Source organism: Telopea speciosissima, chromosome 8, assembly GCF_018873765.1.
Source record: "Telopea speciosissima isolate NSW1024214 ecotype Mountain lineage chromosome 8, Tspe_v1, whole genome shotgun sequence".
In the NCBI taxonomy this organism is placed as follows: domain Eukaryota; kingdom Viridiplantae; phylum Streptophyta; class Magnoliopsida; order Proteales; family Proteaceae; genus Telopea; species Telopea speciosissima.
In genome coordinates this window covers 29,691,799-29,763,887 of record NC_057923.1, presented here as the reverse complement: position 1 = coordinate 29,763,887, position 72,089 = coordinate 29,691,799, and the positions used below count along the sequence as shown (strand labels likewise).

General features: G+C 39.6%; 1 protein-coding gene and 1 long non-coding RNA gene across 7 annotated transcripts; one reads left to right on the top strand and one right to left on the bottom strand.

Moving 5' to 3' along the window:
- Positions 1–17,523: 17,523 nt before the first annotated feature.
- Positions 17,524–66,248, top strand: LOC122671730 (tryptophan--tRNA ligase, chloroplastic/mitochondrial). Of its 6 annotated transcripts, XM_043869121.1 has the most exons (15): positions 17,525–17,710; positions 17,814–17,966; positions 18,682–18,769; positions 24,144–24,185; positions 35,308–35,397; positions 35,475–35,597; positions 36,166–36,237; positions 36,532–36,641; positions 36,764–36,785; positions 36,888–36,953; positions 39,449–39,505; positions 55,747–55,793; positions 55,984–56,065; positions 64,134–64,223; positions 65,999–66,245. In XM_043869121.1, the coding sequence occupies exons 1-15, from the start codon at positions 17,643–17,645 to the stop codon at positions 66,131–66,133; spliced, it is 1,245 nt and encodes a 414-aa protein (XP_043725056.1). In that variant the 5' UTR covers positions 17,525–17,642; the 3' UTR covers positions 66,134–66,245. The 6 variants fall into 6 exon arrangements, with proteins under 6 accessions (XP_043725058.1, XP_043725059.1, XP_043725056.1 ...); XM_043869123.1 differs by lacking the exon at positions 64,134–64,223 and having other exon boundaries at positions 17,524–17,710; positions 65,999–66,248; XM_043869122.1 differs by lacking the exon at positions 24,144–24,185 and having other exon boundaries at positions 65,999–66,246.
- LOC122671732 lies at positions 56,092–59,841 on the bottom strand. The gene is made up of 2 exons (XR_006334377.1): positions 59,727–59,841; positions 56,092–56,576 (listed from the first exon to the last, which is right to left on the bottom strand). It is a non-coding gene; the product is annotated as an uncharacterized LOC122671732 (long non-coding RNA).
- Positions 66,249–72,089: the final 5,841 nt, after the last annotated feature.

Below are 72,089 nucleotides of genomic sequence, written 5' to 3'. Positions count from 1 at the left end.
CAGCACTTGAATTTGAGTAGAGTTGGCAGAGCATGCTACAAAATTCTAATTTACAAGATCATGTACGGTTAAAGAAGCAGTTCAGGATACGTCAACACTGAGTGCCGTGTAACTATCGTGAAACCTTTTTTGCTTGTATGACTACGACATAGAGGGGAGAGTCAATGAATAAGTACTTTAAGGGCTTCTTCACATCTGCAACACCTCTAAATGAATTTGTTACTCAATATGAAGAGGCTGTCAAGAAAAGAAGAGGAAAAGAAGCCAAGGAAGATGCTATCAGCATCACCTCAGCCCCTACTTGTGCTACAGCTCACATAATCGAGCAACAAGCTGTTATTGTTTATACGGCAAAGGTGTTCAAGGTGTTTTCGAAAGAGTGGTACGCATGTTTTGGCTTGGAAGCAAATCAATGTGATGAAGAAATTATAGAGAAGAGGTACAAGGTCTTTAAGAGAGATGGGAATAGAGAGAATGATGTGCAATATGTGTTGGATAATCGTGAAACTGATATCACAATTTGTGGATGCAACTTGTTCAATAACAAAGGTATATTGTGCAGACATATACTTAAGATATACATGATAATAGACAGATCCCATGTCACACCCCAAACCACCCCCTGGGAGGATTAGGTAGGTGACCCGAATTGCATGACAGTAATTCGCCAAATCCTATGAATCTAGAAGCAGTTAATCCATTCACAGACACACATCCACCGTAATCTAACATATAAAACTCGGAGTGTTGCAGAAAACTATATTTACATTAAAACGTAAGAGAAGTGTAGCAGTACAGGAAATGATAATATGTACAATAATGTGTCTGAACATTCCCTCACTCATTCCCACAGATAGAACAATAGTAACTACCATATACAAAAGAAATATACACAGGGCGAGGTGACTCAAGCCCCAAAAAGAAGAAAAGCTAAAAGCAGAAACGGGAAGAAACTCCTGTCAAAAGCAAAAAGGAGTCCCCAAGACAAAAAGCATCAACAGCACCCTTCACGGGTCAATCTTCAGTAATCACTGAGAATACTCGCATCAACGGTATGACCTCCGTCGGGGTCCACACCAATATAGTTATAACCACCATGGCTCTCCTCCGGGTAATAAGCCTCCCCACCACAGTGACATCAACTTGCAGAATCATCTAACAGATGTATAACAGAATGTGAGCTCCACCGAGCCCGTGAATGAAACATATCTTCATGCATGCACATGCAATCACAACCATATGAATCTTACATGAGGTGTGGTTTAATTATTTATTAGCCACCTAACATCACAACTAAGGCAGGTTAGTGCTACTACAATCCCCAATACATGTATCCCTGGTGCGGGCTTTTAACCCCATCCCACGATACACCCAATGAGTTGTCGAAGAGGACCAGTCAGCTCCCGCAGCTTTCACCAAGGTCAGCCCGACCAACCCTCTGTGATTAACCTATGAGGCATCCATCCTTTTCTTTTCTTTTCTTTTCTTTTTTGGCTTATAGCCCGGCTTATAGCCTATAATCACCTTTTCGGTGCAATCACATTTCTTTCTTTTCTTTTCTTTTCTCATTCATATGATCACTCTTACAGGCATCCAACACCTTAACCCCTGTTGGCAAGGGTGCATAGCACGGGTGATGAAACTCTAACCCCATGTCTATATGGCATCGTATGAGTCGGGTGGTGTCAACCGTATCCCATTCTACGGGCTACCACAGGCCTCATTTCCAAGCCGGCTACGGCATCTAGTCTAGCATTCGCTTACAACATTCAATGTCCATTTATAGAATCTAATAGTCAAACATATAATTGTTTCCAGATTTCAAGATTTAATGAATTAAATAAACAACACAATTCCATTATGTTTTAATTCATTTCAGCATATTAATTATGTTACATTTACATACACGATGACATTCCACTCACCTTGGTCTGGTCCTACAGATTCAGTTGTTGGTTCAGTTTTGGTCAGTGTCTGGCAGTGCACCTCGAGCGCGGGATCAAATCCTAAGTAATAAATCAGAAATATATTATTTAATTAATCAAAATTGTTTTGGATAACCTAGTGTTAGTCTAGGCTCACTGGTCTGACTCGGTGCTCAGTCTGGTGTCACTTAGAATTCTCCAGGTCTTGCACTGGGCCTTCGGGTCCATGTCCCGGTGCATCATCTGGAGATGTGGATCAAGGTCAAATCTGGTATTTACCAGTGTAACTAGTTGTACATGATCCCGATAGTCTTACAAATCAGTCCGCAGGTCAGCAGTGCAGTTGGACCATCACTGGCAAGGTTGCTAGGCCCTGTGGGACCCAATTGGGTACCCAAGGTATGAATACAAGTGAACAGATGTGAAGAGGGGTATTTTGGTCATTTACCACCCCCTCACACTGTATATGGCCCACTAGTGAAGGCCCACAGAGACAGGACATCAATACAGTCCATTTCCATTCTCTGGGCGATAGGGCAATTGCCCAGTGCATCGCCAAGAGCCTGTTTGAAGCGACAGGCTCCAAATCTTGGATTTTTCTGCGTGGGTAGTGCCTAGGTCGATCCTCAATGCATATGGGGTTGTTGTGGACCCTCTGAAGAGTGGATTCCAATGGTCCACATAGATCATGGCCTGGGCCCACCATTTGGCAGTCAGGAGCTGCCCAGCCAGCTCAGAGAACAGTAGCCCAGCTGTGTTTCAGCTTAAGGCCATGGTTTGGGCTACATGCAAGGACAGATTTACGTGTAATATCATGGTAGTAGGCTGTCCTTACAAAGATCCAGGCAAGGGCTAGCTTGCATGCACAGATCCAAGCCCAAACTGCCTGTTTTGGGTGCAACAAGGTAGTGCAGTCTAGCACAGAGACTGATCTCAGTCTTAGATACAAAACAGCAGGTATAACATGAGTAAAATGCAAAGATCTTATATGCAATAGGTTTGCATGTCAGATCTGAGGCAGCACAAGGCAGCCCCCAGGTGTTCTAGGCTGTCCTTGGCCAGATTTACCTCTATAAAGCAAAGATCCTAAGGAGAAAATAGAGAACAGTGGCAGCAGCATGTAGAGGTATAGATATATACCTGAAATGGACTGGGTGAGCTGCTAGAATCAGAGGCTGGATGGGCCACGTAGTGTTCTCCTTCCTCTCCTCTTCTTCTTCTTCCTTACCTTCTTCCTTTCTCTCTCTTTTCCTTCTCTTTTTCCTCTCCTTTCTCTCCTCCACGATTTGAATAGTGTAGGGTCTAATTTCAGGGCTGGGACTGCCTATTTATAGACCAGCCCAACTTAAGGTCTGTTTGGTAGCCAGCCCCCTCCTCAAGAATGCATTCTTCAAACTGATTCTGGACCATTCTGGCTACTCTGGTGGGGTCCATAGGGGTCCAAGGGTAGGTAATGGTTCCTAAAATTCCCATCTACCCCTAGAGGGTGTCCATGGTCTGTTTGGGTGGTCCCCACTTGTCTGGAGTCCAAAATAGTCAATTCAGCCACTCTAGGCGATTCACTGGGTGATAGGTCCAATCGCCCAGTGCATCGCCCAGAGAATACAAGGTTGTAAATCCTTTGTGCTTGCACAGGGGCTTGGCCTAGGGCTTAGGCCTTGTACCTACATCTCACCCAGGGTTCAATACACATCTTTCCAGGTGTGGGCCCCACATTTATGGATAGGAGAGAGAATACCTGGGGTTTATGTTGTACATCAAGCAGTGTGCAGTGCAACTGCATGGAGCTGCAATCCACCTTCTGGCAGGTATGTAGGAGGTCATTCTCAATGGTTCAGCTACTAGTGTGATACTCCACTGGGTGTTTGGATGATTGGCCAGAGGTTCCTGTCCTTCATTCAAAATTTCCAGCCAATTAGGGGCAGGTTTGACATCCCAGATTCCCTTGAGGTATGTCATGCATAAGTGGACCAAAGCTACCCGATTTAGTAACATCCCATCTGTATCTGTGTTTGGATCATCTGAAGGACAGCCACAACAACTAGTATGGCTTTTACAAGACCTTGCCAATAAATTTGCCATGGAAGGATCTCTTTCCCAAGAGAGGTTAGAGGTTGCTTTAAAAATATTATATGAAGGGTTATTATAGGTCCAGATATTGCAACCAACTGTGCCTCCTACAAGTTGTACTGTGGGACCTTCAGCAATAGTTCGACCAAGAATAAATGATCCATTACGTACCTCGTTAACAAGGGGGAGACCGAGATTACGCTATATGCGGGGTGGCATTAAAACAGCTGTTCAAAGAAGAGGTTACCATTGTTCTGCCTGTCGTGGTATAGGTCACAATATTCAGAATTGTCTTTTGGTAATAATTTCCTTGTTTCATGCAGACATATATTGCTTTGAACATTATATTTAAATAGTCAATAGTGTTATCTAAACTTTATATGTTTTTATATAATGTATTTTTAGGTTACTATGGGAACCTTAGGGGATAAGACACAAGACAGCAACCTGCCTTCACAAATAGATATATTGGGGGATAATACACAAGGAAGCAACCGAACTTTGCAAATACAGACCAGAGGGAAAAATACACAAGGCATGAACCGATCGGTGCAAATAGATACCTTGGGGGATAATACACAAGGAAACAACCAATCTTTGCAAATAGATTTGAATGGTAAGACATTTATGTTAGATATAATCTTGTTTTTTGTATTTTTAATTTTTTAATTATTATTTGTTAAAACAACCTGGCTCCTTATTGACTAAACCCTTGATTGTCATGCAAAACCTGCTATTTTTTACTGACAGTTTTTTTGTCATTCTACAAATTTTGTTCAAGATTATGGTGAGTCATTGGACAAATTTTGTTAATTATGCATAATATCTGATTTCATTGGACTTGGGGTTATCTATTATTAGAAATCATGTTAATCTGTCATGCCTTACATCAATGCCATGAGTTTGTTTGTGTAGTATATGTTTGGTGCTGCAACCTTGGCTTCCTCTTTATCTCAAGTAATTGAATGAGAAGTATTGGTGCTACTGTTAGTCCCTCGGTATTGTTAAATTAATTTTACTTCACTACTCAAGATCTTGGACATAGTAATTATGCAGCTGATTTATCTGGGATAAACAATAATTTTATCACCAGCTGACTATCTGTCTACCATAGTCTTGTAATTAGTTAATATTAACTAATTTTGTACGAAATTTGTTCTAAGTTCTAACTGATATTATCATTTATTGACCAAAAGTGATTACTGTTGTTTGGGCAGAGCTCTTAAACTTATCAGCCAATTCTCCAGATGCTGCATTTTTTACAAATTCTTCATCAGCAGGTTTGAGCTTTAATTCTTGTTTTTACTGAAAGTACTTAATGATCTATGCAATTTAAAATCCTGAATGATAATCGTTGGTTGTTGGATTGCAGCAACTTCCAATTCAACTGCTACGGCAAGTGAGAACTCCAATTCCAATTCTAATGGATTTAAGCATGGAACCCAAGTTGCAGGTCCTACAGCAATCACCATTGTTGTGGCTGTCTTCATTTCAGAAGCTCTAACGAGGAATGGAGAGAAAAAAACCTCAAATATATCAAAAAATTAAACCAAACACTGCTTTACCCTATCTCTATTTTGGGGTTTCGTATGCTCTTCTTTTTTTGGTGCCATTTGTAACTGGATGAGGATTAATTGGTCTTTGTGGTTTTGGTAGCTCACATGTACTGTGCATTGTCGTTGGTGGTAGTAGTTAACTAGTTATTGATGTTGTTTAAAAAACACCACCAATTGGTGGTGGTGGTTATTGTTGATAGGAACATATGTAATGATATTCAAATAGTATGTGGTTATGGTGGTGAAACGAGGATAAGAACTAGTTCTTTGTGTGGGTTTAGTTATGGTGAAACGAGGACAAGACTACCAGTTTATTGTGTGGGTTTAGTTACTTTTTATTTAATTTTTCACAACATCTGTTGATCCCAAATTTTATGGTTTGATGATTAAGTGATGGAATTTCAAAAGGATGCATGTGAACTGACATTGCCTTGACAAGTTCCAGTATGAATGAGAAAATTGAGTAATGGTGTTTCCTTTTTGTTTTTAAGACTTGATTTTAAAAATTATTGTCAGTTTATAGTCATTTAGATCTAAAACAGGCAATAGGATTCTATCATTTGGAATCACAGTCAAACTCTAATAATTATTTGTTTTAACCACCACTGTCCCCCATAACTTAATTCTTAATATTTACTAATAAGTAATGAAGATGAATAAAACTAAGGTTTAGTTGGCTGCCCCTCACGCTTCTGCATCAGATACCTCTAGGTTGGTAGAAACTTAGCTCTAGCAGTGGTCTTTAAAATTCAGTTTTTTAATGCAGCTATCATAACCCTAATTCCCAATTAAGAATTTAGGGGCTTAAGAACTTCTGGACAGGTCCAAATTATATATCAAAAGAGAAGATTACTGATTGCAATTATGAAGTAATAAAGAAGAATATATAAAGGATGAAAGACAGAAGATAAATAGAGATTTAGATAGTGGCTACCAGCACAAAATAGAAGGGGATCAAGAATGTGCTATGGAGAAGAAACATGGAATAAAAGAAAGATACTGATTTGATTACCAGAAGTCGCAGATTGGTGAAACTTGTCCGAACAGTGGCTTGTGATGCTAGAAAGAGAGATAATAGGAGAGGGAGAGAGGGAGCTGATGGAAAGAAAAAGTATTAATCAGGTTTAATATGGAACATATGTGTAGGCCATTTCGATTTGGTCCAATTCAACTAATATCCAACAATTATGCTGCAAATGCATATTCCATTGTAAAGTAAGGTTTTAACAAGTTATCCAGAATTCTTGGCCTTAAACCAAACATTGTTTTCTTTAATGGATCATGGTGAGCACTATTGAAATGGAGAGTGGATTGCTGCCAATAAGACTGTCAGATGAGGAAGAGGGGAAAGAGAGAGGGAGACTTATGGAGACAAGTGTACTACAAAATCCCAATAGGAGTTGATTAAGAAGAACCAGGCCCATTATTAGGCCACGGTTCTTCAATTGGACTTTTGGTTCCAGTGCAGACTTTGCCCATGGTTTGAGATGCCCTGCTGGTTAGTGAGATACCGACCAAGGCTATAAGTGAGATGTCTTGGTCATATCCCCTTTTCCATACACTAGTGACTGAATGTTCCAAACATAAATACTGATGCAATATAAACAAAGTATTTCCATTCTAACCATTGACAGCTTTTAAACACTACTATATACAACCAGTCATTACAACCATACCCCATTCAACATAATGATTTTAACTCATGTGCCCACTTGGCTTGTTCCACTGAAGACAAAAACTATGTACAATAAACAAAAATGGAACATTATAACAGATACGGATACATGAGTCCAGATCATTACCCAATAAGCTAACCCATAATCACCAAAAAAACCTGTTCAAAAATCAAAAGTGGAAAACCAACAAGTATATAATTCCACATTGATTCTGTCAAAAAAGAACAAAAGAGCCAAATCCAAACAAGACATATCAATCTATGTCTTCTTCTAGATCTTCTTCTGGCTCATAATCTTCATCTGGCCATCTTCTTCTTCATCATCTTCTTCTTCCAAAACAATCTCTTCATCAACTTCTTCTTCCAATACTATCTCTTCATCATCTTCTTCTTCCAGAACTAACTCTTCATCATCTTCTTCATCATCAGAAGATAACACATTGCAAGCCCCACCTGGGGCATCTGGTATGTCGTCTATCACAATCGGATTTTCATATGAATCACCACCATATGCAGGTGGAACTGCTAGAGCTGGTGGAGTAGGTGGAGCTGGTACAGCTCCTTGAGCTGCCAAAGCAAGTTCCCGCAGCTGCCTCTGCTTCTGAATACGCCATCGCCTGATTATTGTAATAAGCACAAGATTAGGAGCACTCCTCCTATTAACCTTAAGTCGAGGTGGCCTATTTTCTTTTCTCATTATACGACATCTTATCCTTGCCATTGAAACAGACACTGAAGACCACAACAATGATTGTTAAACAAAACCCAATATACTCTGTCACAAAAAGGCAAAAATCATAGTTGTTAGTATGGTATGAAAATAAAACATACACCCTGTGAATCAGCCAAGAGTCCTAGAGTCATGTAATTGACAAGCAACCAATACAGACATAAACCAATAAACTTGTTTAGAAATAAATCTACAATTACTATGCATATGCTTCAAGTGCCTAAACTCACAAACAAATTCCACATCTTTGCCTAAAGAGGAAAGGGTAAGAAATCCAAACATAAAATTAACAATTCCCCAATTACTATCCACCTGCTTCAACTGCATAAACTCACAAATAAATTCCATATCTTCAAATGAACCGGAAAGGGTAAGAAATCCAAAGAAAAAATTAACAGATCTCCAATTACTCTCCAACTGCTTCAACTGCTTGCACTAACAAATAGCTTACACATATATATAGAAGAGGGATAAACATAATAACATATTCTGCTAAAAAAATGGTATATCAGATTCAAAACTAGGGTTTTTTATAAAGGAAACACTAGTTTAATCGGACAAATCTAGCTTCTGTAACACAATAACAACTAACATCAATAGAAGAAATAAACAGATAAAGAAAATGAGCAGATGAAGAAATGAACAGATCAATGAATGAATAATTGAAGAAATGAACAGATGAAGAACACTCAATGTGCCTAACAAATATTCAGACAAGATTCATACATGTATGGAGAAATCAATATAATTAAGTGCCTACTGATGCAAAGGACCAGAACTACAATATTAGGGTTCTTAAGAAGGGATTACCTGTGAACTGTTCAATGAAATAAACCAACCAAAATGAAGCAAATGGGATTATATAATAGAAGAGAAAGAAGATTGGCGGGAAAGAAAAAGAAAGATTCCCATTTTCCCGCCTTCGTCATATCATATTTCAGCCAAAGATCGTACCTCAATGCGGATTGAAACATGTACCATACCCTTTTGCTTGAGTTGGAATCCTAAAACCCTGATTAGTGATAGATGTCATATCTATCAGTCTTTAATTAGGGTTTTTTTAGCGTAGTACCAGTCGGTTTAGATCGAACACAAGATACAATACATCGACTTTGCCTTCGCCTTTGGCATCGCTCTGTCCCTCACCGTCTCTCTGATGTATCAGTCTATCTAGATAAATGCCAAGCTGTTTGACAGTGGTGAAGTGTATAATATGTGTCACAATCTTCCTCAATCGACCAAAACCCTGATTCGCTTTGAACTTCATGATTTGCCGTTTACACAATCTTCTTCCATTTCTTGCACCGCCTCCTATGAACTCTCCTGTTATTAACCCTAGTCCCCCTTCTACCTCTCATGACTTCTCTACCTTTTCAGGGTTTTGATAACGAAAAACTAAACAATTCCACTCATTGTAACGTCGGTGCTATTGGTTACAGTGTTTCTAACCATAATAGGGTTGTGGGTTAGTGTATAAACTATGGTTATTATATGTAAGTATTTGTGATACAAATGATTGTCTTCACATTTTCGGTTTACCCATTCTAACTTGGTCCTGACCATATGATGTAATTGGGGTTAATATAAAATTAACCATAAAATAATAAACCATACCTTGGGGGATAATATAAATACTCTTAATTTAAGGTATGTATAAGTTTTTTTGCATCATTTATGTTTAGTATATATTAACCAATAACTAAAGTTCAATAATATATTATGTCTCGTAATTATATATGAGTATATATATATATATATATATATATATATATATATATATATATATATATATATATATATATTTTTATTTTTTTTTTTTTTTGATATTTGATATATATATACGTATATATATATATTTTTACCCAAAAAACCCTAAAACCCAATTAAGAGTGTAACCCCAAAAAACCATAACACACCATAAACCCAAAAAACCAATAAACCCAATAAACCAAAAAATTGAAAACCACAATAAATCCAAAAACCCAAAACCACTAAAACCAAATAACCCTTAACCCAATAAACCAATAACCCATAATCCAATATACCCTAAAATCCCAATAATCCCAAAACCCCTAAAACCAAATAACCAATAAACCCAATAAACCCTAAAACCCCAATAAACCTAAAACCCAAAACACCATAAAACCGTAAACCCTACAACCCAACAACCCAAAAAGCCAATAAAACTTAAAACCCAATAAACCCAAACCACTAAAACCAAATAACCCTTAACCCAATAAACCTTAAAACCCATAAATCCAATAAACCCTAAAACCGTAAACCCTTAAACCCTTAAACCCAAAACCCCAATAACCCATAAAATCCAATAACCCAATAAACCCTCAAACCCTAAACCCTAGATCCCAGTAAACCCTAAAACCTTAAAACACAATAAATCGTAAATCATAAAACCCAAAATAAACTGTAGACCCCAAATAATCTCTAAACCCTTAAAATCCCATAACCCCAATCACACATAAACCTAATAAACCCAACAACCCTACAACACAATAAACTATAAACCCTAAAACCCAAGGTAACCCAAAACCCCTAAAATCCCTAAACCCCAAAACCAGAAAATCCTAATACCCAATATAGTGGTATAAGTTTCTCATTGATTTGAATGGACAAATTTAGCATCTCATTACCAAGATTGATTTCAGAATTAGGACTTATTTGACCAAATTTAGGCTCTCCAAATCAAAATAATCCAATCGATTTTACACGAGTCAATCAGGTTATTATATGCAAATACATCCAGGTGTCCACGTTCTATTATCCTAAATGCTATGATTCATAAACTTTAGATACTGATTAACACATTAAACGAATTTCTTTGTTTGCATATTAACATTTTATGATCGGGACTCAGCATAGGGATTCTACACTCAGTATGCCAATGAATTCACTTTTAAAATTTCTTGAATCGGTCATAGCAATTCATATTAAATAGCTCTAAATTGCATATAAAAACAAATGTATTATTGACCCTACTTTACTGATCACTTTTGCAGATCTGTTCAAGACCAATCAAACTCTCAAAATTAGGACCTAACTCCAACATCATTCCACTTCCAAACGGATAGCATTTCGGTACATAAAAGACAATATTGAAAATCTATACATAAGACAATTGTAATCTTAAAAGATTCTAAACATAAATACATGAAATCTAACATCATTTATCTTAAATTAAATTATACATCATTAAATATCAATATATCCCATGATCAACCACCCAACCTAAACATCATAGTGTTCCAATTCAAAACCTTCAATTACAGTACGTGTCAGTGTTCTAGACACCTGAAATTCACTTAATTATAATACAAGATTGTGTATTACCAACCCATTGAAATGTCAATACATGTCTCAACAAATATATCAAAAACAACTCTCTGAACTACTATACTACATTACTACCCTGCAACATGACTCAACTCTTTTTATTTAGGTTAATCCCTTTGAAGGCATCAAAGACTTCTTTGATCAGTCTTGTTTGATTTTTCGACCCTTTGATGGCTGCTTGAAAATATCATTTCATAAACTCATCTGAAGTCAAAGGACCTTCAGACGTGGAGGTCACCCCACAATCTGCTTCTGAACTACATTTTTGTTGGGTAGAAGGAGCTTCATCAGTGGAGGTTCGATCTTTTATCCAAGCAAACATTCCACACCCATTATCAGTAACCTGTAGTTCAATATAAAAAAATTGTTAGAAATAAACAAAAGAACTAAAATCCATTAATTGTTATAAAGGACATAAAAATGTATAAGAGGTATAGTATTTATACCCAAGTTGAATTGGAGCAACACCAGAACGCTTGACCTTTGCTTTTTTCAATTTTTTAAGCTCTAACCTTGCATTGCCCATTTCCACAGTCACACAATCTAAATTGATGTACCCACAAGAAGAATTGGCAACCTTGTGTACATTTGAAATATTCTCTACCTCTATTTTTTTTTGACTAACAAACATCTTTCTTACACATATGACGGCATAATTCACAAGTAGCAACGCTAATCACACTCTTAGTAGAAGCCATCTGGTGAATTAATTATAACCATAAGGTAGAATTATTTCAACAAATGTCAAACAGATTCAATATTTAATTTTAATCAAAATCACAAGTTGTTGCATATATAAAAGTCTCTTTACCTGTTTTGTGTTTTATTCCCAAATTTTCCAAAAGACAAACAAAATGCATAGAAGATCTAATTCCTTGTTGAGCATAAATTGAGACATTACATAGGCAGAGACATGAGTGTAGATAAAATTCATCACTCTATGTCAAGGAGACACAAAACAACCATTCTACTGAACAAATAACATTTATTACATCAAAACAATTAATAGTGTACAAGAAATAAATGCAGAAACCTAATCTGGGTTTGATGAGGCCTTAATGGGTGAAATTATCCATCAGAACTGATGAGGTTGAAACTGATAATGTTTGCAGCTTTGTGTTGTTTGGGAGATTGGCTCATGGATGATAATAAATGTGTAAGGGAGGAAGATGCAACAGGAATTTAAAACAATCTCATTAAATAAACCCAATAAAACATTATATACACTATTCAACCTAATTCAAAGAAATCCATACAATAACAGAATTAAAATATCCTATATGAACCAAATATATTTACAATTGTATCTTTTGTGTGACTGTATTTCCTTAATTACTCAGCTGATACATTCCAATATGTCCTTACCTACCCAAAAAACAATTGCTAAACTAGTTGGCCAGCATTCTTGGTTTCATCCTTTCTTTCTTCTATAGAAATTTTGAGTTACATTGGTCGGACTTTTAAGGAAGAAGCTAAATGGATCTATCTCTTAAAGGTTGATGATCTACTTGCTCTGTGATTTCCTCTTCTGCACTGCACATCTTACGGCTTTACTAATTAACTTACTTGACAAGAATAAGGTTAGAGAACTCCATCACCTAAACAAAGTTCATAAGATGCTTAAGACACAAAAAACATAGAATTAAGGAGCCAAAGCTCCATCAACTGCTCAATCACCAACACCAAGCCACACAAGGTGGTCCTAACTTCACAGATATGGATAACCGATGTGGGTTTCAAGCCATGGGACTAGCTCAAAAAATATCCATTTACCTTTTAGAAACTGACAACATTGTGTGAGAGATGATCCAAGTTCACAAGAACCTAGTGGTATCTATTCTGGCAATGCTCAAAGAATTCCTAGGGGCTTTCATATTGAAAGACCTGCTTAAGAAAACCTCTCAACTGCTGTTGCCAGTGCTATCAAAGACCAGGCAACACTTAGCTTCATAAGGCCTTCTAAAGATAAGATGAGCATTAACAACTCACAATATCCAAGATAATGTTGGATAATGTAAGTCTTATTCTTGATTGCTTCATATTACTCTACTCTACGTGATGTGGGTATTTATTGACAACTTGGTTTTGTTTTTCTTCTTTAATGGATAAACCAATAAAGTAATGAGTAATGAGAGCTCAATTGATTACTTCTTTTAAAATTTTATAACCAAATCTGGAGATGGTTATGGCAAGACAGTCATGAAAATCAAATTGATTGTTTTTTTTCTAATATACTACAGCTCATCTGGACAATAATACATGCATATTAAGAATCACCTCTTTGGTCCCCAATTACAATACAATACTATAGTACTAACAAATACACCCACACACCAACAGTCACAATCATACAATTAAGCTATCTCCACCTTTTCTTGCCCCTTCATAGCCTGTTAAGCTTCAATTATAATTTTCTGTTGTTCCAGTGAGAAAAGTAAGAATTTTTCTTTTTATGGCAATTGATTGGTGTATTTATTTCTAAATTCTCCAAATCTGTCACCATCCTCTGTTTTAGGTGAGGCTTTAATGGGTGGAATGTTCCATGTGAACTGATGAGGGGTAAACTTATAGTGCTTGCAGCTCTAGGTTGTTTGGGGGTTTGGCTCAAGGATGATAGGAACTGTGAAAGGAAGGAAGATGTTACATGAGCAAGGATAAACTGTAGAGTTCCAGTTTCTTTTCACATAATTCAATCATATCCTTCAGTTCTCATTGGGCATTATTATTCTTCTAGTTCCCTTCAAAAAATTTTCACAGTTTTGAAATCATCTACTACAAAATCTAGTGCATACATATGGTAATACTCAAATGGATCCCATACCTAAAACTACCGATTCCATCGTTGAACTAACTAACAAACAAACAAATGACATCTTTAGAAGAACATAGTGTGATTCATAAACCAAAACTAGGGATTTTAACAATTTTTTCAAATAGATGCATAAAAAATAAGAATAAGCAGGAAAAGAATTCACTAAATAGCAACATTACAAAGGAAGCACCAGAAATAACATGTCAATCATATATGCTCAGATAAAAATGGCATCAAATCAAACTCGTCACTCAGGACATACTAGATATAAAGCATGCAAAGAATTCAATTACTAAGTACCAACATGAAACACCTCATTTAGCTATATGTATTGGGGCTTCGGCATAATTGAATTAGATACTTGCAAAACAGATGCGATCGGGATTTGGGGGAAACCAAAACAAGGGCTAAGTATAAAGCAAGGAGAAACACTTCCAAATCAGAAGCAGGATCACCGGTAAAGGGATATAGATCTAACCTTCGAAAAAGGATCGCCGAAAATATGTCTTTCCCGACCAAAACCAGAGACTCCGTTCCTCGATGCCAAAACAGCCTAACAAATTATTTTTTTTCATTATGTTACTATTTGGTAAAGGGTACAGAATTTACCGGTAAAGGATAAAGGATTAGCCGGTTTACCCTTCATTTATTGAACGGTTCAGATTGACTGTTAAATCTCAACGGCTGAGATTAAAAGCGTTGAGTTTATCGTTGAACTTATCCTACTTTATCGATCGCGCTGTGATTTTTTTCCCACCATAGAGATGATAAATCTTTCTCTTGTAAATTTAATGGGATGAATTGGATCCCGATGATATTGAATCGGATTAATATCATGAATAACAATATCTGAGCTATCAAATCGATTCATCATCGATAATTGAATATTGAATGGTACAACATAGGAAGATCTTTTATCCTTGACATGCCGCGAATCCTCTTGAAAGAGAGGGGTGCCTTCGGGAACGCAGACATAGGTAGTGCATGGCTGACTCATGCCATAAGGTGTTTGGTTAAGTCCCGCAACAAGCGCAACCCTCATATTTAGTTGCCATCGTTGAGTTTGGAACCCTGAACAGACTGCCGATGATAAGCCGGAGGAAGGTGAGGATGACGTCAAGTCATCATGCCCCTCATGCCCTGGGGCGACACACGTGCTACAATGGACACCAAAGAGATATTAAATGAATGGAATTGGGATATGGATGGAATATAATGAAATAGAGTCACTTTGAGGTTCCCTATGAAATGAGGCATGGAACAGAGCGACTACGAAGAAGTTTCGTGAGTTACGAAGGAAGCTTCGAGTTCATATTGGTCGTGGGTTGAGAACGGGAATTAAACTCTATGCGGGAGAAATACGATCAGGAGGAGCTAATTCGAATTCCTTAGGTAAAATAAGAACAACCCCTACATTCAAAGCCCCCCCTTTTACCATTAGCAAGAACTTGTTTCAATTGCATATCATAAGGGATTCGAACAACTGCTTCAAATACAGTATCAAGAAGTACAGCTTGTGGAACTTCAATATCCACGGGCTTATTAGAGCACCATATAAATACATTCCTCCTAGAGTAGCTGTTAATACGAATAACAGAAACTCTGTCATAGCCATTTCTGTACATTCAGTACTCTACGGATAGAGGAATACATAGAGTTGAACATAGTAAAATAAGAAATTGTTAGTTTGGAAATTTCCCGAAAAGCTAATCATAGGTTTTTCTCTCCATCTCGGGCATTTCTCGAAAGGATACAATTACTTGGAATTTGACCAATTGAGATATTCGGAAACAATATTTTATTATTTCTTCATTCGAGAAAGAGATCTTTATTCTATTGCTATATTATTTCTAGATCCAAGGACTAACCAATTAATCTAAAGACATGGAAAGGGATGTTTTTTTATGTCAGCAACAAAAGCCCAAGCTCATGGAATTGTTGATCTTGTCGCGGTCGAAAATAGTGGTGATTTCACGTAAACCTGCAATTCCATTTTGAACTATAACATAGTTCAAATGAACCGAACCTTGCTTTGATATTTTATCTTCTTACTGGGGTCGATTCAAAGTATCCTCCTATCCATTGATTAAAGAAATGATTATCAGGAACAAAGTAATCTTTTTATTTTTTTTTTAGAGTCCCCTTTTCTGCGGAAGAAGAGTAGGAACGAAAGAAATGGAATGCAAGTGCATGCAATAGAGAAAAAGGAGAAATAAGGGATTTTTTAAAAATTTTTTCCCCCATATTCTATCCATAGTAAAATACACTAAAATCTATCGTAAACCAATCTAATTCTAACCGTTAGATTTTAGTGGATTAGTATTACCAAACGAGTGCTTCTTGCATTCTCGAGGAAACCGAAGACCAAACCCCAGCGGCTCTGGTTCTCCTTCTTCCTTCTTCTCCGCCTCTTCGTCTTCCGGCGACTGTGCTTCTTGCGTTCTTCAGGCCGGTGATTGCAGCGGTAAATTCCTTAAGGTGTTTTCCTGAAACCCTTTCCTCTCCAAATCCGTCTCTTTGCTCTCTGTTTCCTGTTTATTCCTTAAGGACCTGTTATGCGGCAGAACTTCTGCCATCTTGTATGTCATTAGTTTCTTCCCAATCTTGTATGTCTTTACTTTTCCGTATCTTGATGGTAAAATAACTCTCTTTGATTTTAAGGCCAGTTATCGTGCATGGTGGATTCCTTGACATCTCTTCAAGCAATGATAAAAATTTAAACTTTAGGGTTTGAAGCGGTGGGATGTTTTGAAAAGTGAGGCTTTCTATGGGGATATGATTTGGCTTTAGTCTTCCTTTTTCATCTGTGAAAACTTTTCGATTTGTAGGTTTGTAGTGGTTTCTGTTGCCTTTTTATTTTATGGTCCCTCTCCCTTCGGATTTTTCACTTCATTGTATTAACAAGAAACAGAGAAATTGTGGTAAAGCTTATTGAAGAGAATTTACCGATGAATGCAGAAGTTAAAATCGTGGCCAACGAGCAGAAATAAATTAAGAAATAAATGAATACTAAATCAAATTCTTACAAGAAGTATTGGCACTTGGTTTTGATAATTGGTCAGAAATTGAGCTGTCACCAAGGAATTAGCAAGCAGAAAGTGCTCCAGTAATAGCTGTTGACCTTGCAACATCCTATATATGAATTTTACAAGTGAAATCACATGTTATTATTATGTTTATTAGGTGTACATGCCTGTTGCATAGTGAATATATGTCCGTATTTTTGCTCCCGGATTTTACATAGCAACCGTATTAAACACGTACCATATCATTGCTGTGCATGTTTTATTGCGCCAGATTTTTTAAAAGTATTATTACCGTATGGTCCGTTTAATTGCCGTACGTATCTGTACCCGTATTATTGCCATTCCCGAACTTACTATGGTTTAGAGTCGCACCTCATGGTCGGATAAAGTGGAATCTTTAATTCTCCTTTGCCTATCCAGAGTTCAAATTCCGAATTGGCCGTGGACGGCGGAGAAGGTGATAGAGGAAAAAGAGGGCAATTCTCAATAAGGCATTAAGAATGGGTACCTCTGTCCTCTCCCATGTCATTAGCGTCTCCATCGCTTCACCTTTTTTTCTCAGGTCAATGTACGCCTTCCTTTTCTTTCACTCTCTGTTTCTTATTTTCTTCTTCTGCTCTATTATTCCATCATCTTCTTCTCATTGCGTGTCTTTTTTGTGTTTCTCGCAGGTCAAGTGGTCGACTGCAGAGGAGCTACTTGAAAAGATGGGGACGAATGCATCACTATTGTCTTCCAAGTGGATACATTGATACTTCTCGACGCTACTGTAGTGTTTCGGTCTCCCAATCCGATGCTTCGGAGACAGCTTCGACCTCTGTGAAGTCAGCTATCTCACTTTCTGAAATTTTAATTACTCTCTTAGGAATGCTTCGCCTGATCATCGGGATGTACTTTGTTTTATTGTCAATCCAAAATTTTATTGATTTGCTCCTCATCTATTAGATGTGGCACTCCATATCTCATTATATTTTCAATTTCTTTTATCCTCTAATCTGCTCAAACAGTAAATTTTTTTCTTGGATCCTCACTGAAGCAGTCTATTTCAGTTTTCAATCCCTCCTTTTTTTTTCATAAGAAAAAGAAAAAGAAAAAGAAAAAGAAAAAGAAAAAGAAAAAGAATCTCTTGAGACTATTCTTCGTAGATTCTCTGCAATGTGTACAATCAAGAATTTGGCTGCGTTTTTAGTGCAGACATTTAGTTTGATGTTCATCTGAATCTTACTTGTGTTAGTTTCTTTTCTCTTCGTTTTTTCTTAAGAGTCAGATGAGCTGTTGATCCAACATTTACTTAAGTACGACAATGAAACTCCTGCTTTGCAAGTATAGTGCTTTTTAAAGATCTCCTAGCTATTTCTGTTATTTGAATTTGTTATTAAACTCAAGTGCATTAGATTATTGAAAACTGATGTGTTGTATTGTAACATTGTTATGTAAAAGCTTAACAGAGATGGTATCACAAACATGACTCAAATCATTCGTAAAATGCTATATCTTTTTCTTAGATGTTTTTCTTTACATTCATTCTTAAATTTACAGGAAAAGAGTTGTATCTGGAGTTCAACCTACAGGATCTATACACCTTGGCAATTATCTTGGTGCCATTAAAAATTGGATTTCACTTCAGGTTGTTTGATTTCCCATCTTTTTTTCATTGCTACTAGTGGTCCTTCCTCGAATATTTTGGATGTAATATTTCTTATAAGATCGTTCTAATGATAAATATGTTGTTCATTCCCCTCACATCACTTATTTGATGTTTAACTTCTGATATTTTTTACATTCTTTTCCAACTCTTACTAACAAGGACCTTCAAACTTCTCCAGTTATAATGCATTGCGAGCTAATTTTATTTTTCGCTTCCTGTGTGGCTGAAACTATCAATATTGTTGTTCATTCTTTCTTTATGTAACGTAGGAGACATGATGAAACTTATCCAACGATATATATAAAACAGGAAGTTATGGAAATTTTGCGAAAATTTTGATTCTGAATTAGGGATATATTGATGAAAAATGTATGGAAAAAACATGAATATTTTCAGTAGTAAATATTAAAAGCGGGTATAACCATACAATTAGAACTAGCAAATACTGAAACATATATGCATGACCAGTAAAGGAAATGGAAACAAGTTTGCTTGAAGCCATCATCTTGCTTGAGAAAGGCAGCCAGACTATTTCTGTCCCACATAGTTAAAATATTGAGTATAGTTAACATAACATGATCCTCGACCTCATATTCCAAAAAAAGAAAAAAAAAGTGATGGCATTCATCCAAATTGGCGCATGTTATGCAGGTACCATCACCTTTTCGATTGAAGAGATTCTGCAAAAACAAGTGGTTTAAGAAAAAAATTGAATTATTGTTCGCTTGGGTGATGGAATATGCAAAAAGATCTTTCTTAGGAGACTTGCGGAGAATAGTGGGGCGTGTTGAACAAAGTAAGGGGGCGATTGTTGAGCAAGGCTGGTATCAAGTTCAAAATGGTGTTGTCATTGTTGTTGGGAGATTGTTGAGTAAGGTTTGTATCGATTTCAAGATGGTGTTGTCAGTATTGTTAACCCATTCCATTGGTCATACTTTGTTGGTCAACACACTCACTAGAGGATGGGTGTATTGTTGTTATGGATGAATGCTTGTGAATGAATACAGAGAGATGATGAAATCAGGACCTTTTTGGCTCGCGGAAGAACCTTGGGGTCAACTGCAAACTGGATGAGGTTGACCACGGAGGTTGACCGTGTAATACAGCAAAACTATGGCAGAGAGTTGGTCTCGGGCTTCATGAGAGCCAAGGTCGACCGCAAAAGCATGTGGTAGACCGCATATGACTCACGAGGTCAACCACACAAGTGCGTGTTTTTCCTATTTTGGTAACATCTCGTTTGACGAGATTGAAGATGGGAATTTAGTTACATTTAAGGAAGTTCTGTGAGAATTCTCAAGAGAGAAAACCTCGCTTTAGCTTCCATTGTAGTTGTAGACGCGTTAGATTCCTCATCCCTGTTGTCCTCAGGAATCTTTGTTGATGGAACCAAACACAAGACATGAGTGTCACAGGTCACCGTACCGTCGTCATCATCAGCAGGCTGTTCCTCAACCTCCTCCACTAGAGGAAGTCCATTATAGAGATCCGTCTCCGGATTGGCGTCAACGGCTGCCACTATAGCATTCTTTGGGCAATGGGGGGGGGCTAAACTTTGCAAACTTTCCATATTTGGCTTCAAACCTGTACTCAATAGTAGTCATGTAGTTTGATAATTGCTTGACCATGTTAATGATCTTGTTAAGAATGTTGGTTTAGAATTTCATGAACTGGGTTTAGCCATAGCTTTGATACCAAATAATGGAGACTGGCCTAACCTTATTGTTAAAAGGAAGAGTAGGACTGTAAAGCTGGGATGGTTAAGTATCCAGCCAAGCTCTATTTATAACAAGGTAAGAAAGGAAAATTACAATTATGCCCTCCTCATAGCCGACTATAATTTATAGACATATTAAGGTCGGCTATGAGGGGGAAAAGCCAAGTATGCCCCTGTGGCATACAATTACACAATTAAACACTCCCCCTCAAGTTGGCGCATACATTTTGTTGAGAATCTAGGGGTACTTTGGTCTTTCTATGTCTTATAGTCTTTCTAGTCTTTGCTCCTTAATTTGGAAGTCTGTGGTAAGTACATGGGCATTATTGTCCCCCTGTATTTTTTCACTTAAATACGTATAATAGGGTGTGCCTGTGGTAATTGAGTATTCTCTCTTTCCTGCAGGCAGCCTTCCACGATATCGGCTGTCTTCTTCTTTCTCTTCTCTCTGTCTCTTCTTCTTGCCTTGGTTTGGTTGCAGGTTTCCGGTCTTGTAACAGATGTCACCCAATCCCTTAGTGAAAACATTAGTTAACTGATCACCTGACTTCACAAAGCGTACACAGATCAGTCCAATCTCTAATTTCTCCTTGATGAAATGTCTGTCAATCTCCACATGCTTGGTACGATCATGCTATATTGGGTTATGGGCAATGCTAATTGCTGCCTTGTTATCACAATATAACATCATTGGAAGACGAATAGGAACACCATATCTTGGGGTAAGCTTTTAAGCCACAGTAATTCACATATTCCTTGTGCCATAGTATGGAATTCTGCTTCAACACTAGACCTTGCCACTACATTTTGCTTCTTGCTGCGCCATGTGACAAGATTAACGCCTACAAATGTAACATAACCTGATGCAGATTTTCGATCAGGGGATCCCCCCAATCAGCATCTGTGTAGGCCTCGATACGAAGATGATCATGAGGAGACAGGAAAACCCCTTTTTCAGGAGCTTACTTCAAATAATGAAGAATACGAAGAACAAACTGTATATGAGTAGAATAAGGGTCATGCATAAATTGACTTACCATCACTGCAAATGCAATATCTGGCTGTGTGTGAGAGATAAATCAATTTTCCCACCAACCCTGAGCCTTCTCCTAAGTTATCTATTGCTTTTCCAAAAGGTACTAGGACTTGCACTCAACAATCCATATCTCATGGTGTCTCGTATGCTTCCCTTTTCCTTCCTATCGTGTTTTTGTGTCTTCTCATTCCTTTGTTCTGTGGTTTAACCTACACTTGAGAGACATTTGAAGTTCCTATTACCAGTGTTGGAGTTGTTGGAGATCAGTCCATCGAGTCCAGTTGAAATAAGACTTGAAGATCCCAGTTTCACCTCTTGCGGCTCACTGTTATTAAAGAATTCAGCAGATATTTTCGTGTGGTTATAACTCCTTATCCAGCCAGCCAATACAGCACAAGTTTTGTCAATAAAATGCCCTCATTGAACCCTTCTCTTGGTAGTAAATTGAATCCAATCCATTGGTCATGTTCGATTATATCTGTGAGTATCTAAATCTGAACTTAACCATCTAATTCTGAGACCTATTGATATCTCAGTATCCAACCATTGATCTTGGCTGAAATTTTGAAGGAGTGTTCCAACCATAAGCCCCTACCTTCAACTGGGACAACAGTTCCATCCAAGCAACCTAGTTGCTAATTGTGTTGGCTGTTTAATTTCTGGCTATTTGGCTTGTTTCATACCCTGTGGTAGACCTTAAATTGTTACTTCAGTTTCTGTTGTTGAAGTTCTAGCTGTAAACTGGTGGTATTGTTAGTATGTCAATCCTCCTGTAGAGTTGGTTCTAAGTTGAATGGGTTCTATATTAGTTCTAGACCCTCATTGGAACTTCCTCTAGATTTAATTGCGTTTACATTTCCTAGGACTTAATTGAGACTCTTTTCAAGATATTTAATGAACTTTACATTTTCAAGCTTTTTCACAACTAACAATGAAACTAACTGATAGGAGCACTCACTGTATCAACAATGAAGTCGGTGGTGTAGAGTCTGTCTCTACTCTCTAGTGGCTGCTAACAATGTGGTGGAGCTTCCCAAAAAACGAAAGAAAAGCGCTATAGCAAGAGCCACAATTCCAAGTCTCTTATGGTCCCCATGGATGGAGATATCTCTAATACGTGTTCTATGGGGAATGAATTGGTGGATAAAGATGGGTTCATGGAAGAGGGAGGCACCATCTATATTGATCTCAATGGCCACCACGTTGTATTAGATGAAGCCGAATCGATGGCTTGCAAGCTTCGCTGACCCATCTAGATCCCTAATCCGAGTTGGCATAGGATGTTCCAATTGATAATCCGATTGGGGATGTGGTGACCACTCCTCCTAATGCAAATGATAGTGCTTTTGACGTCAATGGATGGGGAGTTTTTGGATCTAATGGTGCTTTTTGAATCGAGAGTCTTTCCTTAGGTACTACGAATCGCTAGGTAATTCCTCCCATTCCTCCCTATAATCCTAATGGGAAGGTCAACTTTGTATACAGGTGATTGGTTGTTTGGGCCTGATTATGTCGTTTGTTCCTCTTTTGCGTGGTTTCCCTTCAGTTTGATTAGGCTGTAGGTTAGTTCGTTGTTTTGCTATGGAGCTTTCTCCTTGTATTCTTCGTTGTTCTTTCCCCTTTAATTTTTTTTGGGGAAAGATTCTTGGTGCTTCATTAATACATTTTTCATTCATCCAAAAAAAAAGACATTGAAACTAACCTAATAACACCCCCAAGAACCTATTGATATCTTAAAGACTTCACAACTTTAGAGGACTAGATGCAATTAAATAGTTAAATTCGTTTGGGATATGTATCCCTCATATATCATATATGAGCTTTCAAATAGGCCCATTAGAATAGAGAACATAAAAATACTTGGTCTATGGCCCATATAACCCATTAGGCTACTTATTTAACCCATTAGACTAGGATTTGGGCTTGTTCTGGCATGAATACTTGTGTTGGAACCTCTCTTGATCTACATCAAATCTGTTCCAATTCCTTGATTGCATTTTCATGCCATGTGGCACCTTCATCTTGTATTTATAGTTACCAAATTTTGGACATGCATACCAGACTTCCAATCAGCAAGGAGTTGGGGGGGGGGGGCGGGTGTGGGAGAAGTGAAGAGTGAGAGAGTTAGGGTGGGGGAAATAATGCGGTGTGGGTACCTTGTGAAAATTGGGCTTGGACCAGGTAAGGTCTTTTTTACTCGCAATGTAAAGAATTCCTGTCCAAAGTCAAAACATTAGTAATGATATATTGACGTTGATGAAGATGTTCAGAAATAACGTTGATATATTAGTTCAAGCTAGGTGTCTTGAAGAATCTTTTTCTGAATGGTACTTCTATTATAGAATCACCCACAATCATGAAAATCATGGTTGTTGGGTCCATAAAGTCTGGTCCTTTTTATTTGAAACCGTTGCATTCAATCTGGTCCTTTATAATTTTCATCCAATTTATTTCCCCTAGGATTGAATTTCTTTGTTTTAATGGAGTTAGTCTGGTCCTCCTATCATTTTTGTGTTTCTAGGTCAATCTTCTTAATCAAAACCTGTTTTTCACATTTTTTCTTGACATGGGTAATCTATGCTTTTACTCTATTATTGCAGAACACATATGAGACATTCTTCTTCATTGTGGACTTACATGCGGTATGTTTAAAGCTTTTTTCATTTTTCCTCTAATCCTTTTTACCTTTTACTTTTCTGATAGATAAATTCTTGAAAGTATTAGTGATACCATTGGACTTCAGTTTTGCTATTGACATCTTTTCTTTTGAGAGGGGTTTATTGATGGAAAAATCAGAAATTCATGGAGATTAAAAGTACATAGGGATACATAATAATACAACACAACACAAAAATCCTCTAGAGAAGATCACACTGGAACATAACCCCAGAAACAATAAAAAACCATGAGCTTCCACATCCCTCAAAGGAATAGAATCCTGAAAACAAATGATGCATATTAATCACAGAAGTGGGCTTATTTAATAAAAATAAACTTTGGGTTGGGTTACATATATGGTGGGCCTAAATAAGGGTAGGACTTAAGATTACAAGATTTTACTTTAGTAGTTTGTTGAAGTTGGAGTCCTAGTTAGAGTAGGAGCTGTTTTAAGTCTTTCATCGGTCAATTAAATAACTAGTTTGATACTTTGATAACTAGTTGTTTAGGCTATTTCTAGTCATCTTAGGAGTCATAGTTTGAGGCTGTGTGTGTGTGTGTATTCTGAGATAACGATATTCAGTATTCTGAATATTGGCTCTGTGGATTCAATGCTTATTGCTTGGGATGGTCATTAATCATCCAATACAGTTCGGTTTGCTATCTTGTGTAGTCAATCTTGGATGGGATCTATAACAACTGGATGTGAAGAATGCCTTCCTAAATGGAGAACTTGGTGAGGAGGTGTACATGGATATTCCACCAGGGTTTTCTTGTAACAGTAATCAAGGTAAAGTGTGCAAGTTGAAGCGAACACTTTATGGGCTGAAGCAGTCACCTAGAGCTTGGTTTGGTCGGTTTCACAAGGCCATGATTTTTGTGGGCTATAAACAGAGTAATGCTGATCACACCATCTTTATAAAGAGGGCTGGAAAAACCATCACTGTTTTTATAGTCTATGTTGATGACATTGTGGTTACTGGCAACAATGGTGATGAGATCAACTGGTTGAAAAAGTTTCTTGTGCAGGAGTTTGAGATTAAAGATCTAGGGAAGCTACGGTACTTTCTAGGGATTGAAGTTGCCAGGTCGTCTAAAGGCATCTTTCTCTCCCAAAGGAAGTATGTCTTAGACTGGTTGTCTAAAGCTGGTTTGTTAGGATATCACCCTTCAGATACTCCTATGGAGGCTACTGTTCGTCTCAAAGAAAAGGAGGGTGAACCTGTTGATAAAGGCCGGTATCAAAGACTAATGGGGAAGCTGATTTATCTCTCACACACACGTCTAGACATTGTTGTTGCTTTGAGTACTGTGAGTCAGCTTATGCATGTCCCCTATTCTTCTCATATGGAGGCTGTCCTTCGGATTCTTCACTACTTGGAGTCATCTCCCGGAAAAGGCATTCTTTTGTCTCCTCATGGTCATGGTCACCTATGGATAGAGGCATATACCAATGCTGACTGGGCTGGTTTTGCTGATTGGAAATCTATCTCTGGGGGTATTGTTCTTTCGTAGGGGGCAATCTTGTCACTTGGCGTAGCAAGAAGCAGAATGTGGTGGCTTTGTCTAGTGTTGAAGCAGAGTTTCGTGCTATGGCACAGGGCATTTGTGAGTTACTTTGACTGGAAGGCTTGCTACAAGACCTTGGTGTTTCTGTTCATCTTCCTATGATGTTGTACTGTGACAACAAAGTTGCAATCATCATTGCTTATAATCCAGTACAGCATGATCACACCAAGTATGTTGAAGTGGACAGACATTTTATCAAGGAAAAGTTGGAAGACGGATTGATTTGTGTTCCCTTTGTGAAGTCTACTGATCAGGTTGCTGATATTTTCACCAAGGGATTGTCTGGAAAATTGTTCCATCCTTATCTAGTCAAGTTACACATGATTGATATATTTGCTCCAACTTGAGGGGGAGTGTTAGAACGTAGGGGTATTTTAGACCTTTTTCTTATGTTTTTTATGTTTCTATTATGTGGGCTTTAGTCCCACATTGCTATTTTGTACTTTTGTTCTCTATTCTCATTGATATAAATAAAGAGCTTGGGATGGTCATTAATCATCCAAGCCTTGCTCTAATTCTAAATCTATTAACAGTGTTACTTTGTGTATTCTAAGAAGGTGGATTGCTTAGGCCCCGTTTGTTTAGCGGGGTCTGTGTGGTGGGAGTCTTGTGGGATTGGGACCCACATGATGATGGGGTGGCCATCATGAACTGACAGAAATGGAAAAGTTTGAAATTCCCTTGACTTTTCCATTTCATACTCATTTGGTTGCAGAAGATGCGGGCATCATCATCGTCTTCTTCCTCTTCTTCGATTTATTTTGATAATTTTTTAAAGCTTGCATCGGACCTGCAACCTCTGGTTTTTCCCACATCTTTGGCCTGCACTTTTGATTGTCGGCAGCGGCTGCCATTAGTGCATCAGCTTGGTTTTCCCTCTGGTTTCAGCATATCAAAATGATATATTTCTGTAACTCCACAATCCCAGAATTGTAGGGCTCAGGTCGATGGGGTTGATGGTGAAGGACTTTGAAGTATTCGTTGCAGGGTGGTGCAATGCACAGGGAGCAGTGGACGGTTCAGGGATGTGATGGCTGGGTACAGGGGGTTGGTGCGATGCCTGGGCAGGGACGCCATTGGTGGTTAATGGATGCGATTACTGGAATTGGCGTTCTGGTTTACCTATCTTCCCCATGAAGCTCCTCTGTCTTGCAGCAGCAGCAACTACAGTGAATAAGGCCCAACACCACCAAGTCCCACCGATTTGGTGGGACTCTTGTGTGGGATGGGGTGGGAGAAACAACTGGCCACATGGGTCAACAAGAAAATTGATTGTGTTTTTTGTTGTCAACCCAAAATCCCACCCCACACAATCAAACGACTTAACATCCTAATGGGGTTGGGTGGGAAAATTCATACAACTTTTCCACCCCCATAATCCCCACCCCATCAAAACCCCATTAATCAAATGGGGCCTTAGTGAAAAAGTGGATTATCTTCACTGGATTTTGGTGGATTCCAAAACCCATGAGTAGGATGGATTTCTGGATTCTGCCCCATTATCCTATTATCCTATCTGTCGTTCTCTCATTTTATTTCTTCCTTTTCATCCAAATACCTTCAGGTCAGAATTCTTAAACTTTGTTCCTATGGTTCTACCATTCTTCTAGAGTTTCAGTGTCAGTTTTTTTTTTTTTCCAAACAGTTTTAGTTGCTGACTTGTTACTGGTGATTCTACTATATTCTGGTTTTGGTTTGTCTGCTTGTTCTAAGATTTCAATTTCTGTATCAAAACCCTAAAGTTCTAATTGACTTCTGCTGTCCTAGTTCAGGTGATGCAGTTCCCTTAGCCTGGTTGGACCAGAACGACCCCAATGTTTAAAATCTCGTTTCGTTTTAGTATTTCGGTCGAAATATTGTATTTTTCAATAAGGTTTGGGTAGGTCATTTCAGTGGGTTTTAGGCCAAGTTAAGGTCTGAAGCTTCATGGAAACCCTATTTTAGGCTATATAAATACATGTAAATGTTCAAATTGCAAAAATAGTCACCCAAAGTGGTGTTTTGGATTTACACCATTGATTGACAGTATACGGTCGAATCCTAATGTATAACTTAGTTAATTACACATACACATTGTTTATGACTTTAAGTACTAGATGACATAATAACTAATAAGCAATTTAAACAGGTAAATCCACTTGGAAACATAAATTCAATGACTCATAAGTCATAATATTAAGTACAATAAATCAATAACATCAGTATCCCAAATTCCCAATACAAGTCAAGTAGTCATCAAGTGACTCAAATGTCTACTAATAATAATTACTCCGCCGTCCAGGATCAACCCCACTCATAGTCTGATGAAGCCGACATGCATTGTTTTCTCCGACTGTAGGACATATGAATGCCACGTCATAGTCTGGGAGAAGAAACGAGTGTAGTCATCCACAGTTACCATGTATATAGCATCATCAACATGCTGAAGGTAACCTATCCTAGGATATGGGTAGCCAAAGTGTGAAGAACCACGACTACCCACTGATCCACTACGATATGTTAGCTCTGGGAGCATGTACGGGTATGGCTGGTGGGTTGGGGTAGGAGAAGATGTCATCCACAAAAGACGATCCACTACGTCTCTAGATGGGCGAAGATTCGAAGGCCGATTCAAAAATCACCAAAGAGAAGTGAAGGAGGAAGAAATGGGTGGAAGAAAATGAAAAAGCAAGCCTTGTGAGCTCTCGGTCGAAATTTCGACCCAAACTAACGAGATTTTGACATTTGATAACTTGGGTTTGTAACATCTTGCCGATATTTTGGCGAGATGTTACAAAGTACCGAAATTTCATGAAATGACCGAAATCTCGAACGAGTTATTGTATTTTTTCATTTCGAAGTGGTGTTTCGTTTCAGTCCGATCGAGATACTAGAGATTCTTGAAATCTCGATTGAGTTTTAATCATGGTTCAAAATCTCGCGATATATCGCCGATATTTCGGTATGTTTCGGATATCTCGACACTGCCGAGAGGAGATGATCATACGAAATGAAAAAGTCCAAATTTCGGTAAATTTTATGAAATTTCGGTATATTACTTAAACAATGTGTATTTAACTATTTATATATTAGGTCCGACCGTATCAATAAGGGTCCAAACCCAAACACCACTTTGAGTTCATTTTTTTGGTAATATGAAGGTTTAAATGTGTTTATTTAGCTTAAATAAAGGTGTATATGAAGTATCAGGCCTTAATATGGCCAAAACCCCACTGAGTTGGACTGCCGAAATATGGCAGAAAAAATACCATATTTCGGTGAAATTTCGGTGAAATTTCGGATATTTCAGAAATCTCGACTTGCCCGAAATGGCGAGACGAAACGAGATCTTGAACTATGGTTTTAATGAGTTTTTGTACTATGAACGACCCTCTTTGGAGACCTAAGCCGAGATGCACCTGCTCCAACCCGGTTTTTAGGTCCAAAGGGGGTCTGGTAGTTTACATAGGATGCAATCTTTAAATTTATTTTATTTTTTTTGGGTGGGTAGATTATGTAAGAGTTATTTGGTAGTTTCTATATTTGGGTTATTTCCTAGTATGTTTAGTTTTCATTTTGAGTTGGTTTGTAGTATTATCATGTTAGAAGTTTTCTTAATATTGATGTACTACTTTAGAGATTACATAATAGAATGAAGTGAAATAGTCTTTTTTTTTTTTTTTGGAGTTGCTACTATGGTGTGAGAAATCGTGACTGACCAGTCACGACAATCTTCTTCCTCCCTCTCTTCTATACCTCGAACCAGTTCTCTTTTCCCCTCAGGTGCCGACCTTTTAATTTCTCTCCACTGTAGGTTTTCTTCCTTCTGCTCTACTTGTTTCTCTTTGTTTCCTTCATGCTATTTTCTCTTTCATATCTTATACTGTGTTCTAGCATTAGTGTTGGAGCAACAAGAGGCCTCGATCTCTCACAGGTTTCTGATTCTATCAGCCTCAAGTCTTGGGGGTTCTAAAACATACCCTGGGGCGACCCTACCTGTGGAGTCCCATCCCCAAAACTTGCTGTAATAGTGAATTGTGAAACCAATTTCAGATCATACTTGTCCAGTTGTCCTCTGCCAGTTGTAATTAATGATATGTATTCAAGAGAGGTCTTCAATATCGACTTACCTTTGAAATTTTGGATCCAACAGAGAACCCACGAGGGAGCTCTCTCTTTCGAACTGCCGCTGGTTTCCGCCTCCTGGGTTTTTTCATAAGGTAGAAGACGACCTTCTTCTTCCCTTTGTTCTTTTATTCTATTATAGCCTTATTTTGTTTTTAATTCGAAGATTAACCCTCTTCACTTATGCCTTTCCTTCCACTTATTTAATCCCTTCTTGTAGCCTTGAACTTCCTCCAATTTACAGCACTGTCACTATTTACATTACTTGAATTTCCACTTGCTATTTTACATTTGTTAAGTGCTGGACAGTGATAAATTTAGAGATTCGCCATTATTCATAATACTTGAGTTCTTTAGTGTTGGGTGGGCCAAGCGATCCAAACCAGGTTTTTGAACCCCAGATTGCACTTTCTGGTCAAACTTTCAAAGTCTGTTTAATCTCTAATTTGATTTGGTTTTCTGAAACTGAATCCAGTTTACTGCTAAATCTTCAATTTGAATCCCTAATTGATCCTTGCTTTGAGTTCTGAAAATTCCCTAGTCCATTCTGCAGTTTTTAGAGTTTCCTAGTTGCAGTGGTAATACCACTTCGGATCCAAGTATCCAACCATCAGAATTGGATCAAAGGCCTTCTCTACTTGTTGGATAGACCTCTTGGTTACTGTTTCAATCACATCTGATCTGTTTTGACTGAGTTATTAAATTTTCTCTACATCTGATTTGGGTCTTATTTCCTGCGATCCTCTTGAGCTAAATCTCCCACTGAATTTTCCCTGACTCAGGATTAGTCTTCATTAACAAATGCGGGGTCTGACCATCTGACCACCCCTTGGTTAGCCAAGTATCTGCCAATTCAATTTCTCTTGGTGGTTGCCATTGGAATATGAAGTTCACATTATCTACAAGATGTCGGATAGGGGTTTTTAATTGAGCATCGCGCGATGACCCCCTCCCTATAATTGACATCTGCTTAAACATGTTTGTTGAATTCGCTTCCACTCACAGTTTGAGTAATTGGAATCAGTAGCTGCCAATTCTGATCCGAATCAGGAAGAATCGACCATATTCTGCAAATAATCGGAAGTAATCGGCAAAAAATCCTTAAAATCACTGGATCGGATCAGCCAGAATCATGATCAGAGAATCGCCGCAGCCGATCTGATATTGATTCCTTGAACCATGCTTACACTATGGCTTGAGACTACTCCCCCCTTGTATCAAAAGTTCAATTCTCAGGGCCTATTTGGTGTAGAATCTACTTCACCAAATAGGCCCTGAGAATTCTCCAACCGCTATTCCATCCCAAAGCCTAATTTTTCCGAGGTCGGAGTTCCCCTGGGAGTGTACATCTATATCATTCCTTCGGGGTTGAGGGAGCCAGTTGACTATCCTCCTTTGATTTTCCCACCTTTCCTTTTCTTCCTACAAAACTAGAACTGGAAACAATTCTCTGTGGTTGATATGCTGGGATTTCTTTGTATAAATTGTCATCCAAGGCCCCAGTGAGCAAACCCTGCTTTTGATTATATCAATCACCTCCATTATGTCTTCATATTTGTTTGGGAGCAGTCCATTGTTCCTTTCCTCCCATATGCACCAAAAGAAGGCTCTTAACACTCCCTTCCATAAGTTCTGCTATTTACATCTGTCTTTTTTCCTCTATGTAATGCTGCTATAAGTCCCTTGGTTTCCCTTGTACAAGTTATTCCTGAGCTTTGGTGGCTTTGGGCTTCTCTGATTTCATGTTGTGGCTCATAAACAATTGTTAAATGGTTACATTTAGTTTTGATATATCAAAGTTAAAGGATGCTATGTTTACAGTGTGGGACTAAAAAAGGGTGTACCCAATGCATGAGGCTCCTTCCACTGTGGGGTCTGGGGAGGGTTATAACATACGCAGCCTTAACCCCACTTCGCGGAGGGTCATAACGTACACAGTATTGAACTGGCTTCAACACACTGAGAGGGGAGGGGGTGAATCAGTGTATATAAAATTTCTCCCCAAATTCAAACTCTGTCGAACACTGTCACTGTGCAACTAATCCTCAAACTGTGTTACCCTGACTGTCTGGAACAATGTACTGCTATCACTACTGGTTGGGGCAATCCCAGTTTTACCAGTTACAAATTCGTATGCACTCCTGCTGATGCAGCACCAAGTAGGAAGAAGAAGAAGAAGAAGAAGTCCTGAAATTAGGGCTTAATTTGGGAGCCATAGTTTAGGCTTGCATTTTCCATTCCATAGTTTATTTTCTGTTTTTTTAATTGAACCGGTTCAAATTGGTTGCATCGAATTGGTTAATTGGTTCAATTTAAGTGATTTAGCTAAGTGTCTCTTAACTTAAGTTAGTAGGGTTAAAGTTCTAATTTATTTTAATTAGCTATACCCTTCCACGATTTAGGAAGGAAGTGTTTAATTTGTATTAGGTTTTGGCCTATGGCCTTCTATTATAAAATTAGAAATCGTGGGAGGCTCCCCCACAGTTGAATATTTGAAAAAAAAACAGATTTGTGCTGCCATTGTTGCTGCTACTGCTCTTTAGAGTGTTTTGCCTTGTGGTTCTATCAAGGAAGAAGGGCAGGTGGATCTCCAGTGACTCCTTGCGCCATGACGGTTGGGAGGATCCCTATCCGATGGTGGTTTTATCCTTCAACACTGTTCAAGCTGCTGCCAGTGGAGTTCTGCTGCAATTTGATCAGTATCTTCTTCTCCTAATCCTCTAATTTCCCCCCTCCCAATCGATCCCCTTTTATTTTGGTTTGAAACTCATAAACCCTAGTTAGTCTTAAACCTGTCCAGCCTTCATCCTTCACCAGTTTTCATCCAAAATTTAACCACAGTCCTTTCTCCTCACTCCTCACACTCGACCTTAAGTTCTGCCCCTAAATATCATTCAAATCCTAAGATTCCCTCATTCATAGAAAACCCAAAAAACCCCCTAAATTCTGTATTGCCCAATTCAGCCATCAGAATCACACCATATTACAACCGAATACCCTTCCCATTGCTCCTAGCACTCAACCAGAAGCCCTGCTCCAAAACCCCATCCCAAACCCTAATTTCAACCTAAATTCTAAGACCCAAAACCCGAAATCCTAAGCCTAATTTATGGAATTTCAAATTCTTATCTAAATCTAATCAAACCTAGTTCATTATACTCCCTAAAACCTGCCTAGTTTAATCATACAAGCTACATTCTCATTATCCCACCCCAATTCTAGGAATTGACCTAAATCATAATTCTGTCCATTCAAACCAGCAGCCCCTTTTTTATTTGATCTTGTTGCTTGGCCTCTAGTAGGACCCCTCTCCTATCTAGAGCTACATTACTTGCACTGCAACCAAGTTGGCCGGGCCTACCAGAAAATGCACACCCACTATTCACAGTGCACACACAGAAATGCTTCTATATCAATGCACACAACCACAATACAATATTTACATGGTTCGGTAAATTGGCTACATCCATGGAGCAATACCCATTCCGGGTTCCAAAGAAAAATTTTGAACTTTGGGTGCGTCTTTAACTTCCAAATGTAATTCCAGGGAAAGGAGGAAGAGGAGTGGTTGGGAATGGGATTATTGGAGGATTGTTTCAAAAGACATGAAGCAGCCACTTGGTGGAAAAATTCCCAGTTTTAGAAAAAGGACAAAAAATTTCATCTGTGGTATAAGGAGGAGATAACTTCACCTTGAGAATGGCCTTAGAAGTAGTGGAAGGGAAAATAGAGGAGATAAGAGAAACATTCCAGTTGCCATTTGAACTTATGAGGTCAGACGCTCTAGAATACAAAGATGCGGAGGATGGAGGGTGGGGAATGACAGGAAGGTAAAGATGGAATCCATGGATCTGTCCAAATGTGCACCGAAGATCCAGACCCGATCCTCCAGCAAAGTAAATTTTTAAAAGTGGGTAAAATATTCAGGATTCCCCTCCAAAGTTTGGAATGGGTTCGACCCTTAGGGGCCTCCAACAGAGAAGAAATAGAAAAGTACTTTGCTTTCAAAACCTGAACTCAAAGAGAAGAAGGATTTTTTAAGATTTTCCAGCAGAGATTTAATAAGAGTGCTGTGTTATGAGTAGCACTAGATCGAAAACCAAGACCTCCACAGGATTTGGGCAGACAGTTTTCCAAGCAATTGTATGAATCTTTTTTTTTGGAAGAAGAGTGGCCCCACCAAAAATTCCTTTGAATTGCATTAATTTTAGAACAGGTAGACAGCGGGAATTTAAAAATGGCCATGTTATAAGTAGGGATAGCCGTGAGAACAGATTTGATTAGAGTGGTGCGTTCGGGAAAGAAGATTCATTCTCCACCTGGACAATTTGTTCTCTAACTTCTCAACAATGTCCTTGAAAGAAGAAGATCCTGATCCAGGCCAAAATAATTTAGAGCCTAGGTATTTAGAATTAGTTAGCAGTTGTTTAAAGCCAATGATTCTGGAAATAGAACTCCTAGTAGACTCGGAACAATTAGCACTAAAGTGAATACAGCTCTTATTGAAGTTGATCTGTTGTCCTGACATGTCTTCAAAGAGATGTAAGATAGATTTAAAACAGTTATCCGCAAAGAAAAGGTGGGAGATGATAGGGGCAGAACGGGCCAGTTTGATCCCTTTAAAAAGACCATCAGATTGGGCAGCAACAAGCATTCAAGAAAGGCCTTCCATAACAAGGAGGAATAGATAAGGTGAAAGGGGGTCTCCGTGTCGAAGACCTCTAGAAGGGAGGAAATGAGAGAAAGCAGAACCATTGAGTTTGATAGAATAGGAGAAAGAGGAAAGGCATAATGAGATGAGATTACACCAATGATCATTGAGACCAATCATTTTCATTATTTTAAGCAAGAAACTCCATTCAGCCCTATCATAAGCCTTAGACATGTCAATTTTGCGGGCAAGGAACCCAAGTTTTAATTGGAATGTTGGAAGTGACCTTTGCCTTGCAGCATTGGAGATAGAAGAAAAAGCAAAATAACCAAGCAACGGATACTATTGAAGAAGGAAAAATCTCAAAAGACCCATACAGATGCGACACCCTCTCTTTTTTTTTCTGTGGGGGGGGGGGGGGGGTTGGGGATGGACCATAGGAAAAAACATAGGAAGAGAGAGGAGGGCAGAACAGCAAAGCTATTAGGATTTAGGAATGCAAACAGCTCCTTACAAAACACCCTACAGCGTGAGAGGGAACAAGCAAAATGAACCTTTTCAACACAAAACCAAGACAGGCTCACTAGCCAAGAGCTCACCTTTCAATTGACTCTGAAATACTTACCCAATCCATGTACGATATAAGCTTCTCTGTGTTGATTAAAAGGAAAGAAATAAAGTTTGATTGATTGAACTTCTAATTGATGTTTTAATTGCATATTTTCTGGTGGTTTGTTGTGGTATTTAAGTATCTTAACAGTCTGGGTTTTTGGCATCCACAGATAACTCTAGAACATGATGTAAAACAGCTAGCTACATCAACAAAAAGTACGGCAGCCATTTACATGGCTTGTGGTGTTGACACGACCAAGGTTGTGGAAAATTCTTTTTTCATTTTGTCTCATTATCATTACTGCTGGATGACTCTTGCTTTGTCTTCCACTTGCAGGCTTCTGTCTTTGTGCAGTCTCATGTCCGTGCTCATGCGGAACTGATGTGGCTACTGAGTTCTGTCACACCAATTGGTTGGCTGAACAGAATGATTCAATTTAAAGAGAAATCACGCAAGGCGGTGCGTTAGTTGCTGTACGATTACTACTACCTTTTTTTTCATTTATTTCCTAAATGACCTTTTGTTTTAGATCTAGAGCTTATACTTGTATTGCTTCGCGAGAAGATCTTTGTTCCACATTAGTTGCCTTAAACGATGTCCTATCTACTCATAGATTTGAAAATGGCACACGTGGAGGGGGGGGGGATGACCATTAGGTACCACGTAGGAGATGTTTTGTGGCAGAAGAATGTGGGTTGTGATCTCCAGATATGCTGAAATTTACTTGAGAAAAATTGAATACTAATTGTTGTCTAGGCAATGGTCTACATATGTCCAGGGCTTCAAGGAAGACTTCTTGTTGTAATACTGTCTTCCAATTACTGTTATTCTTGTCTCACGCAATTTATTCTGCAATTGTAACTTTCACCTGTATGGTTTGAGCATGTTTACTTCTCTCCAATATCTGCTTCTGGATGTGTTTATCTGGTCATTTTTTTAATGGATGGTAAAAAATGCTCGTATCCAAATGATATTTGATTTCATTGATAAGTACATATTGACAATGAGGCATCTCTCTCTCTGGTAGGGAGACGAACAAGTTGGGGTTGCACTTCTGACTTATCCTGTTTTGATGGCTTCTGATATTCTCTTATATCAGGTGATCTGTTCCTGCACCTTACATTTAGATGATGCTAATACACAATCCATAGTTTGAGCTGATTGTTAGATCCTCCATTTTTTCATGCTTTCTGGGAAAAGTAAAGATAATAAGGAGAAATAATTGATAGATTACTTGGGCCTTCTACTTATGGTTGTGTGGCTGTGTTATTTCTTGTATGGTTTTTGTTTCTGAAACTTAGAATCTGAAATTTATTCTCCCTTAGCTCTATTAAATGCTCATTATGACCTTAAAGATACTTGACTCTTACATGTTTCTGGCATGAAACTGCAGTCTGATTTGGTTCCAGTTGGTGAGGATCAGAAACAACATCTAGAGTTAACCCGTGAGCTGGCTGAGCGAGTTAACTATATCTATGGAAGGAAGTGGAAGAAAATGGGAGGGTAAGAATAGAATTTTCCCAGCAGTTGGATTTGAATGGTACCCTTTACCCTTTCTGCAGGTCCAATCATCTTTGCTTCTCTTTCTCTACCTGATTTGATTGCCTACATTGTTTTTGTGACAGACGAAGTTCTGCAATTTTTAAGGTTGACTCTGTTCCTTGATGCCTCTTTATAACTCCCCCACTTGAGCTTGTGAAATATAATGAAAGTTAGAGGGACCCTTACCTTATCAATTCACTGTTGTAGGTTCCTGAATCTCTTATCCCACCAGCAGGTGCCCGGGTAATGTCTCTCACTGACGGTCTTTCTAAGGTAACAAGAATTTGCATTATTCATCTATAAGTTTCTATACCACTAGATGTTTAACTAATTGGCGTAGAATGTTGAACAGAATACTTAAAAAATCTTCATGATTAATCATGTCCCCTCTCATTCAGCTCCTCCCCTCCACACCCCCCCCCCAAAAAAAAAATCATGTCCCCTCTCTTCAATACATGATCAACCTTCCTTTTCTACAGAAGGAGGAATGATGTGTTACACTGATGTAACTAAGTCTGCAATCCCGTCCCATTTCTACGTCCTTCTCTCTGCTTTCTATTAAACATGCTATTATAGCAATCCAAATGTCCAAGGTAAGCCGTTTCCCTTTCCCCACTCATTAATACATGATCAGCCTCCTTTCTCCAGCGGTCGGATCAAGTCATAGATATACAATAAACCATATCATGATACCCACTGTAGTCTCATCTTATCCATTGCTTACATCTGTGTCTACTTAAGCTTCTGCTCTTGCCCACAAGGTTCGAGAACTCGTGAGATCTCGCTGAGATCTCGCCGAGTTTCTCGGATTTTCGAAATCTCGAGACGAGATTGCCTGCGAGTCTCAAAAGTGCAATATCTCGGTGAGATCTCGCTGAGATCTCGGATCTCGGTTGGATCTCAGTTTCGACCCATTATTTTAACCCACCTACCACTTAAATACCTTACCTAATTGGACAAAACTCGACATATCTCGGCGAGATCTTGGATCTCGGGTTGACCCAAAGTTGAGGCTTCGAGTTGAAAAAAAAAAAATGCACCAACTCGGCAAGATCGACTCGTCTCGGTTTTTCCAAGAGTCGAGTTGGCACCGAGACCCGAGTTTTAGTACCTTGCTTGCCCTGCCTACCCACCTGAAATCTGCCTAGGAAGTTCATTTTTTTCGTTCTTTTTTTGCTTTTCCATATCTGTTTTCTTTCTTCCCTTCTTTTTCCACCCTTCGGGGGTTGTTGCCTTTGCTTTTCTATTTTGTGGTCTCTCATCCCCTTCTTCCTTTCTTGATATATTTTTTTTGTATATATATTATTGTTGCAGTAACTAAAAAGATATAGATTGGTCTTTTATAACTACATGTCTACATTGCTCAAATCTAATTTTGAGGAACTTGGCATCTAGTTCTCCTTTTTCTTCTTTTCTTTTTATAATAATTTTTGGTTCAGAGGTTAAGGACATTTTATTCAATTAGATAGAATCTCACTCAATAAATTAAGTGATGCAATCCTGAGTCACAAACCCTGCTTTGGGATCGCTATGGGCCCACCTAGATGATCAACGGTTCAAAATTGTAAAGTAGTGGCAATTCTATAATTCTTGTTTTCTTCAGACAAGTCAAGCCCTTAAGAGTAACATAACAGAATAGGGGTACAAAATCAGGAATTAACTTAAATGAAAGAGGTAATTCTGGAATTATAAATCAAGTTAGGATCTGAATGGTCAATGGAATAAAATATAAATAGATGGGTTGTTAACTAAAAGTTGCAAATGGAGGTGTAATCGTATATATGGAGACTAGGGAGAGTCGCGTGAAGAGGTTGTCTTCAACCACTTGATGGAATAAAAGGTCGTACTAGAAGTTTTGATTGTGACTATTACTGCTCTCAAACTAGACTTCAATTGATGAGAGGACCAAATCCAGGTAAATAAATAACTTTAATTTCTCTGCAACTGCGTCTGGCGGAAACCAGCGAACCAGACCTGAACTAGGTACTGGATTTCACAATAAGGAGATCTGTTGGGCACCAAACTGAGCAGTTAAATCGTTTCCTGGATAAGGACCAGCCCACCAAATTTCAATCCCAGAAGTATAGATTCCAAGGAGTTTTGACTCAATTTATGAGGACTGCAGTCACCACCCAAAATAGAGCAAAGAAGAAGAAACAATAAGGGAGGAAGAGGAAAGAAGAAGAACAAAAGGAATAAAAAAGAAAAAGAAGGATTCATGCCAGGACCGGAAGATAATTTAGAAGAAATTGGGAGAGAAGAGGGAAGAGATGACCAACAGCAAACATGCTGCTATTAGGCCACACAGACTCACTCTAACCAAACTTGAATTCATTTGACTCTCTGAAATATTTCGATGGCTTACATGCATATTTGAAGATAAAACTCGTAACTACCTTCTAAAAAAAGATAGAACTCAACTAGGAATCTAACATTAAAGTGAGGAAACCAATCTTCTACGTATTTAATCTTCCAATGTAATATAAAATAAAATAATGATTAGAAGGTAACCACTCCAAATAATATCCTACTGGACCGAAACCAGATTTGGACCTGGTTCTTGGTTTGGGTTTCCAAGCGGGTTTGTGCTACTGCATCATAGGATATTACTGAAACAAAATAATATAATGTAGGCATGTAGCTATTTAATAGCTGTTGTTGGGAGGCTGCTGACATGATGCGTGTCAACTGCAATTCATTATGCCATGTTGAATTTTCATTCAACCATGTCTGAACACTTACTGTTTTCCTTTGCTGTGTGTCTGCAGATGTCCAAGTCTGATCCTTCTGATCAGTCCCGAATCAATCTTCTTGACCCAAAAGATGTGAGTTAGTTCAATTTCTTCCTTCGGCATGCGTGCAAATTGAGTAATATTTTTAACATTGAGCAGCATGTGTTGGAACTGTTTGCTGTTTTATATTTGAACTAAAGTTAAAGGAAACTTTATATGCATAAATTTGTTTGTCATCATCATATGTGCCATGGTGAAGTATTAAAGTTGACTTGCTCCTTTGTTGTAATGGTTACAAGGGTAATTTTATCTATAAGGGTATAATGGTCATTGTATCCATTCTGGAATGTTCTTCCTCCTATTATAAATAAAGAGGCTGTGGGCACATTGTTCACAAGCCAGTATTCATAGAATTCCACATGGTATTGGAGTGGGAATCCTGAAAGTAATTTTTTTTCGGTTCTCTTCTCCCCTCTCTCGCGATTACAACCTAGCACCACCACCACCACTGACAGCCACCACCTTCCGCCTCCCTCCCACCCCGTCTTCCGCCTTTTTTTCCGCCTCCCACCACCTTCGGTCCCCTACCCAGGCTTTCCACCTCCCTTCCGCCCCCTCTTTCTTTTTCTCGTAAGGGTTCCTCCTCCTATTTCTGCTACCACCACCCCTTTTTCACCCTTGGTGGGAGTTCACCAAGGGGTGTTTCTACTCTCTATGCCTTAAACACCTTTGTTCGATTTTTTTTTCTTTCTCTTCCCTGTAATTTTATTGTTTGCATTCTCTAGCAACCATACCAGGAGATTCCGACATTACCACTGCATCCTCTGGACATGAAGGCACGACTCAGCTTGATTTCCCTCCTGTTCCCTACCAGTTCGATTAAATTAAATGGTAGCAATTACTTGCTATGGTCTCGCTCCTGCCTCTTCATTATCTGTTCTTGTGGCCTCTCTGGCTATATTATAGGAATGGTAGCCAAATCAACTGATGCTGGTTCTACACATGACAAGTGGGTGACTTCTAATTTTCTTGTCATGTCCTACCTTGTTAACTCTATGGAACAAGAAATTGCCAGGCGTTATCTTCTTCTTGACACGGCTGCGAAGATTTGGAAAACAGCCAAGGATACTTACTCTAAGATCGGCAATGCTGCCTCTCGTTATGAGCTTTGCCAAAAAATTCTTCAGACCAAGCAATTGGAGTGGACTCTTTCCAAATACTATTCCAAGTTGTGTGCCATGTGACAACAATTGGATTTTTATGGGACATTTATTGCTTCCTGTGATGTGGATACTACTGCTTTTCAAAAGTGGGAAGAGGACTTGCGTGTGTTTGATTTTCTTGCTGGTCTCAACATTGAATTTGATAAGATCCGGGCCACAATGCTCAATCGTGATCCTCTTCCAACTCTTGAACAAACATATTCCCTTGTTGCTGCTGAAGACGATCGCTGGACAACAATGATTCAGCCTGTTACTCAAGAACGATCTGCTCTTCTCTCTAGCTCGCAATCTGCTGCCCAAGGGAATTCTGTTCATGGTACTGGGACTGATCGTATGGGCAATGATCGCCCTCCGGTCAAGTGTTCTTAATATGGTAGGGAACGTCATACCAAAGACCGCTGTTGGAAGCTTCATGGGCGCCCTGCAGATACCCGGGGATGTGGTTCCAATCGTTCTGCCTGGGCCAACCAAGTTTCCTCTAATGATCAATTTTCTAATCCGATCAAGCCTCTTTCCCAGGACGAGATGTAGCATCTTTGCACTTTGATGACCAGGCTGGATAATGGTACTTCCTCTGGTTCTTCTACGGCTGCCTCTGCCATTTCCTTGTCCTAAACTTCTGGTTCAGGTACTTCTTTTAGTGGTAGTTGTTCCTCTATCGATTCCACTTCTTGGATAATTGACTCTGGCGCAACAGATCACATGACAGGTTCTCCTTCTAATTTTTGACTTATTCTCCTTTATCTGGTAATACCAAAGTTCATGTTGCCAATGGTTCCCTTTCCCCCATCTCTGGGAAAGGGACTGTGCAATGTTTGCCCTCTATGCATATTTCCTTTGTCTTACATGTTCTGAAATTCTCTACTAATCTCTTATCTAGTAGTAGTATCACCCGGGACTTGAAATGCATAGTAACCTTTTTTTTTTTTTTCCTTCTCACTGTTTGTTTCAGGACTTGGAAACGGGTCGTATGATTGGTAGTGGTCAGGTGGTCGGTGGCCTTTATGTGCTTGACGAATCATCTTCAACAAATTCTACTTTAGCTTTTCACGTATCTCCTTCTGGCACTTCAGATTCTGCCCTTGTTGAACTCAATAAATGGAATCGTTGTCTTGGCCATCCATCTCTTGGCATGTTATCTACTTTGTTTCCTAGTTTGATTAAAAGTTGTAATCCAAACAATTTTAGTTGTGATGCTTCCACTTTGCTAAACAAACTAGAGCTATTTATCCCATCTCTGACAAAAGAAGTTTAGTTCCTTTTGGTTTGATTCATTCGGATGTGTAGGGCCTTGCCCGGTGTGTGTCGACCTCTGGTTTTAGATGGTTTGTTACTTTCATCGACTATTTTAACAAAACTACTTGGGTTTACTTGATGAATCGGAAGAGTGATGTCTTTATTTACTTCCAATTATTTCACTAAATTGTTTGGACTCAATTCGATGCCCGTGTGAAGATTGTGCGCACTAACAATGGGAAGGAGTACATGGACAGCCGCCTTCGCACTTTGACTGTCATGGGATTATACACCAGACCTCGTGTGTTGACACACTGGCCCAAAATGGTGTTGCTGAACGAAAGAACCGAAATCTATTGGAGGTTGCTCGCTCTCTCATGTTTACCATGAATGTCCCTCCACGGTTTTGGGGACATGCTGTTCTTGCTGCTTCATGTCTCATTAATCGCCTGCCTACTCGGGTCTTGGATGCCTGCTGACCCCTTGAGGTTCTTTTGTGCAATTCATCCTTTGTTGTCCCTCCGAAGGTCTTTGGGTGTGTTGTTTTTGCCCGCAATCATCACCATATTGGTAAGCTTGATCCTTGCGGATTACGGTGTGTTTTCTTGGGATATTCAGCCACTCAGAAGGGATATAAGTGCTACCATGCCTCCACACGACGGATGTTGGTCACTATAGATATTGTCTTCTGTGAATCTGAGGCCTATTTTGCACTTCTTACACCTCTTCAGTGAGAGCCTTGGAGTGATGAGGTGTCTCCTCTTATTGCGCCATTGGAAGGTGAGGTTCCCACTGTTGAAGAACCATTTATAGAAATAGAACTTCAAGAAGGGATCACTGGGCAGGAACATGAACAGCTTCTAATACAAGGTGAAGTTGAGCAGCTTTTAGTTCAGGGGAGATTGGAAAATATCGCCACTTCAATGAAACATTCTCCAGAGGAACATGCCATAAAAAGATTACCACCATTGAACCATCTCCACCTGTACTACTTGCTTCTAGTGCTACTCCTAGTATGCCTGTCTATGATCCTAGCCTTGATTTACCTATTGCTATCCGGAAACCTAAAATAAGTTCTACTCAACATCCCATATCTAATTTTGTGTCTTATGAATCTCTATCTCCTTCCTTGCATGCATTTGTTTCCTCTCTATCCTCTTATTTCTATTCCTAACTCTTGGCAGGAGGCAATTGCCAAACAGAAATGGAAAGAAGCAATGAATGAGGAGATGAGTGCTCTGGGAAAAAATAAAACCTGGGAATTGACATCTCTCCCACCTAGAAAAAAACCGGTTGGCTGCAAATGGGTCTTTGCCATCGATTAGAAGGCAGATGGGTCTGTTGAAAGGTATAAGGCCAGATTAGTTTCAAAAGGGTTTACTCATACCCACGACATTGATTACCTGGAAACATTCGCCCCAGTTGCGAAGATGAACACAGTTAGAGTGATAATCTCCTTTGCTGTCAACCAAGGTTGGGAACTTCAACAACTAGATGTAAAGAATGCCTTCCTCCATGGTGATCTAGAAGAGGAAGTTTACATGGAAATTCCACTTGGGTTTGTAACTTCAAAGACTGAAGGAGAAGTTTGTCATCTGAAGAAAGCACTGTATTGCTTGACACAATCATCGAGAGCTTGGTTTGGGAGATTTTACAAAACTATGGTGTCAAATGGCTACAAGCAGAGTAATACAGACCACACTTTATTCATAAAAAAAATGGGGCAGCATATCACAGTACTGATTGTGTATGTTGATGACATAGTGATTACTGGGAGTGATACGGAAGAAGTGAAGAGGTTGAAAAATTACCTGGGAACTAAGTTTGAAGTGAAAATCTAGGGAGACTTTCGATATTTCTTGGGAATTGAGGTTGCTCATTCAGCTCGTGGCATCTTTTTGTCCCAACTAAAATATATCCTTGATCTGCCAAGTGAAACGGGAATGCTAGGATGTAAACCTGCAGATACACCGCTGGAGCCGAATACTCATCTAAAGAGCAAGGAAGGAGATCCAGTTGATAAAGGCAGCTACCAGAGATTAGTTAGTCGCTTGATATATTTATCTCACACCCGACCTGATGTAGCATTTGCCGTGAGCTTGGTCAGTCAATACATGCATGATCCTCACTCTTCACATTTGGAGGCAGCCTACTGAATCTTGAGATACTTGATGTCTTCTCCTGGAAAGGGAATTTTATATTCTCCTCACAGTCACACTCGAGTAGAAGCATATACGGATGCTGATTGGGTTGGTTGCCTTGATGACAGGAGGTCTACATCAGGGTACTGTACCTTTGTTGGAGGTAACTTAGTCACTTGGAGGAGCAAGAAGCAGTCGGTTGTTGCTTGATCAAGTGTTGAGGCTGAATTTAGGGTTATGGCACATGGAGTTTGTGAGTTACTTTGGTTACAGGGTCTTCTACAGGACCTATATATTCTAGTAGATCTTCCCATGCATCTCTACTGTGACAGTAAATCTGCCATTAGTATTGCACACAACCTAGGCCAACATGATCGTACCAAGCATGTGGAGGTTGATAAACATTTTATCAAGGAGAAGCTGGAGCAAGGAGTTGTGTGTGTCCCGTTTGTTCAGTCCAGTGATCAGCTAGTAGATGTTCTCACTAAAAGTCTTTGTCATAAATCATTTTCCTCTGTAATTAGCAAGTTGGGCATGCTTGATATATATGCACCGACTTGAGGGGGAGTGTTGTAATGGGTTCAAGGATAATTTTATCTATAAGGGTATAATGGTCATTGTATCCATTCTGGAATGTTCTTCCTCCTATTATAAATAAAGAGGCTGTGGGCACATTGTTCACAAGCCAGTATTCATAGAATTCCACACTCCTTTTAAAGATTAAACTCTTAGTTTCAGTTTGTTACTTGGACAATGCCAAATCAACATATACTGATTTCAAGTTGCAGTTAACTTGGCCTCTATAAGGTTTAGTTTACTTCGAGTTTCCATGACAAAATTGTATTGATGCCTTGGATATTGTGGAAAACCAATAGAGTTGCAGGCGAATTCTCCAGTACCTAGAACATTGGTGCAAGGGGCAGGAGCCCTTAGGCGGTGAGTAGTGCGGCGGTGGTGGCAGCGGCAGCCATCGATTAGAGGTTAGGTGAGGTGTTAGTGGTGGTCAGCCTGGTGCGACATGCAAGGCGAGCATGTTCAGTCAACCATGCTTACCATGGGAGGCTGAAGCCTTAGTGGCGGTGAAGAACTTCTTTGGCGAAAAGAAAAAAATTACCCAAAAGAGAGGATTGGGCTCTGATACCAAGTTGAGAAGAAGATTTGGGAGAATAGTTTGGCTTGTCAGTGAGACAGAAGCCACACCTTTATTTATAATTAGAGATTTTACAAATATGGAATGATTGACTCAATCCTTATCTAACACATTTAACATGTGCACAATGAACCTAGACACTACAATGAATCTAGTTACATTACAAACTTGTCAATGAGATAGAGGCCACACCTTTATTTATAACTAGAGATTATTACAAATATGGAATGATTGACTCAATCCTTGTCTAACACATTTAACATGTGCACAATGAACCTAGACACTACAATGATTCTAGTTACATTACAGACTCCAACAAGAGAACCAACAAGAGAACCGAACTGGTCTACACTTCAACAGTAACGAAAGTGGGCTGGGCCTAACTTGTGACAGTAATCAATGAACCATGAATTGATCGGGTTCCTCAATGGACCAAATAGTCCGAGCCAATAGTGACTCAATTAGGTCGAACTGAGTTTGACACTTGTGTTGACATCAATTCCAATACATAGTGTGTGGCTCAGCACATTGACAACAATGATATCATCAACATAAACGGCCAGAACAATAACTCTAAAGTCTTGACATCAAACAAATACAAATTGATCTAAGTAACATTGAGAAAAGCCACAACCAGTGAACCAACAACAATTCTACTTAATTTATCAAACTATGCTATTGGGGACAGTTGCAACCCATAAATATCTTTGTTCATCCTACAAACTTCCTTAGCACTCTCCCCTTGAGCAACATACCAAGGAGGTTGCTCCATATAAGCCTCCTTATGCAAATCATGATATAGAAAGACAATTTTGATGTCTAGTTGAAAAAGAGGCCAATCAAGGTTAACAGTCAAAGAGATCAAAACTCTCATAGAATTCCGACGAGCAATAGGAGAGAAGGTTTCAAAATAATCAACGCCATGTCTGAGTGTACCCCTTAGCAACCAAATGAGCTTTGAAGCACTCAACTGAACCATCAGGGTTATATTTAATGGTATACATCCAACGGCACCATACAAGATCCTTACTCGGAGGTAGATTAACTAGAATCCAAATCTTGTGAGAAAGTAAGGCATCCATTTCCACATCCATGGCTGACTTCCACCTAGGCTGAGATAAAGCATCTTGGTATTTGGTAGGAATAGAGTGAGAGGTCAATGAGAGGGAAAATGTATGAAGGAAAATATGAAGATGGGAAATAGAAACATAATTAGCAATCGGATAGGCAACGAAAGAATTCTGCGTACAGGAATGAGTACCTTTCTGAAGGGCAAAAGGCAAATCAACAGGAGAAGAAGAACCTCAAAGAAAGACTCAGATTGAGAGAGGTGAGGGATGGCAACAACTTGAGGTGACTACTTGGGATGACACTTATATACCTGTAATGGTACCCTTGTGGATGTGGGGTTAGATTCTTCAAGAGGAATGACTTGAGGAATAGGTGGGAGAGTAAGAGAGACATGACCTAAGTTAGAAACGACCACACCAAGGTAGGGATTATTCTCAAAAAAGGTAACGTCTGTACTAACAACCTACTGATGGATAACATGATCTTAAAAACGGTATCTTTTTTGGGGTGCAATTACCCAAGAAGGACACACTTTATAGCATCATGAGATAGTTTCCCAATGCTAGGACGGAGATTATGAATAGAACTTTTGCATAAAAAAATATGTGGTGGTAAACCAAGTAAGGGACTGTTAGGGAAAACAACAGAGAAAGGAGATTTATTATGAAGAACACAAGAAGGCATCCGATTAATCAAGGGCCCGCTTGATAACCTTACCAGGTGTTTTTGTTCTGGAAATGTGCTAGGAAACAACAAAACATTTTTTTGTTTCCCAGCATAGTTTTTTTCATTTTCTTTGCTGAGAAACCGTTTTTTATCCGCTTGGTAAACCTGTTCTGGAAACATCTTATTGCAGTTTTTGCCAATTCTTTCCATCATGTCCTCTAATCGCTCTCCCCCTTTTTAACACCAAGTCATCACCCAATTGATGCAAAACCCTTACAGCCCAACCATAATTCTCAGCCTCTGGAACTTATAATCTCCAGTTCCCCTAAAAAAACCTGCACATGGCATTGCTTACCCGGACCTGGTTATCTCCTAGAACCTTTACATGACTGAAATTGACAGTATAATCCCCATCACTGCAATCTAAAAACTGACTGAACCCATCCCAATAGACGTTCCAACCCCTCTTCAAACTCTTAATGCTTCAGCAGAGAATGGAATCGCTCCAAAGTTATTCAATACAAAGGGGTTCATTTTTAACGCATCCATGGTTTGGATAGGGTCCTCACTGAGAAGAAACACAAGATTACCATGACTATATATATAAATCAGATCAGTACCAACAGAACAGGATCACAAAACAGAGAAAATTCATCAAACTAAATCCAAATATCAGTAATACGAAGCCAGAGAGAGTGACAGACATGGATTAACAAGATTTAAACAAGAAAAAAAAAAAAGCATACCTGCCAGTAGATTTGAACCACAGGGTACTGAAATTCATGGGAAACCACAGAGGGCAACTGAAAAGATGCTCTCCCTCCTTGAGATGAAGATGTTCAATCTTCAAAATAAAACAAACCTCTAGTAAGACGAAGCCAGAGAGAGCGAGAGAGCATCAGAGGAAGATAGAGAGAGCGAGAGAGCACGATGGGGCGAGAGAGAAAGACAGGAGAGAGAGAGAGAGATTCATTACCTGATAGCCGAGATGTCCGCAGTTAGGGTTCTCGCTGAACTGAAGAAGACGAAAGAGGAGTTGTGTTTGAAGAGGTTTAGGTTAGATAGGTATTTTATTGGGTACAATTTTGGTAGATTTGTGCTGAGCAATGACAGAACATGTCCAACATGTTCTGTCAAAAGTCTTCTGGGGAGCAGAAATTTTGATTTATCCGCCCAAGAACAATTTTTATGGAACACTGTTTATCAAGCATTTTTTAGGTGTTTTTCTGTTTCTCAGAATAAAAAAACACCAGAAACAGTTTCTGGTAAGGTTATCAAGCGGGCACCAAATAACTAACGGTTAAAACTTTTCCTCAATAAAGTTTGGGAACACTCATATGAAACATTAAGGATCTAGCAATTTTTAACAAATGTCGTTTTTTTCGTTCCACCATACCATTTTCTTGGAGAGTATAAGAGCAGCAAGTTTGATGGATAGTACCAATATCAAAACAAAAGGAAGAAATTTTGCATTGAATATTCTCAAGTGCATTGTCAGTATGCAAATTTTTCAAACAAACACCAAACTGAACTTTAATTTCATTACAGAATTGTTTAAAAACAGACACATGCTTAGCTTAGAACAATCTTTTAAAAGGTACAACCATGTCATGTGAGAGTGATCATCAATAAATGTGACAAATAAGAAAAACTGGACTGAATTTCGACCCTACATGGACCCCAATTAGCTGAATGAACCATAGTTATCAAAGCATCGCTTGGCGTCCAGGCTCCTTAGTCGCCTTGGACGCCTAGGCGGGCACCTTGCTGCCATGGCGGTGTCACCTTGATTTTTTACCCTCTAAAACACCATGGTCACCTTCCCGCCTTGATAACTATGGAAGAAACTGAAGTAAATAAAGATTGACTATTACGAGATGGAAAAACAATACGGTGATGCTTCTCAAGCTCATAAGCTTCACATTTTTTACGGGGGATAGACTTGCCACTAGGGACCATATGTTGTATCCAAAAAATATGACCGAAGTTAGAAACCACCACACCAAGGTAGGGATTATTCTCAAAAAAGGTAACGTCAACGCTAACAACCTAGTGACGGATAACATGATCATAACAACTGTATCTTTTTTGGGGTGCAATTACCCAAGAAGGACACACTTTATAGCATGATGAGATAGTTTCCCAATGCCAGGACGGAGATTATGAATAGAACTTTTGCATCCCAAAATCTGTGGTGGTAAACCAAATAAGGGGCTGTTAGGGAAAAACAGAGAGAGGAGATTTATTATGAAGAACACAAGACGGCATCCGATTAATCAAATAACTGACGGTTAAAACTTTTCCTCAATAAAGTTTGGGAACATTCATATGAAACAAAAAGGTCTAGCAATTTTTAACAAATGTCGTTTTTTTCGTTCCACCATACCATTTTCTTGGAGAGTATAAGAGCAGCAAGTTTGATGGATAGTACCAATATCAAAACAAAAGGAAGAAATTTTGCATTGAATATTCTCAAGTGCATTGTCAATAAGCAAATTTTCCAAACAAACACCAAACCGAACTTTAATTTCATTACAAAATTGTTTAAAAACAAACACATGCTTAGAACAATCTTTTAAAAGTTACAACCATGTCATGTGAGAGTGATCGTCAATAAATGTGACAAATAAGAAAAACCAGACTGAATTTTGACCCTACATGGACCCCAGTTATCTGAATGAACCATAGTTATCAAGGCGTCGCATGGCGTCCAGGCTCCTTGGTCGCCTTGGACGCCTAGGCGGGCACCTTGCTGCCATGGCGGTGTCGCCTTGATTTTTTACCCTCTAAAACGCCATGGTCGCCTTCCCGCCTTGATAACTATGGAATAAACTAAACTAAATAAAGATTGACTACTAGACATATTACGAGATGGAAAAACAATACGGTGATGCTTCTCAAGCTCACAAGCTTCACATTTTGTACGGGGGATAGACTTGCCACTAGGGACCATATGTTGTATCTTGGAGAGAGAAAGATGTCCTAGTTGGTAATGCCAATGTAGAGGATAACACTAGTAGGGGTAACAGACGCCGCTGTAGATAAGGAAGAAATGTCAGAGTAGTATAGGCCATCCCTCTCATGCCCTTTATCAATCGTTGGCTTTGTCTTCAGAACCTAAAAAGCACAGTGGGATGGGTAAAAAGTGATGGAGTGGTTAAGATGTTTTGTAAATTGACTAACAGATAAATGAATAATATGTAATTTGGGAACATGTAGTACAGTAGATAACAAAAGAGATGAAGACAGGAATGAAACCATGACCAGTGACCTTAGTAAAGGACATAGTTGTCACGGTGCCTAGGCGAACCACGGCGTTGGAGGTCTGTCTAAGCGCTTAGGTGCCTGCCTAGGCGGTCTAAGCGCCCCAGTATTATTTTAATATATCTAATATATCTAGTAGACTAGTACAGTAATGATATAATTTTTTTTTTTATCAGGAATGAATACTATAAGTAACATTAAGAGACAAAAAAGGACACTTTAAGCAACATCAAGAGCCAAGAATCAACATAATAGCCATATCAATGCAAAATGACATAATACCTTATTTGCTAAAATGAGAAACTCAACAAATGATAGAACAAAATATATAATATATAAAGAAGTGTATATTCAATTATTCATTAGAAAAAACAAAGCAATAAAATAAAAGGCACAATAACATTTACTTAGAAATGAAGACCTATATTAAGCACATAATAAATATACAATTTACATGTGTTTTAAACTTACTGACCTCTAAGATGCCCAATTCCCAAGTTGCCAACATTCTATTGTTCCAAAAATCAGCATCTATATAATGGAAAACATAAAAATCAATCTTCAAACCAAAATCGCTGCAGTTGTTTTTGTGCACTTGACTGCATCTCCAAACCCACCGACTAAGTGTTGCTTTAGTCTTTTAACTCCTCCTCTACAATCCTTACCATATAGCGAACATCGAACTAAGTTCTTGTCTGTAAGTTCTGGCCAATATCCATATTTCCAGCCAGGATCTTTTGACTTAGCCTTCCTAGCAGGATCTTTAGATGGATCATATGCTGCAGTGCTACCACTATCAGTAATGGTAGGAGGACTACTAGCATTATTAGCCATGTAATGTATACTTGAAAACTACCCAAAAAAAAAAAACAGCATATAAAATTACAAATATTTCAACAAACAAAGCATACGTAACAGCATAAATTAAGCAAATATACAGTGATACATAAGTAGCATAACAGCAATTAAGCACTTAAGCAAGAGACAGAATAGAAAAACAGAATTACAGAAAAAAAAAGTTAAAAACAGAATTACATAATAGAAGGGGGGAAATGGAGCATGAGGGGAGCAAGAGTTGCAAGAAGTTTCAACAGGAAAAAAAAAAAAAAAACAGAGAGGGAGACAGAAGTTTGAAGTTCTTGTTCAACAGAAAAAAAAAAAACAGGTGGTGGGGGTCGAAGAGAAACAGAGAGGGAGAGTGGGATACGGTTAAAAAAAAGGGAAGGAGAAGAAGGAATAGGAACAGAAAAAAAAGCTGAGAGGGAGACTGTTCAAGTATTCAACAGAAGAAAAAATGGGAGGAAGAAGAAGTGTTGCAGAACTGCCTAAGAAGGAATAGGAAAAACAAACAGAGGGGACAAGGTTAAGAAGTTTTAACAGGAAAAAAAAAACAGGGAGGTGGGGGTCGAAGGGAAACAGAGGGGAGAAGGTTAAGAAAATTAAAAAAACAGGGGGTGGGGGTCGAAGAGAAACAGAGGGGAGAAGGTTAAGAAGTTTCATCATTCAACACTTAAAAAAAACAGGGGGTGGGGGTCGAAGAGAAACAGAGAGGGAGAGTGGGGGAATGTAAATAAAAAGGAGGAAGAAGAAGAAGGTTAAGAAGTTTCAAGTCTTTCAACAGGGATAAAAAAAACAGGGGGTGGGGGTCGAAGAGACACAGAGAGGGAGAGTGGGAGACGGTAATAAAAAAGGAGGAAGAAGAAGTGTTGCAGACGGAATAGGAACAGAAAAAAATAAAAAGGAGGTGAAGAACTTACCATTACACTTTCAAAAGAGAAGAAGAAGTGTTGCAGAAGTTAGAGGAAGAGAAAAAAATAAAAAATACTTACCGTTACACAGGAAGAAGGCTGAAGAACCGAAGAAGACACCGTCCGGCAGCTTTGGGAGGAAGAAGACACACGACTTAGGTTTTCACCTTCTTTCAATTTCTTTTCCCTTTCTATTCGTTTCAACTTCTTTTCACTTTTTATTCTTCTAAACTTTTCAACTTCTTCTCTTGTTTTGTATTTTTTTACCTTATGATCCAATGTATTTCACTAAACTAACAATCTGTACACAAGCTAATGGAATATAAATAAAAAGAATAAATAGTCATTGGTGGTTATTACACACACAAAAAAAAACTATACAATAAAAAGACACATTAAGCGACCGATTATGTTCGTTAGGAGTCCTAGACGCCCTAGGCAACGCCTGGAGTGTCTAGGCGCTCGCCATTAGTAAATACAGTATGATGGGCCACGGCAGGCCCTTTAAAAAACCGCTTGGATGCCTAGGCGTCACCTTGACAACCATAGTTGTCACGGCGGTTAGGTGACCCAAGGCGGTGGAGAGGGTAAAAAATCAAGCCGACACAAGTAGGTGACCAAGGAGTCCAAGGCACCCGCCTAGGCGACTAAGGCGCCCAAGTCTACCAAAGCACCTGAACGCCTAGGCGTCGCCTAAGCGGCGCCTATGGGATGCCTTGACAACTATGGTAAAGGATCCATTTGCAAGAATAACTTGGGATGGACAGTTAGACTGCTGAAAATAAGAGAAACAAATTTGTCTTATCAGTGATGTATGAGGACGCACCTGAGTCAATGACCCAAGGAGTGGAGGATGAGGAAGTGAGACATGTGGGTATACCTGAATGAACCAATGTAGCAGTAGATGTGGAAGTGCTAGACCGGTTTTAGTAGTTGATTGAACATTCCATCACAAGATGAGACACCACCTCCAGTCGAAGAACTCTGATTAATATCTTGAGGTGACATCACTTCAATACTCCCATTGGGCATAGTGGTATTAGACTATTAGCAAAGTGATCACAATGAGTACCCTGTCTGATGAACTGATCTGATTTCTGGCCATCATGACCACCCATACCACATCCACTATCTCCCCTTGAACGTGACCTCCGCCAGAAACGCTAGAGCCACGATCGCGGCCATCATTACCAATAACAAAAGCAGAGTTGCCCTTAAAGGAAGTGGTGGATTTAGATTTAGACAGGGAGGGGGTCACAATCCATTGAATTCTGAAGTAGGCCTTATTCAGAGGGTATCTTTTCAACAGCTAATTTTTGACTGTTGTTAGGCTAAAGGTCGGAGTCCAATCGAGACAAAAATTTTGCAATCAGGAATTCTGCACGTTGAGATTTAAGAATTTCAATGCCAATAGAAAGAGGCTAGTACACATTGAGTTCCTCCCACATGCCCTTTAGAGAATTGTAGTAGTTGCCAACTGATTTGCCATTCTGGTTAAAAGAAAAGAACTTTTCATATGAATCATATACTCTGGACATGTTCTTATATAGTTTTTTTTGAGATCATCCTAGACACGCTTGGCTGTTGTATGAAACATTACATTGGCAGCCATAGAGGCTCCATATTGATCCACCACGAACAAAGTAATGTAGCATTCTCCGTCATCCTATCCTTATTCTCAGCATAAGTCCTAGCAGGTGGAGATATAGTCAGATAGTCCGTCTTCCGTTTGGTGGTGCTTTAAACTTTAACTGCCTGTGCCCAGAGAAGATAGTGTAAAGCCCCATTCAGTTTAATAGAAGTAATTTGAACATTGGCATCATGCATGGGAGGCTTAGAATCAGCCATAATGCTGTAGATAGTAGAATTCTTTCACAGATACGAAAATAGATGCATCTAGTTATAAGCGGCATCACCAATAACAACAACCAGCAGTAGGAACAGTAACCAGAGGCACAAGGCTTAAAGACAGCGGTCAAAAATCCAAAAACAGAAAATTGCAGAGGGTTGAAACCCTTAAATCACAGAAGCCAAACTCGCAAAATTGTAGATGGCCAGGATTGTCTGCTTGCTCTGAAATTTTGACCGCAGACAGTATAGTAGAGGGAGAGAGAGTCCTCCAAAAATCGCACTGATCAACCCACGAGGGAATAAGGTTCTTGGAAAATCTATCAAAAATGTAGGGTTTTGGCAGGAACAAGAAAGATCTATTCTTCCACATCAAACAAATATGATCAGTCCATAAAACAATATTCACAATGATGTTTGTAACTTACCAGAGGAGGGGAATAATCGACATCATCAAACAGACCAATAAAGAGACAAACCCCTATATGCATGGAGAGAAAATCCTAATACACATAGGCCAAATCAGCAAACACTAGCCAAGATGAGGGTATCTCCAGATAAAAGTATTCCTCCTCCAATAAATTCATAAACAATAATGATGAAATTATAGTTGTGCATGTTCAGAAAACAACATAGGTGGTTGTACATATTAAAGTAGGGAAAATCATAACCACACTTAAAACAGGAATAAAAAAGGAATCCCAGGTACTGAATTCCATGCTCTAATACCATGTACTTGAATCAGTACCTGGACATAAGGAAGAGAGAAGAGAAGAGAGGAGAAGAGAGAAGTCGAGAAGGAGAAGAAGAGTTGAGAGAAGACAAGAGAACACAGCCCATGATTTGAGAAGTGAGCAGAATGCTCAAACAGTGGGGATCTATTTATATTAGTCATGAAAGCAAATTACAATACTGGGTCCACAACTAGGACCAACTTAAGTGAATAGGAAATAACCAACTAAGACATGACATTAATACCCATGACACCCATAAGGAACCAACACACACTTAAACCCATAAATCGACACTAACATTAATATATCTTTAACAGATGGCTTACTGGAAAGGCTGAGACTATTTTCCTCTTTCAATGTCACTGGTTGCTATTCATATTAGCTGTCTGGAAACTGATATCGTTTTCCTTTTAAAGGAGAATTCTAGCCTCACATCCATTAAAACATGTTGGTTTATACACAGGTATGTAATAAAAAAGTTGGGATTTCTCTTGATGCCTGGGTTGGATAATTGCTAAAACTAATATAACTACCCGTGTACGTTCTTCTAGGGTAGTTGACTAAAACAACAGAGGGCATTTGGTTATAATTGATCAGTTGCCCCTCTTGGATGTCTCTTTTGGATATGCAATTTCATGATGATTTAGATATCAATCTTGTGGTCTTCACTGGCTTCCCTTGGTGGATGAAGTGTGTTGTCTCTTCAAGACTGGTTGAAAAGAACACTCAAAATGTTGAGTTACAGATAACAAGAAAAAGAACACAGAAATGAATGGAGCAACTTAAGGATTTGCTTCTTCTTGTTCAAGTATTTCTCGCACTTTTAGATTCCCCTGCTTCTTGAGAGAATTATTAAAGACAATCCTGCATGCAAAAGGGAAGTAATTCTATTTAGAGGTTCCTGTCCAGACACCATATTTCCATTTCTGGTTCTTCTATGTAAGACATCAGAGTTCTTTTAAGAACACATTATCCAAAATTGGTTGCCAAGTCATTCAAATGGTTTATCCAATTTCCTCTTGGGTCTCTAAGCATTATTTATTCGCTACCTCCTTTATTTATTTTTTAATTTCATTATTTTTCTCAGGTTTTTGGTATAGTTATTTGATTTATCATTTATATATGCTGAATCTGTGTGTGTTACTATGTAACATTTCAATTTTGTCAACATTGGTTGGTCTCTAGTATCTACATCTTACTCTGTTTTGTTCTACTTCCCCAACTGTGTTTGCTCCTGCTTGTCGGTTTTGTAGGTAATAGCAAACAAGATAAAGCGTTGCAAAACTGATTCTTTTTCTGGGTTAGTAGTTACTCTGTAAAGGTTGTGTTTTTTTAGTATCATTCTTGTAGTTTAGTTCATGACATGCTAATATTTCCTTATGTTGTTATTTTGCAACGCTTTATCTTGTTTGCTATTACCCATTCTTATAGTTTAATTCATGACATGCTCATATTTCCTTACGCTATTATTTTGCATCTTTCCTCTATAGCTTGGAATTTGACAATCCTGACAGACCTGAATGCCACAACCTTCTTTCTATTTACCAACTCATTACGGGAAGGACAAAAGAGGTAGTTGAATTTCATATATCATACTTTTTAATTTGTTCTATATATCACACAATTTTTTTTTAAAATATCTGTTTATAAACCCCATTCTGCCTCTTTCTAATATGCTGGCAGTACAATTTTAATCTAAGATGAATACAACCAACTACATTGGGTCATCAAGAAGTTCATTTTCAAGGTTGGCCTACATGATAATCCAACTTTTTGAGTGGAAAGAAAATGTAGGTTTCTTTGTTAAGAACCAGATTATATTAATCATATCTTCTTGTTTCACCTTGGTAAGAAGTGACTTTCTTCACTAATTTTATTTTCTTCCAATTAATAGATTCTTAATTATTGAAAATAAAAAACTGGTGAAAATATTCCATTTTATAGTTTTACCATTAAATGTCAGCTATTGTTGCTAAAAGTGAAAATGCCTACACGACCCTAAGTAATGTTGGATTGATGGATGTTATATCTTTGGTGTTTATCAAGTATTGAATAGGCTAAACTGATTGCATTGATTGGATGACTAAGAGTTGAATATCAGAATGATTTGGCTTGTCAATAGTTGACAGCGGCCCACTTAATTTATAGATGAGAAAAAAGATAACACATAAGGTATGTTAGGTGGAGATACATTGAACCTAGACACATGACATACATTAACACTCCCCCTCAAGTTGGTGCATATATGTCTCTTATGCCCAACTTGCAAACAATAGGATGAAATACTTTACAGTGTAAACTCTTTGTGAACACATCAGCCAACTGATTTTCCATACTAACAAAAGGAATACAGATGGTGCCTTGTTCAAATTTCTCGTCAATGAAGTGTCGGTCAATCTCAATATGTTTGGTCCTGTCATGCTGAACCGGATTGTGAGCTATGTAGATTGCTGCCTTATTATCACAATACAGTCTCATAGGTTCTGCAACGGTTACTCCCAAATCATTAAGTTACACCTTGAGCCATACAAGCTCACAGACTCCCTATGCCATTACCCAGTACTCAGTTCTGCACTTGATCTAGACACTACCAATAGTTTCTTGCTTCTTCAGGTGACTAGATCTCCTCCAAGGAAAGTACAGTATCTTGATGTAGAATGTCGATCATCAATAGAACCAGTCCAGTCAGCATCTGTAAAAGCTTCCAACTTTAGATTGCCATTGTTAGAAAATAAGAGACCTTTTCTAGGGGCTGTATCTCAGAATCCTGTATACTGTCTTGGATGTACAGTATGTGAATCGTGCAAGAATCTACTGACAATCCCCACTGCATATGCAATATTTGGACGGGTATGAGAGAGGTATATCAACCTCCCAACTAATCTCTGATAACTCTCTCTATCTATTGGATCACCACCCTTGTTGCTAAGATGATGATTGACTTCAATAGGATAGTCATCTGGCTTACATTCAAGCATTCCTGTCTCACTGAGAAGATCTAGGACATACTTCCTCGGGAAATAAAGATATCCCTGTTTGATCGAGCAACTTCTATCCTAAGTCTTTAATCTCGAATTCCTTTGCTAATTGGGTCTTTATCTTGGAGATTTCAGCTTCATCACTACCTATTACTACTGTATCATCAATAATCGGCACACCTTCCCAGCTGTGGATGATGCTTCAAAACCCAGAGGAATGTTCATGTACACTTCCTCTTCCAAGTCTCCATTTAGGAAGATATTCTTGACATCTAACTGTTGGAGATTCCAACCTAGATTGGAAGCACATGATAGCAGTGCACTTACTGAGTTCATATTCGCAACAGGGGCGAAAGTATTCTGATAGTCAATGCCGTAGGTTTGTGTAAAGCCCTTGGCAACCAACCTTGCTTTTGTACCTCTCAATGGTTCTATTTGCCTTCTTCATAGTGTACACCCACTTGCAACCTACTAGCTTTTTCCGTTCTAGACGGGGAACAAGTTCCCAAGTGCCATTCTTTATAAGAGCTTGCATTTCCTCTATCGTATCATCTTTCCAACTTTGTGGAATAGAAACAGAGGAAATGGAGGAAACAAAGGCCTGATAGGATGGGGACAGGGATTTATAGGAAATAAAGTTAGAAATAGGATGTTTAATACATGCTCTTACTCCTTTCCTAATAGCAATAGGGATTCCAAGGTCATAGTACCAGTGGAACGATTAGTATTACCTGACTGGGGTGAAGGAGGTGATCAGGATCAGGAAGTACCATTGGACATGGTAGATTTGTCACGGGCTGCTTTGTATGGTCTTTGTGCCTGAAGTATGTAAGTCCTTTTTCAGAGTATCCTCCCCCACACTATTATCTACTTGAGGTCTCTCTCCCTCAATATGAACATGTCAATAAAGGGGCCTGAAGGAGTCTCTGGCAATATATTCTCCCCCTCAAGAGATTAATAATAAGGTTCAGATTCATGGAAGGTAACATCCATGGTAACAAATAGACGACGGGAGGGAGGATGATAGCTTTTGTAACCCTTATGGGAGCTAGAATACCCAAGGAAGATAAAATGGAAGGCCTTGGGGTCAAGCTTGGAGAGGGAGGATGTGGAGTTAGTGAGCATAACAAACACACCCAAACACTTGAGGAGGAAGATGAGAGGCCAAGGAAGGATCCAGAAGATGATTCACAGGGGTTTTAGAGTCCAACACAATGGAAGGAACCCTATTTATAAGATAGGCCGCCGTGAAGACATCATTCCCCCAATAATACTTTGGAACATTAATTGTAAAGAGAAGGGAGCGGGTAACATCAATTAGATGACGATTCTTCCGCTCAGGATTTCCATTTTGTTCTCGAGTATGAACACAGGAAGTTTGGAAGAGGATGCTTAGCTCATCAAGATATTGACAAAAACGATTGTTAATATATTCGGTTCCATTATCACTTTGAGGAATCCGGTCTTGGGCATTAAACTGGGTCTAGATCATGGTGTGAAAGAAACGAAAACCGGTAAACGCTTCGGATTTATTGTGGAGAAGATAAACCCAAGGTAAACATGTAAAATTATCAATGATAGGGATAAACCACTTAAAACCATTTCTAGAGACAATACAAGAGGGTACCCATACATCTGAGTGAATAACAGAAGTATGGGTATGTTTAGCCAACTCACAGATTTCACAATTAAAGGTGTCTGGACTACAACCCTTTATTAAAGTAAGAAACATTAAACTTAAAGTATGAAACAAAGGATGACCAAGGCGCTGGTGCCAACGTCGTACTTGCTGTAGAACACTATCAACCTGAAGGGTATGAGCAAAGAGCCAGAGAGGCAGCAAGAGACAGGGCCTAGGAGGGCAGTGGCGATTGGCGGCAGCAGGCTGCAGGTTGCGGCGATGGTGGTGGTGTGACATGCTCCGGTCAACGATGGTTAGTGGTGATGTTAGAGAGTCACACGTGGTGCGACATACATTGGCACATGTTTAGTCAACCATGCTTAACCGGAGAGCTAATAGCCTTGAGAATTGGTAGTGGTGACCCTACTTGAAGCAGAAAAACAAAATGATATTTTTCTAGGGTTTTGGGCTCTGATACCAAGTTGAATATGATTTGGCTCCTCAATAGTTGACCGAGGCCCATTTTTATAGATAGAAAAGAAAATACATAAGGTATGTTAGGTGGAGATGACTCATCCTCCTTATCCAAACACACGCGATAGACATTGAACCTAGACACATGACATACATTAACACTAAGAAAGCTTGTTTGTTGGATGTTGATGGAAGATTGAAGCCCAAGAGGAGAGGAAGTGATTGGGCAGATTAGAGGATTCAGGAGAAACATCAAGCCAGTTCTAAGAAGTTTCAGATCTGGAATTCAGGACAGAATAAGAAGCAGGTGCATCAGAGGCAAAGTACAGCAGACAGAAGCAGATCCTTTGTTTATTCTATCTCTTAGTGACTTCTCCTGTTCCTCTAGTCAAGATTTTAATTTTTGGTATCGTATTGGAAGGGTTATGTTAAGAGACGTATCATATCATTTATTGTATCGCAGAGACGCAAGATCTGCTAAAGATACACATGCAAATATATTTTTGGAGCATAAAACACTATAACTAAGCAATATATAACATGTATCATGTTAAACACTAAAAATGAGAACGACATATCGGAGAGAAGTGCATTCAACTGAAATTGTATAAAGGATGAGATTTCTTACATATACTAATAGTCTAATACCACAAAGAGTGTCGGGCTGGTTCAAACTCAGAGGTGGAAATCACTCCCATTCATATATCATTTACTTGTAGTTCTCAAACTATATTGAACCAATTTGCATCAATTATCCCCTTTTTTTCAATTATTTTTAGAAGTTTTATTTTCTAAAAATTATAATAAATTTAATATCAATTGTTTTTTACAAGAAAATCAAATTTTTTTCCAGGTAGAACACTTTTCAACATTCTGAGAAATTTCAGAAATCTATGAACAAATTGATGCAATAATTCATGTTTGATGCAATGTTTTAGTTTGTTTTAACTAAATCTACTCAAACATAACAAAAAACAGAAGTTAAAACAAAGATTTACGGAAAAAATGAGTTTTTTCAACCTACCTCCTCTTGTGCTATATTTAGCTTCAATGAATGATTTTTTATGCTTCAATCTTCCAAACATCAGTTTGATGGTAGATTTTGAATCGTTTTTTATGAATGATTCAAAGCCTCAAGTCCAAGAAATGAAAGGGAGATCGATTGTGCAGTTGTGCTTCATATTTTGGAAACTCAGGTACTGCCAATGAGAAAAACAGGCTATGTTTCGAAAGTGAAATGGGTTCTGTCGATATGTATCTTAAGTATCGGTAGGTGTTGGTACGTTTCGGCTGATACTTATTGATACGGTATGACACTTTTCTTTTTAAAAACCTGTATCGTATCAGTTAGTATCGTATCGATACCAACCGATACCGATGCGTATCAGCCGATACGATATGATATTAACCGATACTTTAAACCTTGCCTCTGGCGTTGTTTTCGCCCAGAAAGATAAATCCTGCACAGATTTGAATGGAGCTAGTATACACTAATTAGACTGCTCGAGTCACTCCCTCTCCCCTATCGTTTTAATAGTATTAGGCTTATTTCTTTATTTTCTTGTGCTGTTATGCCAAGATTTAAGAGGGGCTTTCAGTATTTTGAGTTTTAGATGTGTTTAGCTACTAAATAATTGCAAACAGCCATGTTTCTGGCATCCTCATCATTTTTGAGAAATAACAGGGAATGAACTTTACTTTATTATTCTTTTGTGAAGATTTTGGCCTCTTGGTTTACAAACTAGAAAATCAAGGGCTTGACAGCCTTTCAGCTTTGTTTTTCATGTTCCCTTGCATCAATAACTACTATCTACCCATACGTTATAAATAATTTGGTCTCTTTTCATCGCACCTTAAAATTCTTTTTATGAAGACAATAAAAATAAATTATTAGTTATTCATATGTCAAATGTGCAATTTGTGTGATCCTCCCAGTACACTTAAATTTATTAAAGTGAAAATTACACTGCCACCCCAGAGTTTTGTACTAAATATAGAGTGACCGCCTGTATTTCTAAATTATACAACCGCACCACCTGAGTTTAGGTTAGTTGTTACAGTCAGCCCCACTCCTTTAGTTAGCTGTTACGGTGTTGGTTAAGTTTGCCTTCAAATGACTAATATACCCCTTCTATGGTGTGAGCTTACCATTTTGCCCATATGGCATCCCTAACTTCCCACCCTCTTCCCACCCCCTTCCCCTGTTACTCGAATCAGAAAGAGGGTTTAGGGTTCTGGTTGGGTTCATCGCTACCTATCGTTTCAACCAATCTTCATTCTCTCACTGCATCTGTCTTGCTTCTACTAAGTTTCCATCTCTTCTCACTCTATTCCAAAATCCTAGTATCCTGAAGTGGGTTGTACGTGTTTAGCGATTGAAATCTGCCGGAAAGATGAGGAGCAGCCCTAATAGCTGCATTCTGAGTAGACGAGGATCATAAAAATAATGTATTTTGTTCGATTGCTCTTCTGCATTTTCATGATTTTGCCCAGGATTTGAAAGAACAGATCTCAAGAAAGCCTTGATTTGGCTCAAGAAGGCAAATGCGTTGATCACATTCGAACAAAACCCTAGACCTAGATGAAATGTCGCCACTGAACTTGTTGTTTTCTAAATTGATCACAGAAGCTGGTGAGGTCCCCAAATTGAGAGGGATTTGCCCTCGAATTAGTTGTTGTTGAGGAAAATTGGGTCCAGGTTCTTGCTGAAGAGATCTTCAGAAATGGGTCCTGAGAATTTGTTGGGTTAGCATCCAGAATAGGAGTGTTATAGATTAATAACCCACCCTTGTTAGATATAGAATCAAAGGCTTTAAGAATATCATAATATCTGATTAGGCTTTAACTCAACTCTCTCTCTCTCTCTGTAGATTTGCTTAAAGATTTTGTTTTTTTGGGTGTTAAAAGGATATTTCTGTAATGGGTTCCTATGGTTTTTATCTGTTTTCGTTTCTTTGAGGTTAACCAGAATCATTGAACGTATAAACGTATATAATTGGTCTTTTAGACTACAAACTGTGTAGGTTCATGAATCCAAGACGTTCAATGTGCGTGTGCTTGTTTTGTGTTTTGGATCATTGGGGAATGAGTTACCTCTTCCAGTGAAAGGGCTCGAGAGGAGATTGTTACTGAGGTCTAGCTCAGTTAGAGCTGAGAGATCTTTAAAAGTATTAGGAACAGTGCCTGAAAATTGGTTGCTATTGTGGTGAATGAGAGTGAGGTCTGAGAGGAGAGAGTTATTTCACTAGAGAGCCTTGAAGATTGGCCTGGTTCAGATCTATCCCTCCCACAACAAGGTCACCGGAGGAACCAGATATTTCTCCATATTGAGTGCTCAAACAGAAAATGCCTCTGTAAGAACAGACATTAAAACCTACCCATGTGCTTAAGATGCCCAATAGGTCATCGGTTATTGCAGATTTCCATGCCTGGAGAGCTGTGTAAGCTGCATTTAGCTTTGCATTTGCAATTCCTTTCCCTACGTGAACAGGAAGATGAATATGCAGATTTTGATTTTGGTTTCTCGTTAGATCTCTGTTTCGAGTTGACAGAGATAAAAGTGTTGAGGTATGGGTGCTTTAAGTATGGGGTTGAAGATGTTGACTTGTGTTCATAGAGGTTCAATGAACAAGGAGAAAGGGTTAGAGAGGAAAGAGGATGAAGAGCTGAATGTGCTTGTGAAAGATGAATAGAATGAAACAGAAACAAAATCAAGAAGCAGAAGAAGAAAGGGTTAGAGAGGAAAGAGCCGCCTTGGTTTTTGGTTTATGATCTTAGAAGAGGGAAAAGTTGGCATTTTACATTGTATTATTTAACAGTTTTTGGTTAATGATATTAGATGAGGGCAAAGTTGGTATTTTACATTATATTATTTAACACCGTCCACTCAGGGGGTGCGGCTATATAATTTAGAAACACAAGGGGTCGCTCTGTATTTAGGACAAACCTCAGGGGGTCGCAGTGTAATTTTCCCTAAATTTTATGAAATTAATGCTAATATGCTTGAAACAAGCTTCTGTATGCCACCAAGTCGTTGAATCTTATTGCCAACTCTAACATCTCATGTCCCTGTCAGATTCTGATACCCAGGAGATATATCCAGGCTCTGCTCCTGTATAATAGGTCTGGGTGTTTGTTGAGTCTTGACCATTCCTCTTACACTCCTTACCTTGATGATCTTGTTTGACTTCTGGTTGGGCATATCTCGTGGTCCAATTTTATCCAATTGTACTCTTAAGGATATGGTTATAAAACTCAGATTGCATCGGCCGATTCTGATTAAAACTGATTCTACGCATACTAGGTCCAACTGATTCTGCGACGATCTGAAATGGAATCGAATCAGCAATCATCCCTAAATTGATGGAGACCGATATCCCGCACCCAATTCTGAGTTTCTAAACCTTTCTTAAGGATATGATTTGAATAATTTTACACATTTTATCATATGATGGTATTCTTTTTGCTAATGATTGATTTTTGTCATGATGACGTTTATTGGCATTTGTCAGTTTTATGATGGATATTAATAACAAATTTTCTGCTTCTGTACATTTATCTGTTGCAGGAAGTTTCACGAGAATGCCAAGATATGAATTGGGGCACATTCAAAACCCTTCTAACAGATTCTTTGGTTGATCATCTACATCCCATACAGGTTCTTCCGTCAAAATACAATTTCTTTTTGAATGGATTCATAGTTGCTGATAGTTAATGTGCACTTGTTGCGTTTGCTTTCACCTATATTTAACTTGATGCTACTCCATATTTGGGCATTGGCTTCGAAAAAGTGTGTAGCGATGGCAATGGGTCAGGTTTTACCAGTACTGTATCCAACCCTCTTGAACCCAACTCATCCTGTGTAACATGCATTAGGGTCACACCATGCCCTACCATTAGGAGGGCAGCACATGAGAGGGTTGGCGAGGGCACTGGTTTAAACTTTTTTATTTCAGTGGATTATGGGATAATATTATGGCAAAGAGAAAAGACTGTAGCTAGTGTACATCAATACTATGAGGCCAAGGCTTCAAGGATCCACACAAGGGTCTACACAATCGGATAGGAACCTAAATGGAATGAATCTTTATGTGCACTCCCTCCTTTAGTCAATACATGTCTGGCTCAATCTCCAAGAGAGAGAAAGTTTCTTGCTATTTTGCTGTGTGTCTCCATTCACCCGTTTAAACTTCACTATTTCCTTCCTAAAAGGCTGATCATTCATGCAGTCCCCTGATCAAAACATCTGCAAATGTATAAACAATTTCATGAGGTTGACACTTGCACTGTGCACCATGAAACAAAGAAACACATTTATTTATGTATGAACTAAATCTTGGTTTTGGAAGACAACTGTTCAATGTGAAATTGGTACTGTTTGTAACTGAAGTTAGAAAAGTTTTAGCTAAGTTTGCTGAGAATCAACAGATTGATCACTGCCAAATTTAGGTTTGCTAGCTAGCTTACATAGAAAATAGCTAACTACTTTTTTAATGAATGATAGCCTCTTGAGAATAACATGACTCAGCTAAGTCGTGCCATGGTTGCCAATGCTTTGATTCTCTAATATCTACATGTATACAGATCAAGTTGTACAATTTTACGATCCTGCTATTATTGCATGTAAACTATGAAATCTGTAAATTCTGAAGCATATATATGGATTCAGGTGAGGAAAATCGGCTGTGGAGCCATCGCATCGTTTAGCATCATATATCCTCACCAGTCACTGCTGTGCATGGCTAGAAGTAGGGGTGTAAGTTTGGCCCTGTTGGTCTCCGCCCTGACTTGCCTTGAGGCCGAACAGGGCTTGGGCTGGATTTTTCAACCTTGAGGGCAGGTTAGGGTTGAAATTTGTAGGCCTTGGGTTAGGGTTGGGTTGGGCTAAGGTTGAGGCCTCGGGCTGAGCCCAACTCGACCCGGCCCTGTGTTAGGTTATGTTTTCCAATTTATTGTTTACATTTTGTAATTTTTGTTTAGTATCTAATTATCTATTGGTTTACAAAAAAAGGGTTAATTATCTATTGGACGAAAGTATTTACAAATTTAAGATTGGGCTAATTTTTTTAACCCAAAAAAAAGTCCAATAGTCAATTGAGTATGAAACAAACCAATATCCAATCACATGTGTCTCATTATTTTAATGCTAGAACAAAGTAAATGGCAATGAAATCCGGTTCAATCAGGGCCAACCCGACCTAGCCGGGCCCGATCAGGGTCAATCAGGGCTGGGTTGGGCTTGGGTTGAGCTAAGAGGACTCAGGGTTGGGTTATAGTTTTAAAAAACCCGGCCCAACCCGGAGCTGTTTCACTCCTAGCTAAAAGGAAGATCTTGTCGTTCCTGCTTGGAAATCATTATGGCTATTCGATATATTATCACAGATTTTGGTATCTTTATCATCATTCTGCTTTTCTCCTTTTAAACTTTTGCAGGTTCGCTACGAGGAAATCATGTCTGATTCTGCTTATCTGGATAGTGTTTTGGCAGAGGGAGCCACAAAAGCGGCTGTTGTAGCAGATGCTACTCTCAATAATGTCTATCAAGCAATGGGATTCTCACGGAGATGAACAGAACCGATGCTGCTCTGTGAAAGGTCAGTTAGAAAGCAAACTTAAAAAGTTAGCTTTTGGATGGATCCTATGGATACCCACAAGGCTCCCCAAAACACATTATTGCTAAGGCACAAGAGAAAGATCACTTTCAAGGTCCCGAAGGAGCTTTATAATTCTTTGATGGAGCTATCTTAACCTCATCTTCTTATAGACAGTTGTTTTATGTTATATTCTTCTATATTCATTGATTCTCGTAGCTTTTTCTTCCAACGGTAGTTGACGTTGTAAGCTCATTTTGTAAATTTCCTAAGGTTAAAAAATCAGCTTAATTTGCTCATGGGTCATGATTGCTAGTGAAGTTAAAAAATTATTTCTCCCAGCAGGCCAAGATCAGAAAAATAGCCTTTCAATATGTTCGAAATGCACTTGTGCGTGGTTTTGTGGTCTGGTCCGGGGTATGGCCTGATGAATTTTTATCCACTGCTGTGCCATCGTGCGGTGCAGCAGCGGCCATGTGTGCACAGCGGGTCCACTGTGCACATATGGCTGCTGCTGTGCAGCACGATGTCACAGGAGCGGATAAAGGTCCATCGCCTGATATGACCACCTCTTTTAAGTCAGTCCTCTAACAAGTGAAATGTTATGCTAATCTAATATGGCAAAAGTTATTCTGGTTTGCTGACCATAGATGGGGTAGCTTAGTTTAATTTGGAGCCATCACTGTGGGGAAAGCATATAATATATACCTCCTATTGGAGGAAGTTACCGTAATGCTATTCTCAAATCCTATCAAGTGTACATGGGAATCACAAAATCTTTAGAAAGTGTACTATCATTTTCCCACCTCTGAAAAAAGACAAAATTAACAACATTAATTGCATCCATGTAATAAGTGAATATGCATGCCATAATTAGTACCCCTCTACCCCAGCAGTTGTTTGTTGTTGTCTGTATGTCATTATCTCTAGAAGATACATTGTGCCCGGTCCATTTCCCCAAGTCCCTCTAATAGGGGAGGGTGGATTCCATCTTGGCTGGGCAGTGTGTTTGGGTGAAAGGGACTTGGGAAAATAGACAGGAAGGGAATTGTAGAGGATAAAGATCCTTAAGATCCTCCCCAGAAAGTACTCCACAGTGGCGGGAGCCTCGTGTAATGGGTAACATCCCTTCAGTAAAAACATGTAAACATATGATACGTTGTATATGGTAAAACAAAATGATGCACAGAGGTAGAACTGCATCATAAGCATGTTGATAAACCCAAGATTCCATCGGCCAATCGTGAGCCGCCATGTGTCCCGACCCAAGTGGGAAGGCCATCCCAAGCCCAGCCACCTTACATTTCACTTGGTTAACCCGGAAAACCAAGACCAACAAAGAAGTCCAAAAATCAAGTCCAAGTACTACAAGCAAGTTACTACCATCATTGACAAGATATTCATCAGTTGAGGGTACCACCTACCAGAGGCACAGTTCCAGATGGACTCATGCACCAAGGACCTTATCCAACATACAAAGACGCATGAATGTCTATCTATCAGGAATATCCTCCCTACTGGGACTCTATCTCTCGTAGGAGAGCAACCAGCCAAGAGAGGAATCCTACTTCTTAGGAATGTCTATCTACTACGACTACTCGTCACCAACTGGGACTCTCCACACCGTCACACTCCACTATAAATACGAAAGTACTCTACCCCATTAACCCATCTTGAATTCTAACTATTCATCGGTTTGCTCAGAGAGATCTAACTTAAGCATCGGAGAGTCCTAGGCCGGAACACCATCGGTTCTCCCTTGTCACCCAGGTCCTTTTGCAGGTTGCGGCACTCGAAGGGACCACCAAGCGATTTCTTGACGCAACAGATTGACGCCGTCTGTGGGAACAACGCTAGCCAACGTACCTACTAGCTCGATTCCTCAACTACCCAATGGCACCACAGGGTAAGAAGCCCGCTCCCTCCACCTACAATGCTGCGAGGGAGAGGAATGGGTCACCTCCACCAGAGAGCTCGCGTCGCAGGGCAATGACCATGTCTCTCAGGAGAGGGAGATCCGAGAGAACGACCAGGTTGAGGTAGTCGACCTCAACCCCGAAGTAGTCGTGGAGGCAGGACCTCACCCCAACGCACCAGCAACTGTAGGTTAGATCAATGACTTGCAGCGACAGATCCTCAATGACCAAAGACTCTTTCGAGACTATCTAAGGCAGCGGACGACGTCCCACCGCCGTAGGGCGTTGCCACCACCAAGGACAGTGCCCATACCTCGATAAGAGCCAAACCCTAGGAGGTCACCTCCTAGGGGTCAAAGATAGGAGAGACTCGCAAGGCGTGCAAGTCCCACTCACCAGTAGGGAGATCCTTCGCAGCATCCCAGGAGAACGGCGGACCTGCCAATACGTTCGGGACATGGGGTGATACCAACACACAGGTCGGTGGTACCTAGTCTAGAAGGTTCGATCAGGAGGTCAGTGTTCCAAGGGCGACTAGGAGGAAGTCACACACCAAGGCGGAGCCGGACCTATGGAGCAGAAAGTCTCTCACATTCGCACCAACGTTTGTCGCGTTGTGACCACTCACCATCCCATCAAAACTCACGGTAGGAGGGAACTTCAAGGAGAGATCGAGAGCGAGGTCGTAGCGAACGTCCTGCCAAGCGTGATAGACAGTCGTGAGAAGAGGAGTTAGACAAAAAACTCCAAGATTTGGACGAGAATTTGGAAGGGCTAAAGAAGCAGACAAAGAGTGAGACACACTCGGTACCAGGACAACACCCATTCTCGGCAGAGATCATGGCAGCCACACTCCCCTCCCGGTTCAGGCTACCCACCTTTGAACTCTACAGTGGTACCACGGACCTAATGACCATATCAACTACTTCAATGGGATGATGACCATGTACGGGGGATCAGACGTGGTCTCCTGCTGAGCATTCCCTGCATCCCTCAAGGGTGCAGCTACCTCATGATTTTTCAGGCTACGACCTAGATCGATAGATTCATTCGTAGAACTCTACGAGCAATTTGTCACCCGCTTCCAGAGCAGCGTCAAGCAGAAGAAGACCACGGTTAATCTGCTGAACGTGGTACAGAACCCTGAGGAGTCCCTCAGGGAGTACCTCACTAGGTTCACCAAGGAGTCCTTGGAGGTCCGAGACTTAGACGACCCGACCCAACATGCAGCCTTGGCTGGGGGCATCAGAGACCTGGACTTGATCAAGGACCTAGCCCAACACAAGGCCAGGATAATGAAGGAACTTATGGAGCGGTGCAATGAGTTCGCCAACATGGCTGAGGTACTGCAGGCTCGAAAGAAAGTGATCGAGGCCAAGCCACAGGATAACAAGAGGTCGGCATCGGATGACTGCAAAGAGAGCAAGAGATCGAGGACCGAGCCCCGAAAGGAGAAGGGCGACCTCCAGTCAGGAAGGACTGACCGTCGCCCAGAGAGAAGTGACCGAGCAAGTTGCCCCGAGTTCACACCCTTGAATACCACCAAGTCTCAAATCCTCATGCAGATCTAAGACCGTGACCTACTACATTGGCCACTACCCATGCTAGTAGGACCTGAGAAGCGCAACCCCAACAAGTACTCTCTTCCACAAAGACATTGGGCATGACACAGAAGACTGCATCCAACTGAAAAGGGAGATAGAGCAACTTATGAAGGCAGGAGCTTGAACAAATACGTGAAAAGAGGACGTGAAGGCCATTCGGGCCAAGGAGGCAGAGGCCGTGACTGAGAAAGAGAATAGCCAAGGCGGGAAGAAAGAAGAACAGACCGAGATAGGAAGAGAGACCGCCCAAAAGAGAGGAGAAATGAAGCAAAGCCAAGCGGCACCAAGGGAGCCCCCATCCTCACCATACTTGGAGGACCTGGGCAAGAGTCTACCAAGAAGGCCAAAGTCCATGCTAGGTTTATGGGAGTAGCAGAAAAGCTAAGCAAGGTAGCCAAGATCGAGACGATAATCACCTTATCGGATGTAGACTTGAAAGGACTGAGCTTCCCACATGAGGATGCCCTTGTAGTACAGGTGGAGGTAGCCAACCGACCTGTGCATAGGATGTTGGTAGACATTGGGGCTTCCATGGATGTGCTCTCACTAGAAGCCTACAGGCAGTTCGGATTCGGATACGACCAACTCAAACCAGAGCTCACCTACCTCCACGGGTTCTCGGGTGCTACCGCCTCCATTAGAGGAACACTAGAGTTGCCCATCACCTTTGGAGAGCACCCTCGACAGATGACAATCATGGTGAACTTCATGGTCGTCAAGTCCGTGGTATCCTTCAACGGCCTCTTAGGGCGACCATCTCTAATGGCCCTTATAGGAGTTGTATCACCCATCCACCTGAAGATGAAGTTCTCAACAGAGAATGGGGTGGGTGAGGTCCGAGGAGACCAAAAGAAAGCCAGGGAGTGTTATGCAACCTTCGTCAAGAAGAACAACGACAATACCCATGGAATGGCACTGTGCGTGGAGAACCTAGTCAGCAACCAGAGAGACGAATTGACAGAGAGAAGAGGAAGGCCAGTGGAGGACCTCGTCCCATGTCCCCTTAGCATGGATGATCGCTCCAAGGTAGTGTAGGTTGTCTCGCTGTTGAGCAAGGAACAAAAAGACAAGCTTGGGCGTCTCCTCCAAGAGAACATGGATGTCTTTGCATGGTCGACCTCCGACATGCCAGGCATATCCCAGTGCATAGCCGAGTACAGGCTACACATAAACCCAGCCAGGAAGCCTGTCCAACAGAAGCGACAAAATTTTGCCCTTGACCGACAGGAAGCCATCAAGGAAGAGGTCGAGAAGTTGAACCAGTCTGGGTTCATTAGAGAAGAGAAGTTCCCAACCTGGCTCGTGAACGTGGTCATGGTACCAAGACCCAATGGGAAGTGGAGGATGTGCGTCGACTACACAGATATGAACAAGGCATGCCCGAAGGATGAGTACCCGCTACCTTGGATCGACCTATTGATCGATGCTACCACTGGCCATGAGATGTTGAGCTTCATGGACGCCTACTACGGGTTCAACCAGATCCTCATGAATGAGGATAATGAGTCCTATACCGCATTCCAGACGGACAAGGAGAACTACTGCTATTGCGTCATGTTGTTCGGGCTAAAGAACGCAGGAGCCACCTACCAGAGGATGGTCAACAAGATGTTCGAGGAACAGATCGGGCGCAACATGGAGGTGTACGCAGACGACATGCTCGTGAAAAGCATCTAAGCCCAACAACATTTGACCAACCTGGAGGAAGCGTTCAGAGTACTAAGAAAGAACCAGATGAGGCTAAACCCCACAAAGTGTGCCTTTCGCATAACATCAGGAAAGTTTCTGGGCTTCATGGTCTCGGTACACAAAATAAAGGCCAACGCATCAAAGATCAAGGCCATCCAAGAGATGGCACCACCCTGGACAGTCAGTGAAGTACATAGACTAAATGGAATGGTCACAGCCCTTTCAAGGTTCGTGTCACGGGCGGGAGACAAGTGCCTGCCATTCTTCAAGACATTGAAGAACCTCCGAAGTCCTAAAGACTTTACATGGACAGAGGAATGCCAAAGGGTGTTCGAGGAGCTGAAGAATTACCTAGAGAGTTCACCACTACTTGGGCGACCAGAGCCTAGTGAAGACTTGCAACTCTACTTGGCCGCCACCCCAGTTGCGGTAAGCGCAGTACTGCTGAAGGAAGAAGGTAAAGTACAGAGACCCATCTACTATGTCAGCCATGTCCTAATGGACGTAGAGACCAGGTACACAAAAATTGAGAAGGTAGCCTATGCACTGGTAATCGTAGAGTTGCAACGTGTCTTGACCCAAATGGGTAGCTAACTCAAGCCCAGCCGCGACAGAACCAGTTCGGTAACCCAAGAGGAATAGGACCCAAGAGGCCACCCCAAAGGCCAAGTCTACCATGCAAGCCACGGCGTCTAACCAAGACGTCATCGACAAGATCTACGTT

What these genes read in the sequence shown, in the direction of transcription:
- LOC122671730 (XM_043869121.1), top strand. Translation starts at nt 17,643, where the DNA reads ATGGGTACCTCTGTCCTCTCCCATGTCATTAGCGTCTCCATCGCTTCA. An exon ending in GTGGTGTTGACACGACCAAG is followed by an intron (nt 35,398 to 35,474) that starts GTTGTGGAAAAT and finishes TTCCACTTGCAG; the next exon opens with GCTTCTGTCTTTGTGCAGTC. An exon ending in TCACTGACGGTCTTTCTAAG is followed by an intron (nt 36,954 to 39,448) that starts GTAACAAGAATT and finishes GTGTGTCTGCAG; the next exon opens with ATGTCCAAGTCTGATCCTTC.